This window comes from Artemia franciscana, chromosome 8, assembly GCF_032884065.1.
Source record: "Artemia franciscana chromosome 8, ASM3288406v1, whole genome shotgun sequence".
Classification (NCBI taxonomy): Eukaryota; Metazoa; Arthropoda; class Branchiopoda; order Anostraca; family Artemiidae; genus Artemia; species Artemia franciscana.
Window position 1 is genome coordinate 48,797,138 of NC_088870.1, and position 72,089 is coordinate 48,869,226.

At 34.9% G+C, this 72,089-nt stretch overlaps 1 protein-coding gene and 1 long non-coding RNA gene across 3 annotated transcripts; both read left to right on the forward strand.

The window, feature by feature from the left end:
* Positions 1-1,029: 1,029 nt before the first annotated feature.
* LOC136030518 (uncharacterized) lies at positions 1,030-23,253 on the forward strand. Its single transcript, XR_010618322.1, has 3 exons — positions 1,030-1,159; positions 14,018-14,118; positions 23,072-23,253. It is a non-coding gene; the product is annotated as an uncharacterized LOC136030518 (long non-coding RNA).
* A 12,690-nt stretch (positions 23,254-35,943) lies between these two features.
* On the forward strand, positions 35,944-54,314 carry LOC136030516 (vesicle-fusing ATPase 1-like). 2 transcript variants are annotated; one of them, XM_065709545.1, is made up of 4 exons: positions 35,944-36,033; positions 46,013-46,114; positions 49,237-49,422; positions 53,871-54,314. In XM_065709545.1, the coding sequence occupies exons 1-4, from the start codon at positions 35,983-35,985 to the stop codon at positions 53,880-53,882; spliced, it is 351 nt and encodes a 116-aa protein (XP_065565617.1). In that variant the 5' UTR covers positions 35,944-35,982; the 3' UTR covers positions 53,883-54,314. The 2 variants fall into 2 exon arrangements, with proteins under 2 accessions (XP_065565617.1, XP_065565616.1); XM_065709544.1 differs by having other exon boundaries at positions 35,968-36,033; positions 46,013-46,129.
* Positions 54,315-72,089: the final 17,775 nt, after the last annotated feature.

Here is a 72,089-nt window from a genome sequence, read left to right on the forward strand (position 1 = left end):
TTCTAGCTACTAAGAGTGTGCATGTGTTTGTGTCAATCACATCTAATTTTCTTGCCGCAACTTTTTTCATGTGTTTTTCTTTATATATTTTTAGCTTACCTCATGAGTTCTTATGATTTTCGTATTTGTTAGGCTCTTCACTGCTCGATTCAGCTGTATTTGATAAACCAAGTTGTCATGCTAGAAGTGATATAGAAACTGCAGATCCTATTCTGCTTAGTTAGAATGTCTAAGTTCAGCAGTAATTATTATACTATTGATTGTATTATACTATTGATGTGCTAATGAATGTTTCCCATTTAATGTAATAGGACTAACTGAAACATGGCTTTCAGAAAGTGATGATCTAGCAGTATATGACCTACCGGGCTACAATACTATTTATATCCCAAGAATGCTAACAAAGTGTTCAAGGGGAATTTCATTGTTTATTAAATCTATGCGTAAGTTTGTCAGAAGGCCTGACCTTGAAAATCTTTTTTTCATTAGTATCTAATAGTAGAATGGTTTACTCTTTGATTATTGATATAAACAACCCGATGATAAATTGTGATATACTATGTTTATTTTAAAAGCCTCCTCCTTTCTCTACACACCTGTTTTGTGAATTATTTGATGAGCTATCTCAGGTAGGGAATTTTTCAAAAAAATGTGTATGTATTCTTGATAACTTTAACTGCTATTTGTTAAAAATTGGAGAAGACAAAGAATCAGACCATTTATTTGAAATATTATCTTCATCAGGACTTCTGCCAACTACATTTTTCCCTTTACGTGTTGACCCTGTTAGAAATTCAGCCACCCTAATATACAATATTTGCATTTCTTTTTCTTCTAGTTTATAATTCTCCTCTTTCAATTATTTTTTCTGATTTTTCTTACCATTTTCCCATAGTCCTTTCTAAACCAATATCTAGCGTAAAGCCGACTGTGGATGAGCAAGGTGAGTTTTTTAGAAATTACTTAGAAATTATGGTGATACAAATATTTCTAAATTTATCTCGTCCTTCAGGTGAATGATTGGCCAACTGTACTCAGCGAAAAAGATGCTAATTATTGCTAGTGAAATTTTCACTAACCGTATGGAAGTGTTGGTGGATAAGAATTTCCCAGTAAGAAACGGCAAAATTGTCTGATCCCGAAGTGCCCGTGAGTGACAGTAAGTCTAGTTTGGTGTACATATAAGAAAGCGTCGTTATTGAAAATTGTATGTAAAAGTAAGTGTCCTGATGATTTAGCAAAGTAATAGTCTTATAAAAATGTCCTTACGTCTGCCATAAGAATTGTAAAAAAGATATATTTTGCAAATAGGATTGATGAATGCAAAGGTAACTTACGCAAGGTCTGGTCATTCATTAATGAAGTGCTTTCCGACAGGAAGTCACAACGATCTCCATCTCAATACAAAAATTCAGGCACCTCAGCCATCAACAATGAATCAGCAGCGAGCGAATTCAACACCTACTTCACTACCTTGCCTTCAGTAGACATTCCTGGTGACCAGGTCGTAAGTAACATCCCCATTGCCGGAATATCTTTTTTTCCCTCCTTGTAGTGAAATAGAAATTCAAAATGTTATTTCTCTTCTTCCTAATTCTCATTCAGTTGATCATTTTGGCCTAAGTAATTATGTTGTTACAAATATATTAAAGTTTATCTCTATTCCACTTGCACATGTTACAAATCTGTCTTTCTCCTCTGGTGTATTTCCTGATATATTCAAAGTAGTTAAAGCTATCCCCCTGCATTAGAAAGGAGATTTATCTGTTATATCTAACTATAGTCCTATTTCTATCCTTTCTGTTTTTTTTTGAGAATCCTGGAAATAGTTATGGATAAGAGGGTTTCTTCTTTCATATTCAGCACCTACACTGCTGAAGGAAAGCCTCAAATAACTTCTCAAAATAAAACTCAAAAATCTCAAAAATAACTTCTCAAAAGTATGGTTTCCGGCAAACCTTTTCTTCTTCACTTGCAGTTTCATTTTTATTGACAAGCCAGTTGGATTCATCGCTGTATGTTTTTTTATAATATACCTATATTTGTGTACTTAAGTACTCATTTTTACTCATTTTATTCATTGTACTCATTTTATTTGACAGAAGAGTTTGGTTCATCGGTCTAAGCAATGTTTTAATATTTCACTTTTTTTTATACAATGTAGGTTAGCTGACTGAAGGCAACAAGTTTGGCGGTTTTTATGTAGTGAGAGTTTGATTGATAATGAAGTACTATTCTAATCTATTCCAACATCACTTCTTCACTATTACTTACTCCCAATCTTGGCAGCTTAGCTTTCTTAATAATAATTTTCAAAATCATTCTTACACAATAAAAACTCACTCATTTTGTCAACATTTCTTCTAGGAGGCTTATATACTTAGAAAAATTTAAGTTTTAGGGGTAATTTTACTTCTCCATAGGATTCCGCGTTCTCTCATTGCCTTTACTGTGATCCTCGGGACAAAAACCTCAGAACCTAAATGCTAAACTCCTGATTTAGCACGAAGCCAGCTACTAACCTCATATCTTACCATACATTGAAATGTATGGTAAGAAATGTATGGTAATGGTATGGTAAGAAATTACCATTTCTTACCATACCATTTCTCACCATAACATGCAGCAATGTTATTCTCGTACATAGAACTCATCACTTCAATGTATTTATCTGGTATAGAATACAAATAGGGCATTCGCTAAAGCTTTTGTACCGGTGACTTAGAGAGATATAAATTTTCTTCAAACTTGGTTTAAGGTTTGATGGGTGTGATAAAACCAAGCTTAACAGCCTAGAACAGGGCTTCTTAAACTATGGGTTGCGACCCCATTTGGGGTCGCGTAGCAAAATTATGGGGTCGCGAGTGATAAAAACACAATTTAACAAAAAATGTTTTTTAACTTGTAAAATTATTGTTATAAAGAAAAATAACAATCATCGTAGGTAAATATATCATAAAATCTTCTGGTTCGGAAAGACTGTTTATACTAGCATTTCTACTCCAATCATTATAATATCTTGTATAAATTTACTAGGAATCAGAAGATGTTATAGAAATTTATAAAAAATGTAGATTTATTTTTGTCAATCTCTTAAAACCGAAATAATACTGACAAACATTATCAAAAAATTTCTAAGTGTTATTTCGAAGAAACTATATAAACATTCCGTATTATTTTCACTGCGCCATTGTATGATTGTGAAACGAAGTGCATGTTATTCTGAATTAGTCAGTTTAACCCTTTCGCGACCGACGGGACCTTACAGTCCCGGCATGTAAAAATCCTCTGGGCGCTTCTTAATTGATTAATAGCACCAGAATTGAACGATGTGCTTCAGGATGGTGTTAAGGTCATAAATCAAACAGTTCGTGGTAACGAACTGTAGTAACGAGTGACCCGGCTCAAAAGTAACCAAAACTCTAAAATGGGAATTTTGACACCAATAGCTACATCAAAAGAATCGCATTTTATTGCTGAGTTTCAATATATAAGTTTCATCAAGTTTAGTCTCACCCATCAAAAGTTATGAGCCTGAGAAAATTTGCCTTATTTTAGAAAATAGGGGGGAACACCCCCTAAAAGTCAAAGAATCCTAACGAAAATTTATATGAAAAAATCCGAATTAACTGGCCCCCCAATTCCCCCCCCCCCCAGATGGTCAAATCAGAAAAATTGCTATTTCTAATTTAATCTGGTCAGGTCCCTGATATGCCTGCCAAATTTCATCGTCCTAGCTTACCTGGAAGTTCCTAAAGTAGCAAAACAGGGACGGACAGACAGACCGACAGACAGACCATCAGATTCAGCTTATCAGAGAACCCTATCGTAGAAGTTTCAAGCTCCTATCTACAAAAATGTGGAATTTTGTTTTTTTTTTGCCAGAAGGTAGATTGGAGGTGATGGAGTTCGTCCGGAATGATGCAGACAATGTCTGTTGACCACGTACCTCTGGATATGGGGTTTCCCCTAACTAATCGCTCCGATCAGGGTGGCCTCAACCTCATGAGGTGGGTGGAGCCCACCCCAGGATTCTCAGTATCCAGGTAAATCCTGGCTCTAATCAGAATCCAGGCCTAGGGTCGGTTGGGCCTGCAACCCTCCACCTGAAATCGATTGCAACGAATAGCTTAGCAACTGCCTCGGATGACCGATCTTCTTTTATCCCATCACGACCCTTGCTCGCCCCTGGACTGAGAAATGACCAGCGTTTGAATCTCCTTGACCATGGTGGCCTCCGGATTGCCACCTGGAATGTATTGACATTGAACTTTCCCGGAGCAAAGACGCTTCTGGCGATGGAACTGAAGCGATTCCGCATCTCTATTGCTGGAATAACAGAAACCCACCTAGTCGGGAATGGGACTGATCCCATAGGTGAGGGATACCACCTTCTATGGTCTGGACAGACAACGACTAGGAGAAATGGGGTCGGACTAGTACTTGATAACAAGTCCATAAAGTGTCTACTGTCATTTACTCCCGTCTCGGATAGAATAGCTAATGCTCGACTGAGTCATAAACAAGGAAAAATGACAGTCCTTGTCTGCTATGCTCCGACAAACGAAGCCGACGACGAAGCAAAAGAAACTTTCTACTCTGCCCTGGCTAATGAACTGTCCAAGATATCCCCCCACGATATTGTCATCCTTTTGGGTGATATGAATGCAACAGTGAGCGACAACCACGACCTATGGCGGCAAGTCATCGGACCAGTTATTCCGGACCCTCTAAATGACAATGGGCTAAGGCTCCTTCAACTGTGCAGCATGCATAACCTTGTCATTACGAACACGCTGTTCGCAAGGAAGGATATCCACAAATACACATGGTACAGCAACGACGGCCGTACCAAAAAAATGATCGACTATATCATTGTCTCACAGAGATGGAGATCCTCGATTAGTAACTGCAGGACGTACAGGTCAGCCGAGATTGGAAACACTGACCATCGCCTCGTTGTAGCTAATATGCGACTGAGGCTCCAAGCCCAGCGCTCGCAACCTAGACCGACCAAGATTGATGTCTCTCGTCTCTCCGATCAAGAGATACGGTCCAAGTATGCCATTGATGTCTCGAACCGCTTCGACGCACTCCTGCCATTTGAAAGTTCTGAGGACGCATGGATCTCGTTTAAGAAGAATGTCCTGGAGTCAGCGACCGCAAATATTGGAAGGGCGAAGCGTGCTAAGAAAGCGTGGGTTCAGTTCGATACGCTTGACGTCATTGAGCAGAGACGCAAGGCAAGGCTTCTGGGCGACATGCCGACCTACAGGCGCCTCAATGGTGTCCGCAACAAGCTGATACAGCGAGACAAGAAACTGTTTGTGGAAAGGAAGGCAAACGAGCTGGAGGGCGCAGCCATGAAAGGGGACGTCGGGAGCCTCTACAAGCACCTCCGTGACCTCACAAGCGACAAAGCCCCCTCAGTTGCATCTGTTGTCTCTGCGGACGGCCAGCCACTTAGTGACGAGGCCGCTCAGGTCAGTCGATGGAAAGACCACTTCTCAAGTCTCCTCAATGCCGATGCTGTAGCACAGACTGACCAGGAACTCGCACGCCTAGCTGCCAGCACTCAGGAAGTGCCGTCAAACGAACCAGAGACTTCCTTCACGACAGCAGAAATCCACTCTGCTTTGAAACGTCTAAAGAATAACAAAGCGGCAGGCGTATGCGGAGCATCCGCTGAGCTCCTGAAGTATGCTGGACCGGCGATGTTACTTTGGCTGCAAATGCTGTTTTCCGTGGTGTGGCGCACAGAATGGGTCCCGAAGGACTGGCGACTTGGCATAATCCTGCCCCTTTGGAAGAGAAAGGGGAGCAAGAGCATCTGCTCTAATTACAGAGGTATAACCCTTCTCTCAGTCCCTGGAAAGCTCTTTGCCATGACCCTGCTAGACAGATGCACGAGTATCCTCCGAAGAAAAAGGAGAGTTCAGCAGGCCGGATTTATGCCAGGGAGGTCCACTGTCGAACAAATCTTCACTATGCGCCAGTTAATTGAGAAAACTAGAGAATTCAGGAGGAACGCATACGTGGCCTTCGTAGACTTCAAAGCTGCTTTTGACTCCGTCGATCGCAACTCTGTTTGGCTAATACTTAGATCGACGGGCCTACCAGATAAATACTGCAAACTTTTTGAAAAGCTGTTCGAAGAGACCGAGAGTTGCGTCCAAGTCAACGGAAAACGGAGCACGACATTCAATATCAAAACTGGCGTTCGCCAAGGGTGTGCCGCCGCCCCGGAATTGTTCAATTGTGTGATAGACTATGTGATGACAAGAACTACAAATCGCCTGCCCTTTGGTCTGCAGTTTGGAGATCGCATTCTGACGGATGCGGACTTTGCAGACGATCTTGCTCTCGTTGCCGACTCAATCGACCAGCTGACCGACGCTCTGGAAGTCCTGAAGGAAGAGGCAGCAAAAGTGGGGCTGAAAATCAACTGGCTCAAAACTAAGATTATGGCAATTGAACCCCCAGGTCCAGTCTCGCACCCTGATACCATAACTGTCTGCGGATCACTTGTTGAAGTCGTTAAAAACTTCACTTACCTCGGCTCTGTGCTGTCCAATGATGGCTCCGTAGACGAAGAGGTATGCAGCCGAATATCGAAAGCCTCTTCCATCGTCGGTAGACTCAACAGTCTATGGAGAATGCCGCACATCTCAAGGCGTACGAAAATGCGAATCTATAACGCATCCGTAAGCTCCGTCCTGCTCTACGCGGCGGAAACCTGGCCCCTCAAATCAACCATCCTTAAAATGATAGACGTCTGTCAGACGAAACAGCTTCGCCGGATCGAGGGATTCCGGTGGGTTGATTTTGTAAGCAACGCAGGGTTTCTTACTCTCACCTCCCAGGTGCCATTCTCCGTCCAGATAGCGCAGAGGTCTCTCAGATGGTTCGGACACCTCCTACGAATGCCGACATCAACGCCAGCCCGAATAGTGTACGACTTCGACCCAAAAGCCCATGGCTGGTCTCGCCCGAGGGGCAGACCTCAGACAAGGTGGAAAGACAGCCTCGACAAATTCTTGGTGATGGCCAACATTGCTGTCGACGAGGCGTCTCATTTAGCAGCAGACCGGTCCGCCTGGAGAAGTCAAGTTGCGAAGCTCTCTACGCCGCACCCCATGTGGCAGGAGCCTTAAGTCAAGTAAGTCAAGAAGGTAGATCACGGATGCGTGTTTATTTGTTTGTTTGTTTGTTTTTCTTTTTTTTGTTTTTATTTTCCAGGGGTGATCGTATCGACCCAGTGGTCCTAGAATGTTGCGAGAGGGCTCATTCTAGCGGAAATTAAAAGTTCTAGTGCCCGTTTTAAGATACCAAAAAAATTGGAGGGCACCTAGGCCCCCTCCCTCGCTAATTATTCTCCCAAAGTCAAAGGATCAAAATTCTGAGATATCCATTTTGTTAAGCGTAGTCGAAAAACCTTATAACTATGTCTTTGGGGACAACTTACTCCCCCACAGTCCCCGTGGGAGGGGCTACAAGTTAAAAGCTTTGACCAGTGCTTACATATAGTAATGGTTATTGGGAAGCTTACAGACATTTTCAGGGGGATTTTGGTTGGGGGGAGGGGCTGAGAATAGGGGGATATGTTGGGAAAACTTTCAATCAAGGAATTTGTCATGGGGGAAGAAAATTTCCATGAAGGGAGCGCGGGATTTTCAAGCATTATTTAAAAAAAAATGAAAAAATAAATATGAAAAAGTTTTTTCAACTGGAAGTAAAGAGTGGCATTAAAACTTGAAACGAACAGAAATTATTACGCCTATGAGGAGCTCACTTCCTACTAATACCTCGCTCTTTACGCTAAAGTATTTTTAGTAACTGTAACTATTTATTCTACGGCTTTTGTGATTCAGGGGTCATTCTTAATGAATTGGGACAAACTTTAAGCTTTAGTGTAAAGAGCGAGGTACTGACGAGGGGGTGAACCCCCTCATATATGTAATAGAAACATGAGAATACAGAAGTTCGTTACGTAAGCTAATTTATGAGTTACGTATATCATTTAATAATAAAACATTCATAAAAAATTGGAAGTTCTAGTTGCCTTTTTAAGTAACCAAAAATCTGAAAGCAACTCGGCTTCCTCCCCCGCTGTTTTTTTCTCAAACTCATTCGATCAAAACTATAAGAAAGCCATTTAGCCAAAAAAAAAAAAAAAATATGAAATTTCGTTTTAATTATTCATCTGCGGAGAGCCAAATAAAAAAATTTATAGATTCAAAAGCGTTCAGAAATTAAATAAAAAAAAGTTTTTTTAACGGAAATTAAGGAGCGACATTAAAACTTTAAAAGAACAGGAATTACTTCGTATATGAAAGGGGCTGCTTCCTCATCAACACCCCGCTCTTTACACTAAAGTTTTTTACTGTTTTAAAAAGAAGAGTTGAGAGAAAGAGTCAAACTTTAGCGTAAAGAACGAGGCGTTGATGAGGAAGCAACCCCTTTCATATACGAAGTAATTTCTATTCGTTTTAAGTTTTAATGTCGCTCCTTACTTTAGGTTAAAAAAACTTGGTTTTTTGTATTTAATTTTATTAAGAGCCATGCCCTTAACAGTCGCTTATTTTCAAATCTCTGTAAGGATACGGATTCCAACTACACAACTTTGTTATTACATGCAGAAGCAAGATGGTTGTCAAGAGGTCAAAGTTTAAAAAGATTATTGTTATTAAAGGACGAGATCGAAATATTTTTAACTGAACGAAAATGTGAATTTGCTGCTTTTTTCCAAATGACTTGTGGCTATCCAAGCTGTGTTATTTGTCAGATACTTTTGCGAAGTTAAATGATCTTAACTTGTCTCTTCAAGGAAAAAATTGCGATATATTTACTTCAAATGATAAAATTGAAAGTTTTATTAAAAAAATCAGCATTTGGAAAAGTAGGGTCGAAAAAAATTTGTTCGAAATGTTTTCCAGTGTTGACAATTTTGTAATTGAGAAAATTCATCGTAAAACTTGCATTGCAAAAACTATTATTGATCACTTAAAAACGCTAGAAATACAGTTCCGGACATATTTTATTTTAAATATTGATTTACAAAAAGCAGTTTGGATTCAAAAGCCGTTTTGGATTGGCTTAAGTGAGTTTGATCATCTGCCACTTAAAGCTCAAGAGGAATTTGCTGAGCTTTCGTGTGACTCAAACTTAAAACTACAATTCCAAAAAAAGCCCTTGATTGAATTCTGGATCGGAACTAGAACTTAATTTCCCATAATCGCCGATATGGTGTGAAATGTACTTTTGCCATTCAACACCACATATCTATGTAAAGTTTCTTTCTCAGCTTTAACCCACATTAAATCCCAATATCGTTCAGCGATAAAAATTGTTGAAGAGGCCTTACGTCCAGCAGTTTCAAACATTACACCAAGATTTGATTTGTTATGTAATAAAAAACAGGCACATCCATATCATTAAATTTTTAACGTAAACTTTAATTTAATATTTACCACGCAACTACTTGGATATATTCGAGAGAATTAAGACGGTCAGAATCCACTTTTGTTTTTGAAACTAATAAAAACATTTCTGTAACATTTTTTTTCAATTTTCAATTTTAGATTTTTATATGTTTCAATACGAATTCTAAATTTATTTATTTTCATATGCACATGTATATTGTTACCTAATAAATATATCATCAAAAAATATTAGTCTATTTTTCTTTTATATTTGTTGGGGTCGTTAAGAAACTCGCAATCCTAAATGGGGTCGGAAATTACAAAAGTTTAAGAAGCCCTGGCCTAGAGGGAAATTATCCAGCAAAGCCTTTTGGGGGCTTTAAGCCATATTTGAGAGCCCCCCCCACCTTACTAAAAGTATTCTGAGTTTGAGAGCTGGTAATGTATCAGCATGTATGAGTAAGGTGATTAGATACATTATTACTCTTTTTCTTGGCCATTTACAAATAATTTTTTTTTCTGTTGAATCTTTTCGGCTTGACGTTCACCTTAGATGTCTGAAAACCTAAAAATGATCAAAAACTTTCCAATATTTTTTTCGATATTAATATTTTTTTTCTATATTCGATATTTGGTCCGTTGCATCGATATATAAATATCAACATGTCATATCCGCCAACATGAACTGTAAAACTGCACTGAACTTGCAATCAAACAGTTCGTGGTAACGAACTGTAATAAGGAGCGACCCGGCTCAATAGTAAACGAAACTCTAAAAAACGAATCAAAAGAATCGAATTTTCATGCTGATTCTAGATATATAAGTTTCATCAAATTTAATCTTTGTCATCAAAAGTTACGAGCCTGAGAAAATTTGCCTTATTTTGGAAAATAGGAGGAAACACCCCCCAAAAGTCATAGAATCTTAACGAAAATCACACCATCGTGTTCAGCATATAATAGAACCCTATAGCAAAAATTTCAAGCTCCTATCTACAAAAATGTGGAATTTCGTATTTTTTGCCAGAAGACAGATCACGGGTGCGTGTTTATATGTTTTTTTTTGTTTTTTTTTCCCCAGGGGTCATCGTATTGACCAAGTGGTCCTAGAATTTCACAAGAGAGCTCATTCTAACGGAAATGAAAAGTTCTAGTGCCCTTTTTAAGTGACCAAAAAAATTGGAGGGCACCTAGGCCCCCTCCCATGCTCATTTTTTCCCAAATTCAACGGATCCAAATTTTGAGATAGCCATTTTGTTCCGCATAGTCGAAAACCATATTAACTATGTCTTTGTAATGACTCACTCCCCCACAGTCCGTGGGGGAGGGGCTGCAAGTTACAAACTTTGTCCCGTGTTTACATACAGTAATGGTTATTGGGAAGTGTACAGACGTTTTCAGGGGAATTTTTTTGGTTTGGGGTGGGGTTGAGGGGAGGAGGCTATGTGGGAGGATCTTCTCTTGGAGGAACATGTCATGGGGGAAGAGAAATCCAATGAAAAGGGCGCGGGATTTTCTAGCATTACTATAAAAAAAACAATGAAAATATAAACACGAAAAAGTTTTTCAACTGAAAGTAAAGAGTAGCATTAAAACTTAAAACTAACAGAGATTATAACGCATATGAGGGGTTCTAAAAATACTTTAGCATAAAGAGCGAGGTATTTAGGAGGAGATAAATACCTTGCTCTTTATGCTAAGTGTTTTTAGTAATTTCAACTACTTATTCCACGGCCTTTCTGATTCAGGGGTCATTCTTAAGGAATTGGGACAAAACTTAAGATTTAGTGTAAAAGGCGAGGTATTAACGACGGGACAAACCCCCTCATATACATAATAAAAAATATAAGAGCATAAAAGTTTGTTACGTAAGTTAATTCTTAAGTTACGTATATTTTTTACTAATAAAAACTTTCGTTAAAAATTAAAAGTTCTAATTGCCTTTTTAAGTAACCGAAAAACTGGAGGGCAACTAGGCCTCCTTCCCCACTCCTTATTTCTCAAAATCGTCTGATCAAAACTAAGAGAAAGCCGTTTAGCCAAAAAAAAATTAATATGCAAATTTCATTTTACTAATAATGTGCGGAGAGCCAAAATCAAAAATGTATTAATTCAAAAACGTTCAGAAATTAAATAAAAAAACTAGTTTTTTAAACTGAAAGTAAGGAGCGATATTAAAACTTAAAACGGACAGAAATTACTCCGTATATGAAATGGGTTGTCCCCTCCGCAATCCTTTGCTCTTTACGCTAAAGTTTGATTCTTTGTCACAATTCTACTTTTTAAAACAATTGAAAACTTTAGCGTAAAGAGCGAAGGATTGCGGAGGGGACAACCCACTTCATATACGGAGTAATTTCTATCCGTTTTAAGTTTTAATATCGCTCCTTACTTTCAGTTTAAAAAACTAGTCTTTTTATTTAATCGCACAAAAGTGCTACTATTTGGTCATTTTATGCAGCACATGCTACAGTACTATATATGATGTAATGGTGCTAAAAAAGCACTTCTGTACTACAGATGGCAGCCCTGATAATAAGATGTTGGTACCGTACACAGTCTTCTGATCACAAACTTTCAAAACCATTGACCAGGGTAACAACTCGGTATAAATTGATAAGAAAGTGGGGTTCCTAAAATTGTAACCACGGCATTAAAATTATTACCTCCCACAAATTTTGCTGCATGTTGCGCCATGCAAAAAACTTTGAACACATCCTATTTGAGCAATATAGTTTCTCTTTGGCTTATTATATAAGCAAGATTAAACTTTTAAATTTTCTATAGCTAATTCTCCTCAACTGACTTCTTATATGACAAATATATGTCATTAATTTTGCTTATATAAGCAAAAATGTCTTATCTCTGGATGTTCAATTTCAACAGTCCATGATTGCCTAGTAATACAAGGTTCAGACTATCCATTCTCCAGACAAATGGGACGGAAAATTGGAAGCAGTTAAAGATGTCGATATGTCCTATCGAGATCTGCTGTTTCTTTCGAAAAACACATGCAAAAGTTTATTAGTTATCCTTGTCAAAGCTGGGTTTTTTCCTGAACCAACAACCACCAAAAACAATTTTTAAGCATCTATCATTTGGACAATTTGTCTTTTTTCTATTGAAATTACAATAAAAAGTTATCTTTAAAGCAATTTTGTAAATTGCTATCTATTGATTTTCAAAGTCAGTTCTGGTTTAACTACCAGCAGTCCCCTCCCCCAAATTATACCTGAAGGTATTTTGAAATCACAAAAGTATATTGGGATTGAGCACAAAATGCAGATTTCAAGGGGCGGGGCAGATTTTTTCTTTTAATTTGTTTAACTGAATATGCAAAAGGATAAAAACTACAGAATAAAACTTCACTTCAAAGTCATTATCTTTCAAAATCTAAGAAGACAAAGAATCAAAAAGGGATAGCTTGGGGCTTGGATACCCTTCAATTGCTCGTTATTTCTAAAAAGGGCACTAGAAATTTCAATTTCCAACCGAATGAGCCTTTTTCAAAGTTTCTATGACAAGTTCTTCCATCCAATGTGGCTTGGTGAAAATTTAATTAAATAAATAAATAATACATACACCCTATTCTACTATTTACTTATGCAGTGCTGCTGTACTACCCGAACAGTGGAAAATCAGATCATATTAAGAACCTTCCAGGGTTGCGAAAAATTTTTGGGAAAAGGTACTAAAAGCATTGCATAGAACCACAAGAATCATTTGAATATTATGCTTTTCTTTGTCAAAGCTGGTGGCTGAAATCAACTTTTGGCAAGTGATTCCACTTGGTTTTTGTTTTTGGTCGCCGATATCATCTCGGGTTTGGCGTTTCTCTGCATTCTTATGAACCATAATGATAGGAATAACTTATTTATTTGGTGTAATTGGTAAAATCAGGGTAGTATCAAGTGTCTGGTCTGTTTTCCTGCCAGAAAAAAAAAACGATAGGAAAGGTTGAAAAAATGCAAAAAGAGACGCCAAATGCTAGATGAGTTTGCTGACACTAGCATTCAATTTGCACTCTTATATGGATTTAGATTGGATTCTAGAAATTTTGAGATTTAGGTGTTACTTAAATACAAATAACGTTGGAAAGTTCGTCCGAGTAAGTATGAGGTATCGTGATGATTTTCTTAAATAATTAAATAAAAAAACAAGTTTTTTCAACTGAAAGTAAGGAATGACATCAAAACTTAAAACGCACAGAAATTACTTCGTATATGAAAGAGGCTGCTTCCTCATCAACGCCCCGCTCTTTACGCTAAAGTTTGACTCTTTCTCTCAATTCTTCTTTCTAAAACAGTAAAAAACTTTAGCGTAAAGAGCGGGGCGTTATAATATGTTATGTATATAAAAATATGTGCATTATATATATAAAAATATGTGGTACATATTTTTTTTATTTGTCTTTAAATGAGGTTGTAAGTGGAATGAGAGCCAACGGATTTCACTAATTTATTTATCATGAAAATCTAATGCATAATGTATAAATAATTTTTTTTAAATTCACCATTTACCTCCTTATTGCAAGGTTAAGTTTATTTATCTCCTTAAGAAAGCTGTACGCAACTAAAACAATTCTAATTTTCCAGTTTCCTGAAAGTAATTGAGAAGAATCTTATTTACATTACTGGTGACTCCTGAGCTTTCTCCTACAGATTTGAATTAGGATTGCAAATGGAATCATTTCAAGGTAAAACACAATTGTGCAAGTCATTATGATGGGGCCAAAAAAAAAAAAATAGAAACGAGTTCCCCTGAAAAAAAGAAAGAAAAATCAAGGTATAACCTGTGAAGGCCTTGTGAGTAATAGCTTATATCTTATGATCAAGGAAAAGAGGAGGAGGAATCTCGTTTGAGTTTATAACTTAAGTAACTTAAACACCTAAGTGCTATGAAGCTTAAACTTAAACTAAGTGCTTAAATTTCAGCACCTAAGTACTATTAATGAAGATTAAAAAGTGAATAGGTTGCAGAAAATTACTGAAAGAAAGTGAATTTATGCAGTTTTGGGACGCAGCACTTAGAGAGAAAAAAAGAAATTGTCCTAAAATGAGTCTTTCCATTCCTGAGTTGTATTGAAAACACTTATACAACTATAAATTGCCTTTTTTTTTAATTTCCGCTCTTGAAAATTTTGTAAAAAGTTTAACTTAAGCATAGAGTGTATAAGGGGGTTACCCCACTCAAATACAGCATATTTTCTGTTTATTTGAATTTTATTGTCACTCATTACTTTCGCTAAAAAAAATTTTTGCATTCAATATCCATTTGTTTTTAATAAAATATCCAGGACAATCCCAGGTATAAGGGGAGCTACCAAACGCTCCGTCCCTGCAGTTTAAATTAAAGTTTAGCTGATGTATAACAATACTTTAAGGAAAAGGGTCATTTGGGTTGCTTTATTTTTATAAACAAAATGAAACTTTCACAAATATACTATTGATTCTGTATTAAAAGGAAAAACTTTTATCTCCTTAGCTCCCATACTGGATTTTGAGTTCTTTTTTCCAGCCTCCCAAATAATGATTGATCCCTGTCAAATTCATATTCACTCCAATTTATATGAATCATCTTCCATTGGAAGTCTGAAAAAGTGGACCTAAAAATATTTTTTAGGTCTTGTACAACCCCTCCCCGTAAAAAAAATGGTTGTTTCGTAGATAAGAAGGCTTAATTGGATGAGGCGAAACGGACTACATAATAGCAATTGTAATGTTACAATCATAATAATCAAACAGTTCATTGTAAATCAAACTGTAAGAAAGGAACGATGTGGCTCCATAGTAACGTAAACCCCAAAAAACATATTCTTGATAACAATTAAATAAAAAAAAACTAATTTTTTTAGCTGAAAGTAAGGAGCGACATTAAAACTTAAAACGAACAGAAATTACTCCGTATATGAAATGAGTTGTCCCCTCCGCAATCCCTCGCTCTTTACGCTAAAGCTTTCAATTGTTTTAAAAAGTAGAATTTTGGCAAAGAGTCAAACTTTAGCGTAAAGAGCGAGGGATTGCGGAGGGGACAACTCATTTCATATACGGAGTAATTTCTGTTCGTTTTAAGTTTTAATGTCGCTCCTTACTTTCAGCTAAAAAAATTTTTTTTTTTTATTCAATTTCTGAACGTTTTTGAATTAATGTATGTTTGGTTTTGGCTCTCCGCACATAAATTATTAAAATGAAATTTGTATATTAATTCTTTTTTTGGCTAAATGGCTTTCTCTTAGTTTTGATCAGACGATTTTGAGAAATAAGGGGTGGAGAAGGAGGCCTAGTTGCCCACCCAAATTTTTCGGTTACTTAAAAAGGCAACTAGAACTTTTATTTTTTAACGAACGTTTTTATTAATAAAAAATATACGTAACTTAAGAATTAACTTACGTAACAAACTTTCATAACTTTATATTTTTATTATGTATACGAGGGGGTTTGTACCCTCGTTAATACCTCGCTCTTTACACTAAATCGTAAGTTTTGTCCCAATTCTTTAAGAATGACCCCTGAATCAGAAAGGCCGTAGAATAAATAGCTGAAATTACTAAAAATACTTTAGCATAAAGAGCAAGGTATTTATCTCCTCCTAAATACCTCGCTCTTTATGCTAAAGTATTTTTAGAACCCCTTATATGCGTAATAATCTTTGTTCGTTTTAAGTTTCAATGCTACTTCTTCCTTTCATTTGAAAAAACGTTTTCATGTTTATTCTTCATTGTTTTCTTATAGTAATGCTAGAGAATCCTGCGCCCTTGTCATTGAATTTTTCTTCCCCCATGACAGATTCCTCCAAGGAAAGATCCTCCAACATAGCCCTCTCTCCTCAGCCTCACCCCCAGACAAAATAAAATCCTCCTGAAAACGTCTGTACACTTCCCAATAACCATTACTATATGTAAACACTGGTCGAAGTTTGTAACTTGCAGCCCCTCCCCCAGGGATTGTGGGGGAGTAATTCATCCCCAAAGACATAGTTATTATGGTTTTCGACTATGCTGAACAATATGGCTATCTCACAATTTTGATCAGTTGACTTTGGGAAAAAAATGAGCGTGGGAGGGGGCCTAGATGCCCTCCAATTTTTGGTCACTTAAAAAGGGCACTAGAACTTTTCATTTCCGTTAGAATGAGCCCTCTTGCGACATTCTAGGACCACTTGGTCGATACGATGACCCCTGGAAAAAAAAAACAACAAATAAACACGCACCCGTGATTTGTCTTCTGGCAAAAAATACAAAATTCCACATTTTTGTAGATAGGAGTTTGAAACTTCTACAGTAGGGTTCTCTGATACGCTGAATCTGATGGTGTCATTTTCGTTAAGATCCTACGACTTTTAGGGGGTGTTTCCCCATATTTTCCTAAATAAGGCAAATGTTCTCAGGCTCGTAAGTTTTGATGGGTAAGACTAAACTTGATGAAACTTATATATTTAAAATCAGCATTAAAATGCGATTCTTTTGATGTAGCTATTGATATCAAAATTCAATTTTTTAGAGTTTTGGTTACTATTGAGCCGGGTCGCTCCTTACTACAGTTCGTTACCATGAACTGTTTGATAGATACATCAAAGGAACTGAATTTTGATGCTTATTGAAAAAATATAAAACTCGTCAAATTTAATGTCACCCTTCAAAGCTTACGAGCCTGAGAAAGTTCGCCAAATTTTCGGAAAAGGGAGGTAACATCCTTAAAACATCAAGTGATCTTAATGAAAATTACACCATTAGATTAATCATATCAAAAAACCCTATTATTTAATTTTCAAGTTTGCATATACAAATTGTCGGAAGTTTGCATTTTTTGCCAGAAAAAAGATCTCATACATGCGTGTTTATTTATTGATTTATTTTTCTCAGGGGTGATCATATCCAACCTGTAATCCCAGAGGATCAGGAGAGGGTTCATCTGATTTGTATTCAAAAGTTTTAGTACCCTTTTCAAGTGACCAAAAACATTAGAGGGTGGCTAGATTAGATTAGAATTTGATTTGGAAGTTAAAAGTTCTAGTGGCCTTTTTAACTGACCAAAAATATTAGAGGGGCTGTTAGCCACTCTTTTCCCACAGCCCTTTTTCCAAAAGTCGTCCGATTAAAATTTTGAGATAGCCATTTTCGTCAGTATAGTCAGATCCAATAACTGTGAATTTGAGGATAACTTGACTCCCCGCAGTCCCCGGGAGAAGGGATGCGAGTTATAAACTTTGCCTATTGTTTACATATAGCATTGGTTATTAGGAAGTATACATTTATTTTCTGAAGGGATATTTTTCTGGTTGGGGAGGTGTTTGGGGGACTGGGAGGATCTTTCCATGGAGAAATTTTTCGTGGGGTGAGGCACGAGCCAGATTTTTGGGGATTATTTAAAAAACGATCATAAATTAGATAAGAAAACAAGTTTTTTTCAACTGAAAATAAGGATCAACATTAAAACTTAACAAGGACAGAGATAATTACGTATATGAGCGATTGCACCCTCCTCAATACTTTGTTATTGCAGCTGAAGTATCTTTTTGGAACTTCTAAAAAGGCTTATTTTTCTAACTGAATTACCCTTGTGTTTTAGGAGTCATTTTTAAATATGCGTAACAAAAAGTCAAAGTTTAGTTTAAATAGCTAAAAGTTAAAACTTTAAATAGTTAAATATATAATAGTTAAAATAGCTAAATATGAATAGTTAAATAAAATAGTTAAATAATAGTTAAATAGTTAAATAGTTAATAGTTAAAAGTTAAAAGTTTAGGTATAGGTAATAGAGCAGCTTGTGCTGAAATAAACGAAGTTCTAAAAGAAAAACGGATTTTCTTAACGATATATCAAACAGTTCGCGGTAACGAGCTGTAGTAAGGAGCGGCCCGACTCAATAGTAAATGAAACTCTAAAAAATGGAATTTTGATATCAATAATTACTTCAAAAGAATCAGATTTTTGAGCTGATTTGAAATATACAGTTTTTATCAAATTTAGCATAATTCATCAAAAGTTAAGAGTTAAGAATCTGAGAAAATTTGCCTTATTTTGGAAAATAGGGGGAAACGCCCCCTAAAAGTCATAGAATCTCAACGAAAATCACATAGTCAGATTCAGCATATCAGAGAAACCTACTGTAGAAGTGTCGAGCTCTTATCTACAAAAATGTGGAACTTTGTATTTGCTGCCAGAAGAACGATCACGGGTGCATGTATATTTGTTGTTGTTTTTCTTCCCAGGGGTGATCGTTTCGATCCAGTGGCCCTAAAATGTCGCGAGAGGACTCATTCTAACGGAAATTCAAAGTTCTAGTACCCTTTTTAAGTGACAAAAAAAAAATCGGAGGCCACCCAGGCCCCTTCCTACGCTCATTTTTCCCCAAATTCAACGGATCAATATTTTGAGATAGCCCTTTTGTTCAGCATAGTCGAAAAGCCTTTTAACTATGTTTTTGAGGATGACTTACGCCCTCACAGTCCCCGGAGGAGGGGCTGCAAGTTACAAACTTTGACCAGTGTTTAGGTTTTTTTTTTGGAAGGGGGGGTGGTTAGGAGGAAGGGATTACGTGGGAAGATCTTTCCATGGAGGAATTTGTCACGGGGGAAGAGAATTTCCGTGAGGGGGTGCAGGATTTTCTAACATTATTTAAAACAAAAAACAAAGAAATAATAAATATGAAAATAATTTTTCAACTGAAATTATTAATACCTCCTAAATACCTCGCTCTTTGTGCTAAGTATTTTTAGTAAATGCAACTATTTATTCTACGGCCTTTGTGATTCATGGGTCATTCTTAAAGAATTGGGAGAACATTTAAGCTTTAGTGTAAAGAGTGAGGTATTAACAAGGGGGCAAACCTCCACATATACGTAGTAAAAATGTATGAATATAGAAGTTCGTTACGTTAGTTAATTCGTAAGTTACGTATATTTTTTACTAATAAAAACGTACGTAAAAAATTAAAAGTTCTAGTTGCCCTTTTAAGTAACCAGGAAAATTGAGGGCAGTTTAGCCTCCTCCTCACCCCTTTTTTCTCAAAATCGTCCAGTCGAAACTAAGAAAAAGCCAGTCAGCCAAAAAAAAATTAATATGCAAATTTTGTTTTAATAATTCATGTGCGGAAAGCCAAAATCAAAGCATGCATTAATTCAACAACGTTCAGAAATTAAATAAGAAAAACAAGTTTTTTTTACCAAAAGTAAGGAGCGACATTAAAAGTGAAAACGAGCAGAAATTACTCAGTAAGTTTTTACTGTTTTAAAGAGAAAAGTTGAGAGAAAGAGTCAAACTTTAGCGTAAAGTGCATTGCGTTGAGGAGGGAACAGCCCCTTTAATATACGGAGTAATTTGTGCTCATTTTAAGTTTTAATGTCGTTCCTTACTTTCAGTTAAAAAAACTTGTTTTGTTTATTTAATAGCTTACATAAAAGCATTGGTTCTTATAGAAATAATAAAAATGTAAAGTTTGCTATGTCTTAAGATATCCACATCAATTATGGTAACATTATTAGCATAAGTGGACATGCATAATTTTTAACAAAAGAGGGACTCAATCCTTAAATAGTGGGATATTCTTTGTGAACATTAAAGTATCAAATTCGTATTTGAAGTGGAGATTTGCATTCCTATATGTAAAAACACAAAGTCTTCCTGAAAAGGATGGTCATAGTTCAACGTTTGGTTGATCATTGGTTTCCCCAGGGGTATTCGTATTGAATAGGTTGTCCTTGAATATCGGAAGATGACTGGTCTGAATATAAATTCAAGGTTCTAGTCATTTTATTATGTAGCAAAAGAGATTGTATGATAGCAAGGTACCGATTTACCTCATTATGCGGCGTAAAAAAGCAATTTTTGCCGGAATGAGTCAAAAATGCTATCATTCAAAATTTTGAGATAGCTTATTGGTTTTCCGATCTATATCAATTTTTTTTTATCATATATCAGATGGATGCGAAAACACAGTCCTTAAAAAAAAACTTAAAAAAAATAACAGTCAATAGACTTTAGTAAAGTATAAACTATATTATACTTTATTATAGTACACTGTAGTAAACACCCATAAGGCTTCAATGTATAATTATTTATTACTTTTCCAATAGCCACTTCATATAAAAGACATGTTCATATAAACTTCTGTGGGGGCTCATTTTATTGAAAAGTAAGCAAATACAGTCATTTTTAAGAATAAAAAGCGACGAGAGAGTAACCAGTCCCCTCCAAAATCTTTTTCCCCAAAAACATCCAATAAAATTTTTGACATGTCCAATTTGTTGAAAAAAAGTTCAAAGATCAAATAGCCATAAATATGGATTTGATATAACCCGCCATAGCCCCTGCAGTGGAGGCATAGTTCATCTTGGGTCTCAAAAAGGCTAGAATATTAAGGTGATACTTTAATAAATGTTGACAGGCAGGTTGAACAAAATCAAAATACCTAATGTGCAAGCTGGTGGACAAAATGGCGTACAAGCTGTTGAAACTTTTAGAGTATGTTGAAGGTGATGTTGATGGGTGGTTGGAAGGCAACTACCTCCTTTGCCCGAATTAGGTACTGCTTTGCCCGAATTCAAAATATCCAATGTATTCAGGTATGCCTTGCTCCTACAACCTGGGTAAGCAGTTTGAAATACAATATCCGCTTATCATTGGGTAAAGGGGAACGTTCGATTCTGGTTGTGTCAGAAAAACATTAAGGTAAAACTTTTGGGAATGCTAAGGGGCGTGTAGAACTAAATTAAAAGAAACTAGGTACACTCTGTCTATAAAAAGGGCATATTTGCAATGTCTTAAGAGTGGTCGAGAGCATTAAATTGAAACATTCAGGATATACTCAGGGGAGTATTTTGAAAAGTGGCCAGAGGGCTACCAGACCCGTCCCATGCCCTTTTTAGATGCCCTCCTTCCAAACACATCTAATCAAATTTTGGATATAGCAGGTGAGAGATTTGAGAGTGGTATTATGTAAATTCCTTGCTCTTTGTGTTGTGGAATCACTGGATGCATAAGTATAAGCATAATCATATTCATAGGCATAATCATTAAACACTACGAACATTAAAAAAATGGCTTTTATAAATTCTTTTAATGTTGATGGGGAAATCTGAACAAGGCGAATGATTTGGCTCTCCTCCAATGTCTCTTAGACATCTCCGTAAGTATCCCCTAAAATTTTCAACTTCATACGCTCAGCTGTTCCTTAGATATTGATGCACACATTGTGTTTTATTGTGTTTAGTATCCCTCTTCAAAGCTATGGGAGTTATGATGTCACCCTCATGGACATAGAGGTTTGGCCTTTTGACTATCTAAAACAAGATGTCCATTTAAAAAAAGTTGATTATATATTTTTTTGAGGGAGGACAGCTAAAAAGCTTATAGGAGAGGGCTCAAAATGGCCAGAAAATGTTGTCAAAACAAATGAAAATATATATAGATAAAGAGCACTTATATAGATAAAAAAAAATAACCTTGAAGAGAGTAAAATAAAATTGAAAATTCAAATCAAAATTAAGGCAAACAAAATAACTGAAAAAAGGTGTTTGGCTACCGCTATCTATGCTCCCCTCTTACCATTAAATTTTGTAAGCCTATGATCTCGTTTGCACTTTACTAAAAACCAAATATTACGCTGAAAAACGAAAATAAATATACTGAAATAAAATGCTCCATTACCTTTTCCCCAATATTAAAATCATTTTAAACACAGCATATTTACTTGTTTTTATTAGTTCCCCTTAGTCATATTATACGTTTTAGTTATCATTTTTTTTATTTTTGACCGATGTATCAAGAAATTAAATAATATTTTCGAAATATGCTCATTGTCCAATAAGCGCCAGTAACACGACTGGATTTAGAATTTTGATGGTAGGACAAGAGGGGGTAGAAGGCAAACTACTTTTTGTAGTAATTTTTGTTCCTTTTAAGCCCGACTTTAGTTTTTGTTTAATTTTACTTGTTTCACTTTTTATTAATTCATTTATTAAGCCGTTTGAATAATAATTTATTTATTGTTTTTTTTTTATTTCTGTTTGTTTTGGGTTTCGGGTTATTATCTGATAGCAATTTCCTGTTGTTTTCAGCTTGAAGTACTATAGGACTATTTTTTCTTATTTTACGTTTAATATGTCTCTTTACTTTTTATTAGAAAACTCTGTATTTTGACTCGTTTTTAACCAATATCCTAAAAATCCGATACATGTTTTTTCGACTGAGCTCTGTGAGTCTCTAATCAGATTGGAAAGTATGAGGATAGTAACAATTTTAAAGTTTAATTTGTCTCCCATTACTCATAGAAAACAAAATCCTATGTTTTGTATAAAGAAATATAAAATATATCCTTAATTTCGTGAAAAATATACACACTTTGAAACTTTAAGGCTTGTCGATATTGGAAGGGTAAAGCTTGTAAATGTTGTAAGCAAGTGTGGTTCAAATATGTTATTGAGTACCTTGCTTAAATGTTGTCAAGAGACAATCGTAATAATGGTGTATTTGCTACCAACTATAATTATAAGGTATTTGCTGCGAGCAAAGGTTTTATTATCGTTAAGATATAGAAATAGAATATTCTATGAAATGGGTGAAAAGAATTGACAATGATTAAACCGTTCTTACTATCCTAGCTTTGTAAAATTTAAGCTATTCCACATTTCAGTTTCTGTATATTTTTTAGAATTCATGGAGAGGTACAAACAAAAGCTCGACTCGGAATCTATTCTTCGGGCAGTAGCTGAACTGCAACGCTTGATAAATAGCATTTCGGAGAAAACCCTGGGTGATGAGTTTAGGATAATTGATGAAATTGAAGGCTGGTTAGAAGATTTTTGCCATAGAGCGAAAAAGTCAAAATCCTTAAAAAATGACGATGTTGTAGAGCTTCTTAAAGTCGTCGGTGAGTAATTTCTATTAATTATGAGTAGCTTAGTAGGTTATATACGTAGCTATACTGACATAGTATATTATATAGGTAAGCAATGTATAATATGATAGCATAATATCTATTATATATAGTTTATTTATGCCCTCTACACATACATGGATGTAGGCCTACAAAGAGTATAGGAAATAAATGAAAAGAACACTGAAAATTATAAAATTACACTTCTTACAAAAAGGACGACGATAAGTAGCTCATAATACCCATATTAACTCATGAACATATAATAAATAGCTTATGATGGCTCATTAGTGCATAACACTAAAAACGCTCATAAAACATATATATGGATGTGAAATCTGGATTTCGCGACTTTCTACCACATCCCGTCAATTCTTCCATATTTCTCTCTCCCATAACTGAATTGGAACTTGAGAATCTGGTAAAAATCATGAAGAACGGAATTTTTGCAGGAACCGATTGCTCATCTACTTATCTACTGAAATAAACCATTGACCTGAAGTGATGAAAACTGCTCGAGTTATTCCCCTACATAAAGGAGGAAACAAGCAAGATCCATTCAGTTATCGGCCTATTTCCATTTTGTCCGCTTTTAGCAAAGTTATTTAGATTCAGGTCTTCATACTCTACAGAACATGCAATATTAAAGCTAACCCAGTTTTTGAATGATGCCATGGATAAAGGTGTGCTACCTGCAACAATATTTGTTGACATAAAAAAAGCTTTTGACACTATTTCTCATAAAATTCTACTATCTAAGCTACATAGTTGCCGTGCTAGAGGACAAGCGAGTCTCCTAATTGATTTTACCTCAAGGACAGAAAACAAATATTGGTTGCAAATGGCTACATTTCAGATGAGGAACACCTGTCTAATGCTTTGGGGGTTCCTCAGGGGTCCATACTTGGACCACTGTTATTTCTTATCTATGTAAACGATCTCCCTCTAAGCCTAACCTGCCATAGGACTGATATAGATCTCAGTTTACTATTTGCTGATGATACAGCCAACTCTACCTGCGACATAGATCATTAATCTCTAAAATCAAATCTCGCATTATCACTGAGAAAGATGCTTCACTGGTTCCATTGTAACAAATTGGTTGTCAACACTTCAAAGACTCTTTTTCTGTTTTTTTTTTCAAGAATTTCTACTGCAGTACCAGCGTTACAAGAGGTTGAAGTCACATTTGGAGGTCGAGTAATAAAAATAAATCGAGTGCAAACAACTCGGTATCTTGGAGTCATTGTTGATCAGAATTTAAGCTGGAAAGCTCATATCACTAGCCGAAGGCTTAAGTTAGGAATGAACGTAGGTATAATGCATCGTCTTAAATTTTTCCTTCCTTTTTATGCTTTAAAATCAATCTATTTTTCTCTTGTTCATTCGTATATTAATTATTGTTCGATTATTTATTTGAGTACGTTTCAGTCACCTATTTCTCCTATTGTGAAGTCACAAAATAAAGCAATGAGAATCCTTAAGATATTATTTTATTATCCAGTTTCTCTTCCTGGTAAATCTCCAATAAGAGTCTTTACAGTTATTTTAATATCATTCCGGTTAGACAAATTTTAGCTTTTCAATGAATACTTTTCCGTGTCCGTTATCTAAAGGATCTGCAACCAGATTGTTTTAAATCATTTTTTCCAGGCCCTCACTCAGTCCGACCATATAATCCTCGTTGAACTTTAAGTAAGCTTCCTGTGCCTTTGATTGTCTTCGAACGGTCTAGTTTCGCCTAAAAATGCTATTACAAATTATTGGAACACATATGAATCTTTTTTTGGTCAGAGTCTATCGCTATTAACATTAAAAACTAAAATCAAAGCTCTGCTAATTAGTAAATATTAATTTGTGAGTAACTCCCGGCCCTTTAGCTATCGGATAAATATTGACAATAATTTTGATAAATGTTTTTCGGCATTTATTTTTTGGTGTGAGATAGAGTGAGAAGTGTGGTGACATCCGTTTCTTCTGGGTTTGTTTGTTTTTACTGTTTGTATTGTCGCCCGGATTTCGAGCCAGTTTCCCTGCCGGGGATGTTATGTGAATAGTTTTAAATATGTATAGTTAAAGATTAATAAAGAACTTGAATTTGAACTTGACGGACCAAAAAGCAGCCAAAGGTAATAAAAAGAATTTTTATTAAAATATTCAGTGATCCCATCCTAACTGAATGATGCTAGAAATTACTATTATTGTTTGCCACTAGGAATTCTGTTTTAGTAGGTTCAATCTCTAATCCTATCTCCCGTATATGTGAGTGTAATATATTAATCGCATTCTGCATTGATATCAAATTGTCAGAAACTAACAAAATATCATCAGCATATGACAAATGGCTAATGTCGATACCTTCAGTCGCATACGGGAGTAGGTACCGTGTGGCTGTTCTAATTGCGCTATTAAATTTAAAAGGGCTAAGAACTGACCCTTGTTTTACTCCACAACGTAAATAAATTTGGTCTGAAAGCTACCCTTCCGAAAAAATTCTCACAGATGAATTACCATACCAACCCGACAAACACTGACCTATAAATGGGTTCACTCCACTACGCAACAATTATAAAAAAAGCTTGGTTATGCAGTATACTATCAAACGCTTTTGAATATCAACTCCGCACACAAATAGTTGTTTTTTAAAATTATGCTGGTGTTCCAATATTTATAGAAATATTGCGTGTACATTTTGAACCCCTACACCACTTCAAAAACCTAACTGATGGTCCCCACGTCACATTTTGATGATAAAAATTAGAGTAAAATATTTTCAAATAATTTACTAATAATAGAATAGTGCTATAGGTCTATATGTTGAACATTGTGAAGGATCCTTGCCCTTGTTGCGTATACAAACTACTTTAACTTCTCCCATTAAATAAGGGACATAATGATAGGTTACTATTACTTTATATAATAGCTATAGTACCATGTAGAAGATGGTCTGGTAATAGGCCATCTGGACCTAGGGCCTCCCAAATTTTAGTGATATATTTTGAATCAAAACCGAAGATGGAGAAAAACATACTAGGTTTTTACATGGGCTCAACTGAGGAAAATGCTTATATAACAATTCACGATAGCTCAATCCAGTTGATGATGGGCTGAACGAAAACACTGAAGTAAAGTATACATACTATTGTTCTAGCGGGATTTGATCTGATAAATCAGTTGATGACTGCTTTAATCTATTAAGCTCATTATAAAGTAACTTTGGATTATTCCTAATCTTGGACGGAATATCTTTTACTTGTTGTTTATTCCATGTTGCCACTAACTTTGTTTATTTCTTTTTTGTTGATTTAGTTGTCCGGAAAAGGAGGGTATCCCACAGTCAGTCACATTGATCCCAAATATGATTCCACTGCCGGTGTTTCTGTTTTGCTTCACCCAACCATGGTATAACAGACCATCCCTTTTTTTGTGTATTTCTATGCACTCAAATAACAGGAGCCACAATGAAAGCCGCAACTTTCACAGCATGAACTATATCAGCATAATACATATCTATTTCCAACCAATGACATTTTTTAGACTGTCACAGGAGGTGAAAAGAAATTCTAATTCTACTGAGAATATCATCTAATACGCACTGATATAAGTTTACGTCCATCCTATCCCTTAGCTGTTTCTGAAACCATTTCGGACTACAATGCATAAGGCAAAAAACATTAAGAACAACAGACACTTCAAGGTGAAAATGATCACAAATCAAAATTTCATCCGATACTTTAACAAGAGTCTTTAACAAGAGTCGAAATTACCTCTACTGGTAAGTTCGCTTTATGTTGGAAATAAAATGATAAAAAGAAGTTTTTTAACTGAAAGTAAGGAGCAAAATTAACGAACAGTAATTACTCCGTATATCAAAGGGGCTTTTCCTCCCTCAACACCTTGCTCTTTACGCTAAAGTTTGACTCTTTTTCTCAAGTTTACTTTTTAAAACAGTAAAAAACTTTAGCGTAAGGAGCAGAGCGTTGAGAAGGGAGAAAATCTTTTAATATACAGAGTAATTTCTGCTTGTTTTAAGTTTTAATGTCGCTCCTTACTTTCAGTTAAAAAACTTGTTTTTTTTTCATTTTATTTCTGAACGTTTTTGGATTAATAAATTTTTTTGTGTTTTTTTTCTGTTTCTCTGTTTGCCATTCTGGCATGTCCAATGAATTGTGGGACAGAATAGAGGCAGTTCAAAAAACGTGTCTAAGAATTATTTTCAAACAGGGTAAAGGGCCTTACATTTCCCTTCTTCGGAGAGCAAATCTAGTCACCCTTAAGGAAATGAGAGTACAAATTTCCTTATTATTTTGCCAACAATATCGTGCATAACCCTTGTACTACTTCTCTTTTCCCTGCGCCCTTTTCAATGAATTTTTCTTTCCCCATGACATATTCCTCCAAGAAAAGATCCTCCCACATAGCCCCTCCCCTCGAACACTCCCCCCCCTCAAACCAAAAAAAAAACTGAAAATGTCTGTACACTTCCCAATTGCCATTGCTGTATGTAAACAATGGTCAAAGTTTGTAAATTGCAGACTCTCCCCTGGGGACTGTGGGGGAGTAAGTCATCCCCAAAGACATATTTGTTATGGTTTTTGACTATGCTGAACAAAATGGCCATCTCAAAATTTTGATCCGTTGACTTTGGGTAAGAAATGAGTGAGGAAGGGGGCCTAGGTGCCCTCCAATTTTTTTGGTCACTTAAAAAGGGCACTAGAACTTTTCATTTCCATTAGAATGAGCCCTTTTGCGACACTCTAGAACCATTTGGTCGATACGATGACCCCTGGGAACACGCACCCGTGATCTGTCTTCTGGCAAAAAATACGAAATTCCACATTTTTGTAGATAGGAGCTTGAAATTTTTGCAATATGGTTCTCTGATACGCTGAATGCGATGGTGTGATTTTTCGTTAAGATTCTTTGACTTTTAGGGGGTGTTTCCCCCTATTTTCCAAAATAAGGCAAATTTTCTCAGGCTCGTAACTTTTGATGACAAAGACTAAGTTTGATGAAACTTATGTATTTAAAATCAGCATGAAATATATATATATATATATATATATATATATATATATATATATATATATATATATATATATATATATATATATATATATATATATATATATATATATATATATGCGTCTTGACATCGCAGTTTTGTTATTTGACCTTTGAACTATTTTTTTAACAAAATGGCTATCTCAAGATGTTTATCTGATGCAATTGGGGAAATAATGGTGTATGGGGGGGGGCTTGTTGCCCTAAGATCTCTTACGAATCTAAAAAAGTGAACAAGAACTTTTAATTTCCAATCAAATGAGCCATCTCTGAATTTATACGAATATATCTTCTATAAAACCATAATATAACCCAGAACACAACTTACACCACCTGCCCTTGAACCCTTGGGGGTAGTTTTGACACAGGAATTTTTTTTATCTGACTCTACATTTTTTTTTTTCAACCAAATGACTATCTCAAAATTTTATCTGATGCATTTGGGGAAAAGAGGTAGGAGGACTAGCTGCTTTCCGATCACTTTTGACTCTTAGAAAGTGAACTACAACTTTCAATTTCCAATCAAATCAGCCCTCTCGGAAGTTTATACAAGCATCCCTCCATAAGGACCATATATGCCCATGGTATTCCTGTGCTAGATGCTACTTCAAAAATACATGCCTGTTAATAAAATAAAGACATTTTTGATGTAACAAAGATCACACACTTGTGTAGATTCAACTATATTCTATGTTACTGGTTCTAAAAGCGCAGAGATCATGCATTAATTCAAAGGCATAATTAGAGCTCTTCCTTTATTAATTGCAACTGAAAATATTAATCTCTTTCAATTAGCTAATAATTAAAAAAACACACACACACAATAATAAAATGTTCCACTTTTTCAAATCCAATCGTTAAACTATAGGGTTTTTCGGATCAGCAGGGTTTCAGGAAGTGTGTAATATCAGTTAAAAGGGATGGATTCAGAAAATTTTTCCCATTAATCAGCGTCTATATATATATATATATATATATATATATATATATATATATATATATATATATATATATATATATATATTTATATATATATATATATATATATTTGTTATATATATATATATATATATATATATATATATATATATATATATATATATATATATATATATATATATATATATATATATATATATATATATATATATATATATATATATAATATGTAAAAATCCCCCTAAAAGTAATATATTCATAACGAAAATCACACCATCGCATTCAGCGTTTCAGAGAACCCTACTGTATAAGTTTCAAAATCCTACCTACAAAAATGTTTAACTTCGGATTTTGTGCCAGATAACCGATCACGGGTGTATGTTTATTTGTTTGTTTGTTTTTTCCCCCAGGGCTGATCGCATCGTCCAAGTGGTCCTAAAATGTCACGAGAGGGCTCATTATAACATAAATTATCAGTTCTGGTGTTACGGGGGGGTATGGTAGATTATATGAAGTTAAGGGGTGTTTATTCAAAGGAGGATTGTTGAGGGTTTGTTACTACAATGTAACTGGGACTTTTCTTGGTCTTGGTAGCTTAATATCAATATGAGATATGGGATGCTCAAATCTAAACATGGGAGCTGAGTAGCTAAGGGATATAGAATAAGAGGGTCTATAAATAATTCCCTCTAACCTTGGAGACGGAATCATCACTGTGATGTTCGGGTCTTTTTAATTTTTTAGGAATGTTTTTATTACTAAAAGATATACGTAACTTATAAATTAGCTTACGTAACGAACTTCTGTATTCTCATGTTTTTTTTACGTATATGAGGGGGCTCACCCCCTCGTCAGTACCTCGCTCTTTACACTAAAGCTTAAATTTTGTCCCAATTTCTTAAGAATGACCCCTGAATCACAAAAGCCTTAGAATAAATAGTTGAAATTAGGAGGCCTAGTTGCCCTCCAATTTTTCGGTCACTTAAAAAGGCAACTAATTTTTTCATTTTCAACAAACATTTTTATTAGTAAAAAATTACACATAACTTACGAATTAACTTACGTAACGAACTTCTCTATTCGTATATTTTTATTATGTATATGAGGGGGATTGCTCCCTCGTTAATACCACGCTCTTTACGCTAAAGCGTAAAGCGTAAAAAGGCAATAGAATAAATAGTTGAAATTACTAAAAATACCTTAGCATAAAGAGCTAGGTATTTAGGAGGAGATTAACCCCTCATATGCGTAATAATCTCTGTTCATTTTAAGTTTTTATGCTGCTCTTTACTTTCGGTTGAAAAAACTTTTTCATATTTATTTTTTCATTGTTTTTTTTAATAATGCTAGAAAATACTGCCCCCCCCCCTTCATGGAATTTCTCTTCCCCATGACAAATTCCTCCAAGGGAAGATCCTAACACGTATTCCCTCCCCTCAACCTCCCCCCAACCCTGAAAACGTCAGTACACTTCCCAATAACCATTATTGTATGTAAACAATGGGCAAAGTTCGTAACTTGTAGCCCCTTCCCGGGGACTCTTTGGGAGTAAGTCATTCCCAAAGACATAGTTATTATGTTTTTCGACTATGCTGAACAAAATGGATTTCTCCAAATTCTGATTCGCTGACCTTGGAAAGAAAGAGCGCGGGAGGGGGCCTAGGTGCCCTCCAATTTTTTTGGTCACTTTAAAAGGCCACTAGTATGACATACAGGCCAGTACACCCCCCCCCCCTATAAAACTCAGAACCAAATCCCTCATTCATTCCCTTTAGAAAGTTTCAAAATAAGAATCTTTTAAACGTCTAAAGGTTTTAAAGTTAAAATTCATCATTCCATAGGATTCGTACTTTTTGGCACAAGTTTTACAGCAAGCAAAAAATGATACTAATCAAATTAGATTCAAAAATGTAGCTTTTGAATAGCCCAATTAGAATCCAAACTTATACTACTGGTTTGGTCAACGAACTAGAGGTGAAAATCCTCGTTATAAAAATAACTCTTTTGATAGGATGCTAGACCATATGTTTGGTTTTGAAAAGAACAGTTGTATTGCGACATTCTACCCAGTTCTCAATTTAGAAATCCAGATTTATTCTGGATATATGGTAGCCATGGAAGCCAGGGGAGTTCGGTTCAGTTCTGGCGAAGATGTATGCCACTCACCTAGCGATTATCGAAGTTATATTATCTAAGGTTGTATGTGAGTACGAAAATAAAATTATTGTCAAATCATCGTCTTTTGTCTATGAACCAAGGTATCAGATACAGTTCCTTTCGTCTATTGGAGCGTTCCCAAGGGAATCTGCACAACTCATTGGGAACCATGCAGAATTTTTTTTTTTTTGGGGGGGGGGGATTTTCTTCTGGGAGTGGTTCCACGGGTAGAAATTTTCGTGGAGAGGGAAATTTCCGGATGGTAGACTTTACAGAGGACGGAAGGAAACTCCCCAGAATTCCTATCGGAAATTCTTTTTATTTGTCGAGGGAAAAATTTCCCTGGGTTAGAATTGTCACGAGAATCTTTCTGTGGGATGTATTTTTTACGGGAGAAATTCTCCATGGGGAAGTTTTCGCGGGATAAATTCTTAAGGGGGAATTTTCTGCGGGAGCAACTTCCTACTAGAGGGGTGGGGAGGGTGTGGAAAAAATTTCTCACGGAGGGGAGGTTTCCAGCATGATTTCAAAAACAATCAGAAACTAAATATTTTTTAAAATGAAAGTGTGCTAAGAAAAGTTTTTCAGTCGGAATTGCTGCAAGAAATTTTCCGGGGAGATTTTTCAGTGAGAATGGAATTGTATGGAAGAAAATTTTTCTGCTGGGGGATATTTTACATGGGAGGAACTTCCATATAGGGTTATACGTGAGGAGAAGAAATTTTTCATGGAGGGGGCAGATTTCCCGGCATTATTTAAAAAATGACCTTAAATTGAATAGAAAACAAGCTCTTACAATTAAGAGTAAGGAGCAACATTAAAACTTAAAACAGACAGAAATTATTAAGTATATGAAGGGGGGTCACCCCATCCTCGACACCTCAATCCTTACGATAAAATTTGACTTTTTTACACTAGTTCTTTAAGAACGACTCCTTACAATGCTTACAATGCTGGATACGTATAACTCATGTTTCAGTCCCACAAATACAGTACTGAATTGTTTTATTTAGTCAAACTTTCAATCTTAAATAAATCAGGATATAAATGCTCAAAAGGGGCGTTAATTTCGGAAGAGTCTTATGCAAAATGCGGCTGTTATACAGGTTTTACCGGTATAATAGCTAAAACCAGTTACACCGGTTTTAGCTTGATGGACGCTATGCCTGTCAAGCCCTTTAGTAAGCAAATTAAATATAAAAAACAAGTTATTTTTAACTGCAAGTAAGGAGTGACATTAAAACTTAAAACGAAGAGACATTGTTCTGTATATTCGAGAGTTTGTCCCCTCTGCAACGTCTCGCTTTTTACGCTGGTTTGACTCATTCTTACAACTCTACTTTTTAAAACGATAAAAAACTCTAGCGTAAAGACCGAGGCGTTACGGAGGGAACAAACCCTGTCGTATACGGAATAATTTCTGTTCGTTTTAAGTTTTAATGTCGCTCCTTACTTGCAGTTAAAAAAAAAAACTTGTTTTTTTTATTTAATTTCTGAACGTTTTTGAATTAATGCATGTTTTGATTTTGGCTCACCACACATGAATAATTAAAACGAAATTGTATATTAATTTTTTTGCTAAATGGCTTTCTCATATTTTTGATCGGATAATTTTAAAAAAAGGGTGGAGGAGGAGGCCTAGCTGCTCTCCAATTTTCGGTTACTTAAAAACGTAACTAGACGTACCTTACGAATTAACTTACGTAACATACTTCTATATTTGTGTATTTTTATTATGTATATGAGGGAGTTTGTACCCTCGTTAATACCTCGCTCTTTACGCTAAAGCTTGAATTTTATCCCAAATCTTTTAGAATGATCTGTGAATAATAAAGACCGCAGAATAAATAGTTGAAATTACTAAAAATAGTTTATCGTAAAGAGCAAGGTATTGTGGAGGAGAAAACTTTATTTCATACGCAGTATTTTATGTTCTTTTTAAGTTTTAAAGCTACTCATTACTTCCAGGTGAATAAATTTTTATTTATTTTATCATTGTTTCTTTTTAAATAATGCTAGATATTCCTGGGCTCTCTTCATGGAAATTTTCTTCCCTCGTGATAAATTTCTCTATGGAAAGATCCTTCCACGTAACCCCATCCCCCGACCAACTTCCACCCCAACGCGAAAAAGTCCCCCTGGAAACGTCTGTACACTTCATAATAACCATTACTATATGCAAACAATGGTCAAAGTTTGTAACTTGCAGTACCTCCCCCAGGGACTGTGGGGGATTAAGTCATCCCCAAAGACATAGTTATTAGGTTTTTGACTAAGTTGAACAGAAAGGCTATCTCAAAATTTTGATCTGGTTACTTAGGGGAAAAATATGCGTGGGGAGGGGCTTAGGTGCCCTCCAATTTTGGTCACTTAAAAAGGGCCCTAGAACTTTTAATTTCCGTTAGAATGAGGCCTCTCGCAACATTCTAGAACCAATGGGTCGATACGATCACCCCTGGAAAAAAAAAACAACAACAACAAAACAAACAAATAAACACGCATCCGTGATCTGTCTTCCGGCAAAAAATACAAAATTCCACATTTTTGTAGACATTGAAACTTTCAAACTAGTATATCTCATGAAGAAATTTTTTTACCCAAAAACGGATAAATTATATTTTGATCTGCTCATCAAGAGCTATCGATTGCCGTCGAAAAAAATTCGATCTGTCTTAGTTCAAAAGTTGATTTTTTTTTTTGCCGTAGGCTAATTTTTAACGTCACCACTTAGAAAGGAGCAAAGGATAAGCTCCAATTTCTTTAGCAATTACAGAAATTTTAAAGTTAAAGAGGTACATCTTATAACATTTCTCTACCTCAATCCCAACTCCGAAAAAAACAAATGATAAACCCAGCTGAAATCAAGACAGTATTTCGGACCCGTGGGAAAATGCCGCTTTTTTGTTTCTGTAAATTTTTCTATTTATCACTTAAAGCAGATGTATTGGCTGTGGGGTCGGGTAACTGCCGCATATATTTAAAACTTATAGATTTTAGTTCATCTTCAATTTGAAAGTGGTGCCTCTCTGCTTGCCTGCTAGAACGGAGCTTTCCATTCGAAAGCAGAAACATGGTTTGATGAAACGAAAGCTAGGCTGCACAACTTCAGATACTTCTCGCTGACATAGGCTATATAGCTCCACTTCACTTTGCACACCATTGTCTCTGGCTCGTGGACAAGAAAAAACCATCCTTTTTGACCCCAGGCAAGAGTTCTGCGGAGGTTTCCAAAATGTAATGCCATAGTCATAAATCCGGCCTATGGTCCACACTTTCCGTAAAAACCGCACAGGTTAGACCTTTACTAGTTTCCAGGAATAAGTCGAGATCGACGGCATAGGAAAAAAAAACAGGACAAAACCAAAGTGTTGCTCTCGCAACACATTATAATGAAAGAGTAGCCTACAATAGGCTTAAGCAAAATAATATGGGTCTGATCCTAATGTTTAAGCTGCTAGTTAATTTTAAATATACTAGTCAACTGAATTAGGACTAGAGGAGTGGACTTTTGTAGATATTTGCTATTGAATGGTTATCCACAATGTCTATTTTGTAATTATTTGAAAAGTAATTATAACTGATAGATATTAATTAGATAACTAATAATAATAGATAATTAATAATATAAACACGCATTATCTGATTATTTTCTTGTCAAAGGAAATTAGGTTCGGGGTTTAATTGATTTTATTGATCCATACAAGATTGGATTAATGATGAATGCCATTTTTGGATTTGTTTAGACGGTGATTAATGGGAAAAAATTTCTGAATCTATTTCCTTTTCGGTGCCATTACACATTACTTGAAACCAAGCTGAGTCAAAAAACCTAATGGTTTAGCGATTGGATTTGAAATACTGGAATAGTTCATTATTCTGTTTTTTTAATTATTAGCTATTTGGAAGAAATTAATATTTTCAGTTGCAATTAATAAAGTATGGGCTCTAATTATGTTTGTTTTGAATTAAGGTATTTATTAAGTATTATTTAGTATTTATTAAGGTATTATTAAGAAATATACCCCTTTATTTATAGAATAATTTCTACTAATTTCAAGTTTTAATGTTGCTCCTTAATTTCAACTGAAAAATTTGTTTTTGTTTAAATGCAGGTAAGAAAAGAAGGCTTGCTGCGAATAACTACGAACGTTTAATCCCCATTGACGGCTCACTCGTGTATTTCCTATAATAACTATTTCTTTTCTTCAGTAGAAACCGATATCTAGATATTTTCCTCTTTATATCATTTCTGTTTTAACGACTGGGGGGAGCGGATGGTAAGTGTCTTTTAATTTTTATCTCGTTTAATCATCATTTCAAATATTATATTGTTAGTTTATTGAGGATTAATTGATGTTGAATAACTGATGTTAGGCGTTTACGTAGGTTATATCGTTCAAAATTGTCCTTTAGCTAGACTAAGACTCCAGAGTTGTTTCTTTGTTTTTAAAGTAGTTTCTGACAAAGGCTTAGGCAATTTGGTTCAAATTGCCTAGACTAAGCCATGAATGATTCTCATTTATTAGATGGGACTTAAACTATTTAAAAATATAATACCAGGCACTGCCCAGTTAGAAGTAAGTTTAGCCAGAGAAATATAACGTTCAGGAATCAATGCAGTGATGCTTTTTACCCTGGGTAGGTTTTTGTCAACATCATGCTTCTCCACTCATTCTGTTGGATCCTCCTCAGGTTCAGAAGATTGAGATTCACCAAGTGTATTCCAGGTTTTGAAAACAAAAGGAATTAGGCCTATTGATCATTGGCTTCTGATTTTCATCTGACCAGGTTTGAAAATACAATCCCATTAATTTGAGGAGTTATAGGATCTATATTAATAGTGCAAAATCACATCAAATATAAACAATCATTTGATTTTTAAGGCTATTTAAATTTGGATAAAATTCAAGGTAGGCTACTTTTTCCTATCTGGAGAAGGGATTAAAGGAACACAAACTTGCAGTAGGCTAGCCCAATGAATCCAGGATCAAAATTATTCTTTTAGAAGGTTATAAGTTCTTGTTTTGATCTTCTTCCAATCTCTAAGGTATGGGAATCTGCCTAGGCTACTTGACAGGTCTAAACCTATTGAAATTTTGACAAAACATCATTTTGCCTTAATTTTTACTCCATCACTTTCATTTTCTTTAGTTTTAGTTCTGAAAATGCAAATCCTGTTATTTGAGTGGAATTTTAAGCCATATTATTTTTTTTTTATAAGTTTAAGAAATGTATTTTGCAGATCCTTGAATCCTTGTAAATTGAGATTCAGCAATGTTGTGAAACTGATAACTTTAATTGGGTAAAATTCAGTAAATATATGACTGTCCATAGGCTATTTTTGACTTACCAATAAAGTGAGAATACCACTCAATACCTTTCTTTATACTGTTTACAAATGAAATAGGCCTAGTCACTTCTATTGGAAATTTCAGTGAATGTTGGTGTTACCTGAACAGTTGTTATGGTCATAAAACTTGTTAATAAATGCATTTTGACTTTTTGAACATCTCTTCTCTTGCAAAACTAGCCTTCTGTGAACTCATCATTATGGAGTTATTATATATTTGAGCATTAGGGGGGGGGGGGGGTAAAGCATAGCATATATTAAATACAGCAATGGTTAGTTTACATATTTAATATATGCTATGTTTCACTCCCACCCCCTTAATGTGCTAATACATAGCCCAACTTTGTTTCTAAACTAATATAGATTTGCAATTTCAAATATACCATCAACAAAAATGGAAGTGATTGCAATTCTATATGTATAAATACAAGAATATTTGGGCTGGAATAACTCCATAATGGTGAGTTTGTGGTAGTTTTGTAAGAGAAAAGATGTTCAAAAAGTCAAAATGCATCTATTAACAATAGTTTCATGACCCAAAACAATTGTTCAGGTAATACCAACATGGACCAAAAATTCATATTTAAGTACTTTTTCAGATCTTAAAACTGACAAACTTTCAAATACATTTCCCAAATTTAGAAAAACATTGATAGGCTATTGCTTTGGCTATTCTATGCAAATAACAGGAATTGCTTTGTCAGAATTAAAGGCAGAGTAAAAGTAACTGGTAGCAGAAAATTAAGGTAAAATGTTTTGTCAAAATTTCAATAGGTATTGATATGTTATGTATGCATATTTCAGGGCCCTATAGAGGGGGAGGGAGTGGAGGTGGGTACTTCAAAATACCTTCCCAAGATATACTTTAGCCTGTAGACCCATCCCCAAAAGTTTCATTTTCCTAACCTAACTGCTTTTTAGCAAGAAGTCATTAGCTAGAATTTTGCCATCTATAGTAAAAATAGCCTCCATGGAACTCTAATTCAGTTCAATTCAGTCTTTTTGTCAAGTAAGCTAACTTAAAGAATTGAGGGAAGATAATGAATCTTGATAAAACACAGATTTAACTAATATGATTAGGTTTTCTAATTGCCTACATTCCTATTTTGTTTGGGTTCCTGTGACAAAAATGTGATTCATATAGGCTTAAATACATTGACTGTCTCAAAACCAAATGATGTTGACTCACAGAATGTTTCATCATTTTAAAAATTATTTTTTTAAGTTATGTTAAAAATTCTGTATTAGAATAAATTATTTAGCCTATAACTGGCTTTTCTATAAAGCAAATATACCACTTGATGCCTTTTTTTATGATCTTAACAAATATAATAATCACTTCTACCAGAAATTTAAATTTAACCACTTTTAACCTAACCTAAACTAACCTTTTCATAAATAATTTTAGCACTGAGAAAATGTAGCATTTTTTTTTTTTTGAGGGAAAAGATTATGCTGTGAAAACTTAGTATTATTTTGCAGAAAATGAGCAATAAGTCATACTCTAATTGAAAATTTGTCTTTTTGAAGAGCTCAAAAAGTGCTTAAATTTGAATTTGCAATTGAAGCAATTATTATATTCTTAAATAACATGAAAAAAGGCATCAAGAGGTATGTTCACTTTATTAATAAGTCATTTATATGAACTGTCATAATTTTGAAAATTTGTCATTTTTAAGAGCTAAAAAAGGTGCTTAAATCTGAATTTTTAGTAGAAGTAATTATTATTTTTGTAGAGAGCATAAAAAAAGGCATTGAGTGGTATGTTCACTTTATACCAAAGCCAGTTATACTGTTAGCTATAAATTTACCAGTGCTTTTAGTGTAATATTAGATAAATAGCCTAGTAGATTTAAAGAAATTTTATTCTTAAATTTATATTGTTTTGATTTTTGAATGCCCATAAAAAAATCTAAACTTGCAACAAAATCACAAGGAAAAAAGCATGGTTTAGGAAAACTTACAAGGCACTATTGTATTTTAGAAGATAAAGGGACATCTAGTTCCCCAGCCTTGCTATTTTACCTATTGTTATTATATCTTAGTTTATTCATAGTATCTAGGATTTTTAATTTGTAAAAAAAAACTTCAGACCACAATATCTGAGTAGTACATCCATTATGGTTAAATATTGTGTGGTGGAATTTCAAGTCTTGTTTCCACCAGTTTCAGAGAGGCTAATGGAGGCATTTAACATAAATAATTGTCTTCAAATTGTTTTTTGTGTAGGCATCTAGTTCTGGTGCCCATTTCTTTTTGACCAATGCCCTCCTAGGGTGAGTTCAGATGATACAATAGCAATAAAGGCAGATAATACAGTGGAATTCGAAACAATTTTTTAGCTTCACAACTTAGCTCAATCCCAATTTATGTGGTTTGAAAAATCTGCAAATACATTTCCTAAATTTTGAAAAAACCAATTGATATGGTTTAAAATTCTTTCAACTAACAGGGATTGGATTCTCAGAACTAAAGCCTATAAAAAGAAAATGATCACTGAAATTAAGTTAAAATGATGTTTAGTTGAAATTTCAACAGGCTCTGTCAAGTAGGCAAATTTCTAAGACTTGGAAATGAGACGAGGGTTAACATAGAAGCTTGACAATACCTTCCCAGAGTATGTTTGTGACCCTGGTTTTATTACTGGAAGTTTTGTTTTTCTAACCCTACCCCTGTTTAAGATTGTGCAAACTACTTCTACTTACAATTCACCACAGCAACTGGCTGCTTAAGGCAAGCCCAGCTATGCACAATTCTCCATCCCAATCTATTCAAAGCCTCCTTCTTTACACCCTCCAGGAATCTTCTATTTCCTTTAAATCTTTTGTTGTGACACCCTCCCACTCCAGTCTCACATCACTATCAGCACCTGGAGCTTTTGTTTTTACTGGTGCTAATTCTTCCTCATGAAACAAATCTTCCTTCATATCCAAAATATCACATGCTTAACTAAACTAGCTAAACCCCTACTAAAGTGATCTGAAAAAAAAAACAGGTGTTGGAGTGGATGCTCAAAAGCTTCCTCGCCAACTTATATATTTATGCAGACAAGTATAACTCATAAAGCCAATGAAATATGCTTATTCCTTTTCATGTTTTGACATCCCCTAAACTTATGGGTCTTAATTTGTACCCTATATAGGAATAAGCCAAACCCAAAAAGAGAAGCAAATACTAGAAATATAACTCAAGAATCTGGGCCAATGTGTCCATCTTCTCAGAAACTAATCTGGGTGGATGCTCAGTGAATGGAGGTCTATGAGCAGCTCTGGGAGGATTATTTATCAGGAGTGAACTTACCTTTTCTAGGAACTTGAATTTCTAACCATATGTTAGTTGACTAAATTGCTTAAAGAAAAGCTCAAAAGGTGAACAAAAATGTGACTTCAGTGACAAATTCAATGAAAAGGTGACTGCAGCTGATCCCTGCTATTACCAGGCCCATAGAATAGCTGAGACACTGAACAATCAGTTCCAAAAAGTCTTCACTACCCCAGATAGAGATCCACTTCCCAATCAACCTAAGTACCTGTACCTAACTAAACTACAGTTGATAAACCAGTGTTACTAATTACTGGCAGTAAATATGACACTGAGGCTAGACTGAAAAATCTAAACCAGAACAAATCTTTAAGGCCTAACAGAATTCACCCTTGGACATGAAAGGCTTGTCTCATCTTTGTTACTACCTATTGGAATCTTAGCAAAACAACATTATACCCTAATCTTCATCTTCTTTGTCTCTGGTTTTAGTTTCAAAAATGTAATTCCTGTTATTTGAGCAGAATTTTTTCTTATGTTAATGTTTTGACATATGTATGTATAAATTTAGGGATTGCATTTGTAGATCTTGGAAACCTCATAAATTGGGATTGAGCAAAGTTGTGAAGCTGAAAAATCTTCTTGTGCTTCATTTAAGCAGAAGATCTGTTTTTCAAGGTTTTGCTTTCATAACAGATATTTAAATGTAATCAAAGGTCAGTGCCCTCAAACGGGGAGAAGGAGTGAGATAGGTACTTCAAAATACTATCTTAGGCCATACTTTAGTCTGTAGACCCATCACTGAAAGTTTCATTTTCTTAACCTAAACCCTTTCCAAGATTCCAAATCTTGTTTAGAATTCACTGTATTATCTGGTTTATTGGTGAAGACTAACAAAATGCTCATTTAGAATTTTGCAGTACAGTTGCTAGGCAAGAGTCCTTATTTTTGGGCTTTGACATAGCCTATTTTTCACAATGACCTGTTTTATACTTTTTATGGCACTTGGTATTAACCAAGTGACATATAGCAATCACAAATTCTGTCAGTCTGTCTGTCTGTCCTGGTTTTGGTACTTCGGGCACTTCAAGGCAAGCTAGGATGATGAATCTCACTCATTTTAAATCCCGAACAGATCCAATGACATCAAAGGGAGTTGGAGGGGGAAGCCAGAATTCTTGGAAAAACATGAAATCAAGGTATCTTAAAAATGGGTGATCGGATCTCAATGAAACTTGATATATAGAATAATCTTACATCTCAGATGCTCCATTTTCAATTCGAATTAGATCCGGGGACATACAGGGCTGGAGGGGGAAACAGAAATCTTGGAAACTGGAAATCTTGGAAAACGCTTAGAGTGGAGATATTGGGATGAAACTTGATGGGAAGAATAAGAACAATTTATAGATACGAGATTGACATAAATGGTACGGATCCGTTCTCTTTTGGGAGCTGGGGGGGGGGTTGTTAATTTGAAAAAGTTAGAAAAATTGAGGTATTTTAAACTTAAAAACAGGTGACCAGATCTTAATGAAATTTGATATTTAGAAGGAACTTGTATCTCAGAGCTCTTATTTCAAATCCTGACCAGATCTGTTGACATTGGGGGGAGCTGGAGGGAGAAACCAGAAATCTTGGAAAATGCTTATAAATGTTGTAGATACGTGACTGATTATATATGCGTTGCATGTCACTCTGCTTGCATTGGAAGGTCAAACGTGAGAGCTTTATGTTATATAGCCTTTCATTATATGATTTCTTACCAAATCCTGGGATGCACGTGGTGGCCCTTCTTTGTAGGCCTTCAATCAACTGTATATCACCTTTGTAAAAAGGACCAGCAAGGCAAGTTCCAAAGTCAAGTACAAGGTCTCAAAATTGCCTTGTATAGCTTCAAGAAGATTCCATGTGATTGGCTAGGAAGTATTCTTTTAAGAAGTCCAAGGCTAAAATTTGTTTTGGAAACAGTTTGTGCAGTGTTCATGGAACTTCAGAATATTATTTATAGTGACTCCCAGGTCTTTGTCAGTGGTGCAAGTTTAGAGAGGAATGGGGGATGATGTCTGGTTATCATTCATACTGTATTGTTGTAGTGGATCATTGTGACCAAAATGAATGGTGATGGATTTTGATATGTTGAAAGAGAGAAGCCACCCATCTGCCCATGCCTGAATGTGGTCAAGGTCAGATTTTATTGATGATTTATCAGATACATTAAATAGTTTTGAGTCACCAGCATAAAGGGTTAAGTGGTTGCTGACTTTGGTTATCTTATCATTTATATAAAGAAGAAACAATGTGGGTCCCTAAACTGTTCCCTGGGGAGCACCGCGTAGAACATTACAGGGCTGGGAGTTGGTAAATTTGCTGTATGTTGTGAACAGCCATATAGCCTGAGATCTACCAGCCAGGAATTCCATTAGCCAGTCTACTAATTCATGGTGGATCCCTACTGCTACTAACTTAAAACGAAGCTGATTATGTGGGATATTGTTGAATGCTTTGGCTAGGTCTAAAAGAAATAAATCAACCAGAAGGTATTTGTCCAGTAACTGGGTAACCTGTAAGTAAGTGTCTAGAGTTTCTACAGGGAGAAAGCTGTTCTGCCTGTTGGAGATAATTTCATTAGTAACAAGGTGTTGAAGAAGTGCATCATTAACAATCCTCTCAAGGACATTTGCAACAGCAGACGTGAGCCTGATACTTCTATAAACTTCAGCTTTGGATCTGTCCCCCTTTTTAAAGATAGGTGGTATATAGGCTAGTTTCCATTGGGAGGTGACATACATATGATCATGCTGAAAAGGTATAGATAGTGCAGGGACAATTTCACAAGCAGCTTCTTTTAGCAGACAAGGGTGAATGTTATCAGGACCAGCACTTTTGTTGATATCCAGACTTTTGAGCTGTTTTTCAACCATCAAAGCAGTAACTTTAATGCAACTCATTTTCTTCTGGACGTTGTACTTTTTAAGTTGGGAATGGGAGCATTATCAGGTTCATTTCTGAAGACTGATGCAAATTGCTCATTCAGAAGATCAGCAATATTATAGGTGCCAATGATTTCGTTTCCATCACTTGTTGTTTAGCATTTTATGGATCTACTGCCGAAATTTATTTGATAATTTATCTGGTTGTGTTATGTGCTTGCTACATATCGAGAATTCAATGATACATGATAAGAATTTTTTAGGGCTCAACTTTCTTTGGTAGGTGAGGCTTGTCTCAAAGTTATAGTACAGTTGTTTGGTGGTATTCCTTTATTCATTATGGGCTTTGACATATTTTTCATAATGGCCTCGCTTTTCCAATGGCGTTTCTTTAAGTTTCTTTGTTGTCTTATGCTAGCTGTCATGTAAATCAATCTTCCGAATGAAGCTGGCCGACTTCAAATTTTAAATGTTCATATGAAAAGATGATGGGCGCCAATCTAGTAGTAAATGAGGATGTGGATGAACGTGTGGATATGGGCGTAAGTTCATCTAGAAAAATTTTTTAGATTCGTTTTTTTCTTTGCTTCTTTGCCCTCTTCACACTCACCTCCTTAGCATATTACACGCGCTACATAGAAAGAATAACAAATTAATTCAAGACAGCGTTCCCAAATGAGACGCATTTGGGCGATTTTGTTGTTGTGCAATGAATTTCAAATTAACCCATTTTTAAATGCGATTTTTCTTTTGAAGTATAGCGTTGGAATATTTTTACTGGACAACTTATTCCTTTAGATCGTTTTAGATTTATTTTGCGCTTCTATCTTATTCTAATCATCTGGCAACAGTGGCCCAACTAGGTTGATATGATCATCCCTGAAAGAAAGAAAAAAAAATGAACACGCATTTCCGGCAAAAAAAAATCAAAGTTTTCTCAGGCTCTTAATTTCGATGGGTAAGACTAGAATTGATGAAACCTATATATTGTTGTATCAGCATTGAAATCAGATTTTTTTTTTTAAGTATCTATTGATATCAAATTCTGTTTTTAGAGTTTCGGTAAAGTTTAGAGTTTAAATTACTTTTCGGTTTGTTAATTAATTATATAATTTATTTTTAAATTGAATAATTATTCTTAATTGTTTTAATTTAGTTGTTTTCATTATTATTATTTAATTTTCAATTTGTCTTATTAATTAACTGCTAATTTATGAATTGTAACTTGTTAATTTATGAAATGTTTTCATTTATTCACATTACAATTTACATGGGACAATTTTTTGTTGAATGAGACAATTGAAATTACATGTGTCTTGACATTTGAAGCTTAGAGACTAAAAAAACTTTAGTGGTCGCCTAAGAATGTTGAATATTCCTGGTGAAACTTATTTCAATAATTGGTGACGTTCTTGACAATGGCGGTTCTGTTCTATCTTTTGCCCGGGACACAATCTTGATTAGCCCCCCCCCCGCCTCCCAATTAATTTTCAGGTTAAATATCATCATTTTCATTATTAACAAAGTTATTTTCGGTTTGTTAATTAATTAATAATTGATTGTAAAGGGATTATTTAATTATGTAACTATTCTTAATTGTTTGTTTTAATTATTATTTAATTTTAATTTTTAATTTATTTTATTAATTAACTTTTAATTTATGAATTATTTTCATTTATTAACTGCGCCCTCTACTTTACTTTAATAAATACAGAATTCCAAAATTATAAAATGATTGTAAACGTTTGTTTATTTATTTGAAAACTTACGCCCCTAAAATACATGTACCTGGGGCAAGTGCTTCCACTCCTCCCCCTAAAACTGCCTCTGGTTCTTGATGAGGTATTCCTCCTTTTTGAAAGTAGTTAAGCTGAACAGATGAAACTGTCAGGGATGGGTTCAGCACCTAGATTACGTGCCTGGAAGACGTTTTGAAGTATATATCACTGCCTACTTCCTCCAAAGGACACTGGACATCGACGAAACTATTTATGATTTTTCGTATAAACATGATTTTTATGAACGTAGATTTGCTGCACAACAAAGATAGTTATTTGTCTTATAACTTTGATAAATCGTAATTTATGAGGTTTTAAAGAATTACGAAAAATATATCTGAAAAAAAAAATCCTAATATGGTTGAAAATCCTTCTTGATTCATTGCGATTTGTTTTTCAATAAAAAAATCATAGAACAGCAGACTTGAACCAAAATTACTGATTAGCTGATTAGAATGTTTGTTCTAGTGTTGCTACTTTTTAATTTCGTGTTCAATTATTTAAACCACAATTCCAAGAATGTATGCGAGAAAACAGGAAAATACCTTCATAATGGAATCATTTTAAGGGTTGTCTGTTTTATATGCTTTTACTCCTGCCTGTCTTATCCAAAACTCATCTATGTTTTAGCTACTGTAAAATAATTATAACAATGCATTCAAGTCTTCAACATTTGCTACTTGAAAGCTTAGTCACTCTTTGGCACAGCATAAGTATATATAGAAGAGAAGCCAAAGCTGCTCTTCATTAAAGATTTTTGAACCATTGTAGTTCAGGTCTCTCTTTCTGACACCACCTTTCTGTGACCGCGCAGTGATAAAGGTTTAGTGCACTATGACAAGCTTGCACTATGACAGTAACTATGGCAGTAACAAGAATGGTATCTTAGCCATCTCCATTTCGAATCGTTAGCTGGTTTGAGGTATCTTTTCTTATAGTTAAGCTGTGAGTTAAGCTGTGTAGATTAAAATGCAGGTAAATCCCCTAACTTTTCTCCCCTAGAATAATAATGCTTTTGGTACCCCCCCCCCCCCGATGAAAATTTCTGGATGTTGCCCTTGGTGGATGCAAAAAATGAAGATATGGGAAATATAGATTATCTACCTTTGGATGATTTTTATGATAATTCTGTTAGCATACTGACAGTTTGGGCTACAATAGCTTGAAGACCGGCGTGGGGCTACTAACCCGGTGTGCTGGGTTGGTTATAATTAATTTGCCTCATGTTTTCCAGGTATCCGCGCGAACTGCTTTTTATGGAGGAGTGGCGCAATACTATCAAAGCTGCGTCTGTAATCGAGAGAAAAGGATTGGTGAGGAGATCGCAAGAGGCCAAATAAATTATCTTTTTGTACGTGTATGATATAGCCCCGACTTAATATTCTTCATCTAAGTAGAACCTGTTTCTTTAACGCTCAATCCTAAGGAAATATACCTAAATATGATAAAAATATTATACTTTAGGAACAAATTTGTTTCAAATACATACACTGTATTTGAACATTGTGAAGTTAGAAAACATCTCTTACTTCATAATATGCACTATAATTGTATCTAACACAATAGGCATGCATACCCTCTATACTCTACCCCACCCCCCAAATGTGCAAATATATAGCCCAAATTATATATTTCCCATCTATAATAATAATCTTATTCCTCACACCTCTCAATACGAAAATTCCATATAACTGACACCTTATTAAAAGAAAAATATTATGGCAGGGTTAAGAGCGGATCGACGAGCGTACCTTTTTCCTGCTGTTGACTGCGATTTTTAGCCGTTTTTTTCTTTAAGACTAAGTTTCATAATAAGTTGATTTCACAACTTTTCTCTTTCTGTCTTGTGTCTCTTCTCTATTCCCCTTACTCCTGACTTTTTAGCCCGTTTTTAAACATTAAATTTTTTTCTCTCGAAGTTGGTTTAGCGCACTATGACAATACATATGCTGATATTTATTCCTGAAAATACTGATTGATATATGGTTTCTTAAAGTTATAAAACTCAAAGAAAAAAAAAGAATCAGTAGAGTACAAATTATATTCTGGCTTTTAGAACGCATAGGCTTAGTGGTTTTGAGCCCTACCAATGTTAATTTCTGCTCTTGAGTTGGACTCGATTACTTATTGTAATTTCTGTTCGTTTTGGGTTTCATTTAGTTATTGATGCTACTTTATGGTAGTTTTATGCTTGGTACATTATTTGAATTGTTGCGAGTACAAAGTCACCAACAAGTGCTCTGAGTAAGTTGTTAGTGTGATTTTGTAAACCACTCATGTCTACACAAATTTCTTACGTTAAGAATTCGTCAGAAGTTGTAAAAAAAATTAATAGAAGTGGAAATTACTTCAAATTCTATAATTTCAAGTTTTGACATAGTGTCAATGTATACGAGTATTGATGTAAAAGCCGCAGAAAGTCTTCTTGTAAGAAAGATACTAAGCAATTTGGACTTAATTAGTGGTGAAACAGTTTTGGAAGTCGGTGTAATTATGAATTTAGTTAGGTTATGCAACATGTTCTCTTGTATTTTTCAATTCAGAGGGGGGTTTTTCGAACAAGTAAATGGTTTACCCATGGGGGCCCCTTTAAGTCCTTTATTAGCAAATTGTTTTGCAGAAAATATTGAAAGAATAGTGTTAGATTCATACTTTTTAAAACATAAATTTTGGGTGAGATATATGGATGACATAATTACTGTATGGAATTATGGGGTTGAGGAATTAAAAAGTTCTTTATAACATTTTAATTTTTGGGGAGATATTTAAAATTTACAATAGAATAAGAATAGGATAATAAACTTCCTTTTCTGGATGTTCCTCTGTTAAAAAATGAAAATAGTCAGAATTTTAAGATTTACAGAAAACCTACTAACAATAACAGATTTTTGTTGTTTTTCTCTGGTCATGCTCGCCAAGTAAAAATTGGTTTAATCATATCCTTAACTGACCGCAATTTTAGAATTTACTCTCCAAAATTTACTGAGGAGGAATTGTTGTTGTTAAAGGAGATTTTAATAAGTAACCACTATCCGGGTTGGTTAATTGACCAGACTTTTTCGAAAAGAAGGAAAAAATTTCTAGAATTTTCTGACGATATTCTGGAAACAACAGAAAAGAAAGATATGTTTTGTTCTCTACCATATGTTCCAGGTTTGAGTGAAAAACTTAAAAGAATTTTACAAAATAATGGCTTAAAGGTAGCTTTAAGAGGTAGTAATACTTTGGCTAGTTTTTTAAATTCTGGAAAGGATCGGGCATCCGTAGAGCAACAAAGTGGGGTTTATAAAATCCCATGTACTCGTGGAAGCTCTTATGTGGGACTTACTAGCCAGAATTTAAAAATGAGATTGTTACAACATCATAATTCTATTTCATCGGCTTTAAAGCAAAATACCAAACCTGGAGATTTCACATCGGCCCTCTCGGAACCTATCTATAATTTTCCAAATCATTTTATTTTGTTTGAAAATGTTTCTGGGATTTCTAGGGACCAAAAGTTTAAAGCAAATTTTCAGGGAAACAATCGAAATCAGAAAAGAAAATTATTCAAGATTAATTCCATAAACAGAGATACAGGTGAATTTGTATTGAACTCAATTTATGATAATTTACTGAGGTCAAATAAAGTAAATATCACCTCACCTAAGAGCTATGACCTTTGTCAGTATAAAATGTCAGATAAATCTAATGAACCGGAACCGGAAAGGTCAAAGAGATTTGCTTCCGCTGTTGCATTGGAAAAAATAATAAATTTTGTTTATTTTTATTCCTGTCTTTTAGTTTTACTGCTGATGATGAACACTGTATATGTGTTCGAAATATCCAGTTAAATAATTTCTATATCTATTCAATGTCAATTAAAAGGTTTCATCTCTATTTTGAACTGTTACTTTTTTCATGGAAAGACAGTGTGGTCTTCGAAGTTATCTACGGTGATCGGATCTTAATGAATTTCGACATTAAGAAGGACATCGTGACTAAGAGCTCTCATTTTAAATCCCGACCGGCATTAAACCTCTGATGTTCCTTTTAAATCAATCTATTGGCTCTTAGAACTTCGTTAGAGCTCATACCATATGAGCTCTTGGTTCTTAGCACTTCTTGCCTCGTCACAAGCGCTATATGAGCTCTTAGCTCTTGTTTTTAATACAAATAACACCTTCGAGTTGTTTTTTTTTATTAATGACATGTCATAGATAATTTGACAAAACTTATTAATACAAATTTCCAGCCACGTCCCAATTGTCGTTCCTAGTTATCGAATTCCCGAAAACCCAAGTAAGCATAGCATTAACGCAAAAAGAACAGTTTCAATATCATTAATTTATCTGATTTACGTCGGGTTCTGACTAAAGATACTTTATGTATCCATCGAAATTTTATACATATTGGCTTTACATCCGATTCGTTTACTTTGTTAATCTATTTTTGACTTGTTATTTTAATTCGTTCTAGGAGCTAGTCTCCCTGACAAAAAACTTCAGCGGAGCTGATTTAGAGGGTTTAGTTAAGGCTGCTGTCTCCCATGCCCAGGAACGATGCGGCTTTACAAAGGAAAATAAAATAAAAACAGAAGTTGTAGCAACCTTCAAACTAAAGAGAAAAGACTTTATGGATGCCCTCGATCAAGACACGAAACCAGTAAGTTTGTTTTTTTGTTGTTGTGTTTTTTTTTGTCTCGTAAATCTTGCTTTATCGAAAAGTTTAGATTAAAGTGTAGGCTACCTCTTATGGAAAATCTTGACGTCGGGTGTTTAGTTTGGACAATTCTTGAGATGAAAAATATTTCCCCATGGCAGGAATTAAAGAAGATTAATAGAAAGAGGCTTGTACATTATATATTACATTTAATAACTTAGTATGTTAAAGGTGACAAGGAAAACGAAAGGTATGTGAGAAAATACTCTTTTGGTTTGACATAAATCAGCTAACTTTAAATTGAAAAAAGTCCTACCTTCTTATTTTTTCTCGTAAAGGTGTGAGCTGCCCCACAATTATTGGGCTTCATACACCAAGAGGCTCCATAAGTCGTCCCCCGGATCAATATGTGCGACTTCTGGGAGTTCTTTTGGATGAAAATTTATCATTTAAGTGGCATGTTCAAATAATAAGAGTGAAAATTTCCCGTGGACTTGGAATCATCCGAAAATTAAAGCGTTTATTCCCTTTCCCTATTCTCCGTCTTTTATACTTTTCTCTGATTCACCCTTATATTTGTTACTGTTCGTCTGTGTGGATGTCCACATTTCCCTCGGTACTTGCTCCTATTCACAATCTTTATGAGAAAGTGGCAAGAATTCTCCAGTCGGCTACACATATTCCTCTCGACCTCCTCAAAATTAAAGATATTTATGTTTTATCTCTATCTTCGTTGGCATATCAATATTTCCAGGGAGATCTCCCATTTTGTTTTTCGGGACTGCTTAAACTAGTAGGGGAAGTAAATTTATATATCGTTCGTAACCGGGAGGATGTGATGATTCCAGCTAGTCCCTCGGTTCGTTCAAACTGCGGCCTGGCTGTGACTGTGGGATGTGCTTGGAACTTGGTTCCCGCTGAGATCCGGCAGTCACGAACACTTGGCTCCTTTAAGAGACAGATGAAAAGTTTCTTATTAAAGGCTTCTTATTAAATGTTTTTATGGTTTCTTTATTATTTTTTTTCTTTTTTTGGGGTTGTTGTTTTGTTGGTGTTGTATCCTCGATGACGCGAGAATTTTAATTTGTATTTTATTATCGGGTGATGTGAGGGTCGCTGTTTCGTGGGGACTGCCGGTGAGGTGATTTCTTTTCTTTTCATATTTATATTTAGATGTTGTTTAGTATGTTTATGACAAGTTTTTATGATTCTTTATTTATTGTATGCCGTTTCCCAAATAACGGGCCACTGAGCCCTTTGGGATATTGTTTTTGTTATTGTTATTTTATGAAAATAAATGGAACTTGAACTAGAATAAAAAAAAAAACTGAAAAATGACTCGAACGGTAATTACGACACTTGTCGGTAAATCATCGACAAATTAAAAGGTAAATGATTTAAACATAAATATATCAAAATATAGAAATTAAAATCAGCTCAAGATGCTAATAGTTTTTGGACAAAATGGGATGACAAAACGAAAAAAAAGGCAACGCAGAAAAACGAGGTACATCACAGCCAGGGAAAAGGAGAAAACTTCCAATGGCTTATCCGGGACCTCCGCTCTGTACAAGAAAACTTTAGTTTTTCGGTATTCCTGTGCTTCCAAGCCCTTAGAGATCCAGGGAGAGTTGTTAGTCATCTTCTTATCGCCGTGGCCACCCAGAAAGCCTTCTGTTTGAATTGGATTTGAATTGGTGTTGAGATTTGTGTTGTCAGCTTGGTAGTTGCTTCGTAGCGTATTGTTGGTGCTTCCTCTACTCCTGGTACGGTTTTGCTGCCACTGGATGATGACGTTGGGTAGTTGAGTTTTGGGAATGCGAATCTCTTGCTTTAAGTATTCTACTTTCTATATTTGACCACCTGAGTTAAATGTGGTTAGGGCGTTTTATGTCGTCCATTTGATTAGATCTTTCGAAACTTTACAATGCAGGTTTCGGAACCATAACAAAGTGTCGAGAAGACGTTGTTGAATAGGCCCAGCTTGAGCTCGAAAGAGTACTGCTGGTTATATTATATTTGAAACAGTTTCCTGGACATGCACTTGCCTTGCCGATTCTAAGTTTGCTGGTCGCTGGCACAATCAAATATGGTGGATTCAACTTTTTAAATATTTCAACTGCAAGACTTGCTCTATTATCTAGTTACTGCCTCGTAGGTCGAGTGGAGGTCCAATATTTGTCTTAATTTTTACTTATTGGCGTTTATGCCAAGCCAACTACCCCAAAACCAAGGAGGAAACGCTGGGGGTAAATTTTATCTAAAAGTAACATCTGTGCAGGAACAAGAACCAAAAACAGATAAAAGTCCACAATACAGTTTGAAAGTCCAAGTCCTCAAAACAGATTAAGATTGAAGAGACCCTGTCTCAAGCTATGGTGATTCGGTTGCCTTTGCACCGTTTTTGGAGAAAGAGCGAATCTTAGTTTTGTTCTTGAATTATTTTTTGTCTCTTTTTTTGAGGGGGCCTCTGTGATTTTACCTCTTTTCTTCGTTGCGCTATGTTTTCTCAATTTGTGATAAAGTGGATCCAAAAAAAACTACTTTACAGATAGTGCTTTTGTATGATCATGAATGGCAAGTATGTTGTCTGTATTACATATATTTCTTATTAGGTATCGGGCTAGACTATAAGATTGCTACAAATATAACACCGTCTGAAAGAATATAAGATCAAACAGTTCGTGGTAACGAACTGTAGTAAGGAGCGACCCGGCTCAGTAGTAACCAAAACTCTAAAAAATAGAATTTTGATACCAATAGCTTCATCCAAAGAATCACATTTTAATGCTGATCTAAAATATATAAGTTTAATCAAGTTCAGTCTTACCCATCAAAACTTACGAGCCTGAGAAAATTTGCGTTATTTTAGAAAATAGGGGGAAACACCCCCTAAAAGTCATAGAATAACGTAATAGTAACTCTTACGTTATTCCTCAAATAACACTAGTTTTCTATAATCATACAAACATAAGGAAATATTATCAGTTGATTTATCTGTACCAGTTTTATTGATATATGTTAGATCAACTGTTCGCAATAATTTTTGTTGCTTTTAAGTTTCAACTTCCTACTTGCTACTCTTTGCTTCCTACTACTTCCTACTTTGCTTTTTTAAAATTAATCTTTGCCCGTTTTAATTGAAATTTCACGTAGAAACTTGTTTTTTTATTTAATTTCTGAACGTTTTTTAGTTAATCCATGTTTTGATTTCGGCTCTCCGCAGATGAAGAATTAAAGCGAAATTTACATATTTATTTATTTGGCTAAATGGCTTTTCCATAGTTTTGATCGAATGATTTTGAGAAAAAAGGAGGGCGAAGAGGCCTAGTTGCCCTCCAATTTTTTGGGTACTTAAAAAGGGAACTAGAACTTTTAATTTTTTACGAACGTTTTCATTAGTAAAAGACTACTTTTAGTCTACTTTCATGTTAAATTCCTGGTCTGACATGTTGAGAGCCAAAATGATTGGACAATATCAACGCGGTAGCTCCCGAAAATGTCTGGGACAGCACTGCAACGCAACTGTGACCATGACTGGGGTCTCATTCGGAACCGGTTTTAGACTGATTGGAAACCAGTAACATCTGGATTGCCTCGTGGGTTGGACCTCACTTCCTCAAGGCCATGGTCACTCAACAGTTGCATGCGCAATCAGTTAGCAATTCTAGTCTCAAAACAGTTGCCCCGTGGCCGCTGGGCCTTAGTCGCTCCTGAGCCGTTCTTGATAGTGCAAATGCGTCTTTCTTACGACCTTGTTACACGTAGTACACCTTCCTGACTCTCATACAGTTCAGCACCCTTCTCACCATCCCCCAAGACCTGACTAAATTGGATTTGAAAGGATTTCAATAAAAGGGGTACCAGAATTGATAACAAGTAAAATACGCTTAGCTACATATATATATATATATATATATATATATATATATATATATATATATATATATATATATATATATATATATATATATATATATATTGCATAATATGTTAGTTCTTCATCACTTTTTCGATGGTTTTATCTCCGTGGGGCTCTTAGAAAATATAAATTTTTAAATCATACCTTATCTACCCATGAAAGTTTTTGCCCAGAAAATTTCTTTTCCGCCAAAAACTAATCCATGCTACCCCCGCCCCTCCTTAGGTAGTGCTCATTTTCACATTTAGCATTTATCTTGTATTGACTAATTCAGTTTTAAGGAACACATTTGTATCTTTGCTTTTCTTATATCACAAAATGTTCCAGGAAAGTCTAAAAGGATTTGTTAATAGCAAGCATAATTACATGTGAAGAAAAAAGGTCTTGACCAGACATCGCAACAATCTTGAGGTTTTCGCTCTTGTAATGTATTTAGCCAGTTCAAAATTTATCCTTCTATAAATTTTTTAGTTCGGAAAAACATATTGTCTATTGTCTGCAAATGATTGACTTTTCTTTTCTTTTCTAGATAATGAAGTAGCTGGGCAGTAAATTTCGGAACTCTCTGTATAAGCCTGTTCTCTGTTGCATTCGTCTTTTTGTGTATAGACGCTTATTTTTACATAAAAAGACAGTGCAGCAGAACTGGTTTCTTATAATTTTAAAGTTTAAATAAAAAAAGCGCGGGTTCTAACCTCAAGTTAAATAGAATCTCAGTAAAATTTGCGTATATTTTTTTTTTGCTCCTCTTTTTATATTTTACTAAAAAAATAGAACCCTCAAAAAATTTTTAATCAATTTTGCTTCAATTTTTTACTCATCCTTCACCTAACGAATTTACTGCTCATTGAAGCTGTGCAATTATGTGGCCTCTGCTCCTGCCAAAGAACCTCTTCCTGACTCAACATACAACAACATTTTTTTATTTTATATTTTAATATAAATTTAATCAATAAAATATTGTTTCTTTGTATTCTTGCAAACTGCTTGTTGTTCTTAGAGCTAGGGATAGTTCATAGGGACGGAGTACAAGATAGAGAAAATTAAAATAAATACATAACTATGTTTATCAAAACAATTTATGAAGAGCACTTACTATACACGAACAACTATTGTATACTTTCAACTTTAAGCATCCCCTTTTAAGAAGGGGATGCCATGAAGGAAAAGTGATATTGTGGTTATGTTTCAAAAACAGTTTCGACAGACCTATTTTGGGCCCGCCATTTTATATTTGCGGATTAATGCTAAACTTAAAAAATGTAGCTAGGACTTTTTTGTATATAGAGTGAACCTGATAAAAGTAGGAAAGGGGATCTTGCTTGTCCAAAAAACCCAATGCCAGGGTTTACTGTATCTATATGCTTACTAATGGCGAAGTAATAATAATCATAAAATGACTAAAATAATTCATTCTTTCAAATATATTGACCATCGGGTAAAGAATAATTTCAATTGAAAATATATTGCGTATTCATTGAAGAGGCAATGCTACTAATTGTTTTGGGGAGTTAAGTGAGGGTTGCACAACTCATATTAATGGCCTTTTCCGTTTCTTTTTGTGCTGGATTTCTTCATTCAATTTAGTCTGTTTGGTTTAAGATTGTTAACTTCGAGGATTCGACTTATGGCCGCTCTGATCTCTAAAATTGTGTCTTCTTTCGCGAAAACGCATCCTTTTCATGCATTGAATTTTTAAATCAAATAACAGTGTATACAGTACTTTTGCGTTGACGATAGCTTCTGGTCTATGGATGAGCATCCTAACCCCAAAAAACCTTTGGGCGTTTTCATGAGTATCTAGGCTTGTCTGAGAAGCCTAGAGGAAACTTAAGAACCTAATAAAATTATTGAAGAAGAATTTTTATCGTCCTTCAAAAGAACTATGCAGTAAGGTTGTGGAAATATGGCATATATTTTATGACATTTTACAAAATGTTGAAGATTAGCAAAAAAATATATAAAACGCCTTTTAAACCGTCGATTGTTGAAAAGACGTTATACTTTTGACTGTGGGGGAGACCTGTACTTAACGCTTTCGGTCTCTAAAACTCATGAAAATTTGGTTATAATAGATTTTGAGTTGATTGTAAATCGAAAGTAACTCTAGAACAAAAGAGGTTTTAGCATTAAGCGTTAATTATTTATAGCATAAGTGCAACAGCATTTTTCATAAGCCTGCTCTTTGGGAAACAAGTTCTTTCTGCTGTTGTAATTGATAACAATTTTTTTAGTAATGACTTTAGTGCAATCAGGCTGTCTAACATAGGAATTGACTATCCCTTGTGAGGTGTTTCTTTACCTACCGTAACGGTGATACTAGTATATAGCTAGTAAGAATGGTGGGTACCCAGAAGAATATCCATTGACACCCTGTTATATCTCTAGAAGCCGTATTATTAATCCTTTGGATGAGTATAAACAGCTTTCTATGAGCTCTGCAGAACACGGGAATTCATTTTTGGGAACAAGCTTTGTGTCAAATTTGCAGAGAAGTATAATTGAGATGGATGGCATTGTGTCCATAGAAGGTATAATTTCACCATGCTTTCTTGCCCAGAAGGAACAAACCCATTCGAGAATATCTACCGCGTGAATGGATGGTGAAAATATATTTTTGAGATGGGATTAATCAATATTCTTTATACCTCCAAAGATGATACCTCCAAAGAATATATTAAATCATTATATGATTTACCTCCAAAGATGAAACCAGGGTGTTGCACATCTTTGACTGACTAACTGATTTTTTTGTGTGTTCTCTCTGTCTTTGATTTTTGGAAACTGACCCTCTTGGCAATAGATAACTTTTCTGTCTCCACAAGATATACCTGTGGGTACCGGGAAACCTAGGTTGTGTCTCCATTTCTAAGGACATTTGTCAGTATCAGTAAAAAAGTATAGAGAATTCTTTACCTCAAAACAGCGTCGATCTGAAAACACTGTCAATTAGTCCAATCTGTTTTAATGTATTGCACCTTGCATACGGTAAAGCCCTGCTTGTCAATAAATGTGGTCATGATAAAAGTTGAAAAAATCAAAAAGAAAGTGTTCCCCTCTAATATTTAATATTTGCACCATAATGCATTTTAAATTACATAAGCCGATTTTTTTTCTGTCGACAAGATTATTACCTGCCCTTTAAATAAAAATGGTTAATGGCCTCTTTTGAATTATATTATTGAAAACAGGAAGTTTTGCATAAAAATCAGAACCAAAAAGTAAAATCCAAAAGATTTTGCATAAATTCTTAATTTGAGCAAAATAATTTTGATAAATCAAGCAGAAATCCATAAGAGAAGGAAACTTAAAATGAAGAAAAATGAAAAGAGTGAATGAAAGCAAGCTTAGAATGAACGTAAGTTGCCGTAAGTAAGGGTGGTGATGTCTAGTGCGGGCTAATCAACAAAAAATCCTCAGAAAAACCGGTAATTTAAGGCATTACTTAAAGTTTATTTTAGCTCTTTGGATGCAAGTTTGGAGTAGGGACTATAAGAATGATTGATAAAACCCAGCAGATTAAATACGATTTTACGTTTTATTCTGACACAATCTTCCTATATTAGCTGTCTTACAAAACAAAATTGAGTCTTCGTCAGTATGGATATATACACTGTCTGTGTCAACTAGAATTTCCCTGTGGACATTGAGATTGGCAAAACCATTTAGCCTACTTTCAGACGTCACGTTTCTTAGGTATGTCTTGATTCTCCGAAGTGTAAAAGGAGCGCTCTGTTGTGCTGGTCGATACAGGTGTAGTGATTGAAATATTAAGTAAGATATGGATGTTCGGAGAGATTGCTTTGCCACAAATATTTAGAAAATCAGTTGCATTGACATGGTGTGCCTTGTTCCGTTAGAGAAATTTTTGCCATATTTTTCTTTCCGCCATCAAACGTTTAAGGTGTTGTTTTCCACATCTTCTTCATAAATTTCGATCAACTTCAAAAATGGCTCTTTCATCTCTTTACTTTCTTCACTATTCTGTGGATAAGTGTGAAGCAAACAGTGAAACCCTTTTAAAATATTCTTGTGCTTTAAGAGACGTTCTTCTATAAAGTTTTATACTTTCAATCCAGAAGATGAATAAGTTAATTCTTCAAAATTGTTCTGTGCTTTCGGCTGAGACATTTCTTCTGTGTATCTGCCTGTCTACAATCCTTGTAACACTAATTGTAGTTCCATTCAATTTGGCCATTTTTGGCCAAATTTCCATTCAATTTGGCCAAAGAAAATAAAATCAGTGAAAAATAGAATGTTAAACTTTATTTTGCCGTGGGGGGAGGGAAGGTGTAAGCACGCCATAAGTTGAACACCTTACGAATCGTGCATGTTGTTTCAATATCTCTGTTTATTTAATAAAATACCGTACGCACCTGGAGAGACTAGTCCTCTAAAGGAATAGTACTTTGACTCATTCTTAGAGTACTTGTACCAACGTAATTTTACAATGAATCAAAGTTTTCAAAATTTGCTTACTGAGAAAGAAATTACAAAATAACAGTGGCTTGCAGCCAAAATGTAATAAATGACACTTCGAATTCTAGTGCTGTAAATAGCACAACAATCTGACAAGTGTCTGAGATCAGTGTAGTGGCAAAGGCTAATTAAAAATGATTCAGCCTCACAAGAATAGAAACCTCATAAAAAACGTTCTATCAGAGGTAACGCTATAGTGCTGCTTATAGAAAACACAATAAGGCTCAAATGTTTTATTTTTTTCCCCAGAGGCACTTCATATGGAAGGGGTTGTCGTATAAACTTCAAGAGTTTTAATGTCCTCTTTAAGAGTCAAAGTAATCGGAGAGCAACTAGCCCCTCCACGCCCTTTTCTCCTCTGATACATCCAATAAAATTTTTAGGTAGGCATTTTTTTTTTTATTGCTCAAAAACCACACAACAAAAACTCCAGGGTCGACACAACTCCCCAGGGTCCAGGGACGGCCGTTTTAAGTTACGCCCTGGGGGCAAATATGGTTCTTATAGAAGAGCTCGAATAAATTTCAGAGAGGGTTCATTTGATTGGAAATTAAAAGTCAAAAGGTTGCCATTGATGGCAAAAATGGAATCACAAGACCAAAAAAACTTCAGAAATGAAGTTTTATTGCAGTCAGAAAAAGGAAAAATAATTTCCAAAGGAGGAATTAGAGCCAGTCTGGGGATTATTCAGGTTCAGGAAGAGTTACCTGTTGCTGCAGAAATTCTGAAGTGAGAGTGGATCAGGAAGACTTGCTGTTTGTTACCCCCTAGTGAAGAAAATCACTAAATCAACAAACACTAAACTACAGTGTTTTTCTATCACCGGATGAGAACTCTGAGTCAGAGCAGCCGAGAGCTGGTTTTCAGGACCTTTATATATGTTTATATCTGATCCAAAAAAATTATTTTTCCGTTCACTTTAAGGTTTGAATGAAAAAAAATATCTATAAACAGTAATTTGTTTTTAGTACAGTAAAAGTGACAGTTGTCTTCAGGGGGTAGATTTACGAAAGAACCGTTCTTATTTTTGTTAATTAATTTGTTTTAAATTGGAATCTATTGACACCGCATTTGTAACCCAAAATTTGAAAGAACGTTATATGCATGAATTCAACGAAGATCGTAAAACACTTCCAGAAATCTGATTCTTTTTTTTTAATGTGTGAATTTTAATAAATTAAGAAAAATTAGCTATTAAATTTTCAATAAAAAAGATTCAATTTTAATAAATCAAGCGATCAGTTTAGTTCAGAGAAATGCAGATGTGACCCTAGATATGATCAACAAGGTTACTTCTAGATCGAGTCATTCTTCTGACATTAACTCTAGTAGAAATTTCTCACTCATAAAAAAACTGAAAAAGAGGATAAATTTTGGTCCCCCTCTCCCACAACAGATATTGAATATAATAGTAGTTTGAGTGGGATGAAAGGGAAGCAACTGCTTACAAATGTTTTCTTAGTTCAAGAAGAATCTTATCGACTCGGGAAACAAAAAAAAAAAAAAATATATTAAATCTATTACAAACGTCATTTCCTGGGCTTCTTTAAATTCTACTTCTATGGACAGTTCATCGCAATATCCAACTGCTTGAGGTGAGGGCACCTCAACTTTGCACGCTTCATCTCCTCCCCATACCGTTCGGAGCTTTACTCCTTACTCTCTCTGATGAGCTCTTTCCTTTTTTGAGACCACCCTCCCTAAAACAGGTCCTAGCCATCTTATCGTCGTAAACTTGGTGCACATTTTCGAAGTTATCATCTGGTATTAATTGTTCAAATGAGTACCCAAGGCTGTATCCAGGGGGAGGGCTAGTAGTTTTCAACCCCCACTCCCAAATGTTGGTTCGACTTGTAGAAACGTAACAAAAATGAATATTATATAATTTTGTATGCGTTTTTTAAATTTTTTTTTTAACTTTTTTTTCTTTTACAGTAAAAATAAACCGTCAAAAGAATTTGTTTTGTATCCCCTCGGTGGAGGTTTTTTGTCAACATATGGCACACACTCCGCAATTGTTTAAAGCCTCCATGTTTCACAGCCAACTTTATAGCTGTCATAATCCTGACTTCTAGCATTCTTATCTTGTTTTTAGGACTTTATTCATTTTCTTTAAACTTTCTTCAACTGCGAGAAAACTCCCTGCGCCTTGAATATTCCTCCTTCAAATCTTAACGGCATCAATTTTCTTCCTTAAATCTTCTAACTGGATATGAAAACCTGCTGAAACGGTTCACTACTGCCCCCAAAAGTCCCCTATGCCATCTAGCACTGGCAATTCTTGACATTTTCTTTCATGCTTTTGTAAATCTGTTTTCCCCTAAAACTGAGATCAGGCAGTTATTGTTACAGTAATATTCCTACACTAATTTTGCTTTATTACACGAACAATGGGAGAAGGGGTATTGCGGCCAGTTAGGATAAAAACTCGAAAAGATGGCAACGATAACTCAGCATGTGTGAAAAAATTTATAGATTCAAAAGCGTTCAGAAATTAAATAAAAAAAAGTTTTTTTTTTATCGGAAATTAAGGAGCGACATTAAAACTTTAAAAGAACAGAAATTACTTCGTATATGAAAGGGGCTGCTTCCTCATCAACACCCCGCTCTTTACACTAAAGTTTTTTACTGTTTTAAAAAGAAGAGTTGAGAGAAAGAGTCAAACTTTAGCGTAAAGAACGAGGCGTTGATGAGGAAGCAGCCCCTTTCATATACGAAGTAATTTCTATTCGTTTTAAGTTTTAATGTCGCTCCTTACTTTCGGTTATAAAAACTTTGTTTTTTATATTTAATTTTATTAAGAGCCATGCCCTTAACAGTCGCTTAGTTTCAAATCTCTGTAAGGATACGGATTCCAACTAGACAACTTTGTTATTACATGCAGAAGCAAGATGGTTGTCAAGAGGTCAAAGTTTAAAAAGATTATTGTTATTAAAGGACGAGATCGAAATATTTTTAACTGAACGAAAATGTGAATTTGCTGCTTTTTTCCAAATGACTTGTGGCTATCCAAGCTGTGTTATTTGTCAGATACTTTTGCGAAGTTAAATGACCTTAACTTGTCTCTTCAAGGAAAAAATTGCGATATATTTACTTCAAACGATAAAATTGAAAGTTTTATTACAAAAATCAGCATTTGGAAAAGTAGGGCCGAAAAAAAATCGTTCGAAATGTTTTCCAGTGTCGACAATTTTGTAATTGAGAAAATTCATCGTAAAACTTGCATTGCAAAAACTATTATTGATCACTCAAAAACGTTAGAAATACAGTTCCGGACATATTTTATTTTAAATATTGATTTACAAAAAGTAGTTTGGATTCAAAAGCCGTTTTGGATTGGCTTACGTGAGTTTGATCATCTGTCCCTTAAAGCTCAAGAGGAATTTGCTGAGCTTTCGTGTGACTCAAACTTAAAACTACAATTCCAAAAAAAGCCCTTGATTGAATTCTGGATCGGAACTAGAACTTAATTTCCCACAATCGCCGATATGGTGTTAAATGTACTTCTGCCATTCAACACCACATATCTATGTAAAGTTACTTTCTCAGCTTTAACACACATTAAATCTCAATATCGTTCAGCGATAAAAATTGTTGAAGAGGTCTTATGTCCAGCAGTTTCAAACATTACACCAAGATTTGATTTGTTATGTAATAAAAAACAGGCACATCCATATCATTAAATTTTTAACGTAAACTTTAATTTAATATTTACCACGCAACTACTTGGATATATTCGAGAGAATTAAGACGGTCAGAATCCACTTTTGTTTTTGAAACTACTAAAAACATTTCTGTAACATTTTTTTTCAAATTTCAATTTTAAATTTTTATATGTTTCAAAACGAATTCTAAATTTATTTATTTTCATATGCACATGTATATTGTTCCCTAATATATATATCATCAAAAAATATTAGTCTATTTTTCTTTTATATTTGTTGGGGTCGTTAAGAAACTCGCAATCATAAATGGGGTCGGGAATTACAAAAGTTTAAGAAGCCCTGGCCTGGAGGGAAGTTATCCAGCAGAGCCTTTCGGGGGCTTTAAGCCATATTTGAGAGCTCCCCCCTTACTAAACGTATTCTGAGTTTGAGAGCAGGTAATGTATCAGCATGTAAGAGTAAAGTGATTAGATACATTATTACTTTTTTTTTTGGCCATTTACAAATAATTTTTTTTCTGTTGAATCTTTTCGGCTTGACGTTCACCTGAGATGTCTGAAAACCTAAAAATGATCAAAAACTTTCCAATATTTTTTTCGATATTGATATTTTTGTTTCTATATTCGATATTTGGTCCCATGTATCGATATATCAATATCAACATGGAATATCCGCCAAAATTAACTGTAAAACTGCACTGAACTTGCAATCGCACAAAAGTGCTACTATTTGGTCATTTTAGGCAGCACATGCTACAGTACTATATATGATGTACTAGTGCTAAAGTAGCACTTCTGTACTACAGATGGCAGCCCTGATTATAAGATGTCGGTACCGTACACAGTCTTCTGACCACAAACTTTCAAAACCATTGACCAGGGTAACAACTCGGTATAAATTGATAAGAAAGTGGGGTTCCTAAAATTGTAACCATGGCATTAAAATTATTACCTCCCACAAATTTTGCTGCATGTTGCGCCATGCAAAAAACTTGGAACACCTCCTATTTGAGCAATATAGTTTCTCTTTGGCTTATTATATAAGCAAGATTAAATTTTTAAATTTTCTATAGCTAATTCTCCTCAACTGACTTCTTATATGACAAATACATGTCATTAATTTTGATTATATAAGCAAAAATGTTTTATCTCTGGATGTTCACTTTCAACAGTACATGATTGCCTAGTAATACAAGGTTCAGACTATCTATTCTCTAGACAAATGGGACGGAAAATTGGAAGCAGTTAAAGATGTCGATATGTCCTATCGAGATCTGCTGTTTTTTTCGAAAAAAACGTGCAAAAGTTTATCAGTTATTTGTCAAAGCTGGGTTTTTTCCTGAACCAACAACCACCAAAAACAATTTTTAAGCATCTATCATTTGGACAATTTGTCTTTTTTCTATTGAAACTACAATAAAAAGGTATCTTTTTGTAAATTGCTATCTATTGATTTTCAAAGTCAGTTCTGGTTTAACTACCAGCAGTCCCCTCCCCCAAATTATACCTGAAGGTATTGTGAAATCACAAAAGTATAGAGAGATTGAGTACAAAATGCAGATTTCAAGGGGCGGGGCAGATTTTTTCTTTTAATTTGTTTAACTGAATATGCAAAAGGGTAAAAACTACAGAATAAAACTTCACTTCAAAATCATTATCTTTCAAAATCTAAGAAGACAAAGAATCAAGAAGGGATAGCTGGGGGCTTGGATACCCTTCAATTGCTCGTTATTTCTAAAAAGGGCACTAGAAATTTCAATTTCCAACCGAATGAGCCTTTTTCAAAGTTTCTATGACAAGTTCTTCCATCCAATGTGGCTTGGTGAAAATTTAATTAAATAAATAAATAATACATACACCCTATTCTACTATTTACTTATGCAGTGCTGCTGTACTACCCGAACAGTGGAAAATCAGATCATATTATGAACCTTCCAGGGTTGCGAAAAATTTTGGGAAAAGGTACTAAAAGCATTGCATAGAACCACAAGAATCATTTGAATATTATGCTTTTCTTTGTCAAAGCTGGTGGCTGAAATCAACTTTTGGCAAGTGATTCCACTTGGTTTTTGTTTTTGGTCGCCGATATCATCTCGGGTTTGGCGTTTCTCTGCATTCTTATGAACCATAATGATAGGAATAATTCATTTATTTGGTGTAATTGGTAAAATCAGGGTAGTATCAAGTGTCTGGTCTTTTTTCCTGCCAGAAAAAAAACGATTGGAAAGGTTGAAGAAATGCAAAAAGAGACGCCAAATGCTAGATGAGTTTGCTGACACTAGCATTCAATTTGCACTCATATATGGATTTAAATTGGATTCTAGAAATTTTGAGATTTAGGTGTTACTTAAATACAAATAACGTTGGAGAGTTCGTCCGAGTAAGTATGAGGTATCGTGATGATTTTCTTAAATAATTAGTTTTAGTGTCTTTTCAGTCTATGTTTTATTTCTGCATTTTTTCGCTTGTTTTGTGGATGTCACCATTGCCCAATTGGGCTTTCGTGTGAATAAATCTCTCTATCTATTTATCTATCTATCTATGCTATTCGTACTCTTTGCTAAGTGTTGAAAGTTAAACTGTGAATTGTTCAAGTTAAACTGGATCACGTTGCCGCTTGCGTAGGTCAATGGAAGACTCTTTGAGATCGATATTCCCACTAATCGTCGATACCCGTCAACCATATATTCCGATATTGATATTTATTTCGATTTATTCCGATATTGTCATTGGGTTTATATATTGCCATTATATTGTGATACTGCCATTACAAGCAAAGCTTCTTGGGCCTATTAACTGATTTACTTTTGTAATAGTTTTTCTTTTAGTATTAATAAATTGATTGATTGAATTGATTGTTTGAGCAATTATTATTATGACCAGGTGGGAAAAACTCAAATTTTAGTGAAAAGTGTGGATGTTTGCGTAGGCAGAGAGTTCCTTTACATTTAGAAGAAAGTTTAGTTTCAGTTCCCTTGTAATTCTATAGCCATGACTATCATAAGTATCTCTATTTACAAGTCTTCCTAGGATTTTTTTTTTATGATCAGCTTTTCTCAGATTCGCATCAGCTTAGTTAAAAGAGTTAAAGGTGTTAAAGGCCCATGATTAAACAGAATTAAAGCTTTAAGAATGTCGAAGGCGCGGTCCGAAAATATTCGAATTCCTCTTAAACTGGAAAGCTTTATGTATAGTTTATATGTATATCAAGCTCATTGACTATAAAAGAATTTTATTGCGATGATTCATGGGTGTCTTTTTGGGCTAAATTGCCGTTTGCCACAAAATGCCACAATGCCACAAAATAGCAGCAAAGCTGCTTTTTTACGGTACAATTCTTTCTGCTAATTGAAAAAGTCACCAGAATAATTAATTTTATTTATAACAAGCCTTATTCTCGATATACTTGGATCTCTGGCTCCATATGATTACCACTGGAAAAAAATCAAACAAATAAAATAAAGGTAAATCCGTGACCATCCTCCTCGGATAAATACAAAAAATGGCGATAAGACTATTAGTATGAATCCTTCCTCACGGCTCATTACCCCAATTGTGTAATAATAATAGCAAAAAAAAAATATAAGGCCCAATACTTCCATTTAAATATCGACAAAGAAAAGTGCCTAGTAAAACCTGCTAAATAAAGAGACGACTACTTCACCCTTAGATCCCAGACCTCATTCTTTAGTCATAATTTTCTTACAATTAATCCTGATACTTCAATCCATCCTTAATCAAGATTTTAATAGCTTCTCTCAGTTCTTTATTTGAGCTTACTTGACTTAACTCAGAACTGAATTGATTGAATGTTCATTTAAGGAAGCATTTATACTAATAGTCCTATAGCCATATTTTGTATTTATCCAAGGAAGATGGTCACGGATTTATATTTAGTTTATTTGTTTGATTGAAAGGGATTGTCCTCTCCTCAACGCCCCACTCTTTACGCTAAAGTTTGACTCTTTGCCACAACAATACTTACTAAAACAATCGAAAAAAAATTTAGCGTAAAGAGGGAGGCGTTGAGGAGGGGACAACCCTTTTCATATTTGAAATAATTTCTGTTCGTTATAAGTTATAATGTTGCTCCTTACTTGCAGTTAATAAAGCCTGTTTTTTAAAATTTAATGTCTGAACATTTTTGAATTAATGCATGTTTAGATTTTGGCTCACCGCACATGAATAATTATAACGAAATTTGCCTATTAATTTTTTTTTGCTAAATGGTTTTCCCATAGTTTTGATCGGCGGATTTTGATAAAAAGAGGTAGTGGAGGAGGCCTAGTTGCCCTCAAGTTTTTGGTTACTTAAAAATGCAACTATATTATTTATTTTTTATTTTTATGAATGTTTATGTTAGTAATAAACATGCGAGCCTTGCGAATTAACTTGCGTGACGAACTTCTATGTTTGTGTATTTTAATTACGTATGTGAGGGGGATTGCCACTTCGTCAATACCTCTCTCTTTACGCTAAAGCTTAAATTTTGTCCCAAATCTGTAAGAATGACCCCTGAATTACAAAGGCCATAGAATAAATAGTTTAAGTTACTAAAAATGCTTTTGCGTAAGGAGCAAGGTATTGTGAAGGAGACGAACCCTCTTATATACCGAACATTTATGTTCGTTTTAAGATTTAATGCTGTTCATTACTTCCAGTTGAAAAAAATATTTATTTTCTCATGTTTTTTTTTTCAAATAATGCTAGAAAATCCGAGGGGGCCTTGGTGTCCTCCAATTTTTTGGTCACTTAAAAAAGGCACTAGATCTCTTAGTTTCAGTTAGAATTTGCCGTTTCAAAACATTTTAGGACCACTGGGTCGATAGAACCACCCCTGGGAAAAACAAAACAAAAAGTATGATCTGTCATCTGGCAAAAAATACAAAATTCCACATTTTTGTAGATAGGAGCTTGAAATTTGTACAGTGGGGTTTTCGCATACGTTGAATATGATGGTGTGACTTTTGTTAAGATTCTGTGACTTTTAGAGGGTGTTACCTCCTATTTTCTAAGATAAGGCAAATTTTCTCAGCATCGTAACTTCTGATGGGCACGAATAATCTTGATGAAACTAACATATTTCAAATCAGCATTAAAATGTGACGCTTTTCATGTAACTATTGGTATCAAAATTCCGTTTTTTAGAGTTTGGGTTGCTAATGAGCCGGGTCGCTCCTTACTACTGTTCGTTACCACGAACTGTTTGATACAGTTCGAAACCACGAACTGTTTTTTGTTAGTTTTTGTTAATAACGATATTCGTTAGTTTTAGGCTTGATTTTTCATAATCAATTTAAGTATTATATGTTTTAAGAATTGTTTATTCATTAATAGTAGTAGCCTACCGGTTTTGTGTTTGTTTATCATGATTGTTCATTTAATTTCTGATCGTTTTGCGTTTCATTCATTCTTAAAAAGTAATTTCTGATCGTTTCAACTTTTAATTAAATAAAAAAAAACAAGTTTTTTAAATGAAAGTAAGGAGCGACATTAAAACTTAAAACGAACAGAAATTACTCCGTATATGAAAGGGGCTTTTCCTTCTCAACGCCCCGCTCTTTACGCTAAAGTTTGACTCTTTCTCTTAACTCTACATTTTAAAACAGTAAAAAAAAAACTTTAGCGTAAAGAGCGGGGCGTTGAGAAGGAAAAGCCCCTTTCATTTACGGAGTAATTTCTGTTCGTTTTAAGTTTTAATGTCGCTCCTTACTTTCATTTAAAAAACTTGTTTTTTTTATTTAATTTCCGAACGTTTTTGAATCAATGCATGTTTTGATTTTGGCTCTCCACAGAGGAATAATTAAAACGAAATTTGTATATTTATTTTTTTTGGCTAAATGGCTTTCTCATAATTTTCATCGAATGATTTTGAGAAAAAAAGAGCGGGGGAGGAAGCCTAGTTGCCCTCTGATTTTCGGTTAATTAAAAAGGCAACTAGAACTTTATTTTTTTTACAATTTTTTTTATAAGTAAAAGACATACGTAACTTATAAATTAGCTTACGTAAAGAACTTTTGTATTCTTATGTTTTTATTACATATATGAGGGGGTTCACCCCCTCGTCAGTACCTCGCTCTTTACACTAAAGCTTAAATTTTGTCCCAATTATTAAGAATGACCCCTGAATCACAAAAGCCGCAGAATAAATAGTTGACATTGCTAAAAATACTTTAGCGTAAAGAGAGAGGTGTTAAGAGGAGGTGAGCCCCTCATATGGGTAATAATTTCTGTTCGTTTTAAGTTTTAATGCTGCTGCTTACTTCCAGATGAAAAAAAGCTTTTTCATTGTTTTTTTAAGTAATGCTAGTAAATCCTGCGCTCCCTTCATGGAAAATTTCTTCCCCCATGACAAATTCCTCGATGGAGAGCTCCCCCAGTATATCCCCCTCTTCTCAACCCCTGCCTCCAACCAAAAAATTCTCCTTAAAATGCCTGTACACTTCCCAATAACCATTACTATATGTAAGTACTGGTCAAAGTTTTGAACTTGTAACCCCTCCCACGGGCACTGTGGGGGAGTAGGTCGTCCCCAAAGACATAGTTATAAGGTTTTTCGACTAAGTTGAATAAAATGGCTATCTCAGAATTTTGATTCGTTGACTTTGGGAAAATAATTAGCGTGGGAGGGGGCCTAGGTGCCCTCCAATTTTTTGGTCACTTAAAAAGGGCACTAGAACTTTCCATTTCCGTTAAAATGAGCCCTCTCGCAACATTCTAGGACAACTGGGTCGATACAATCATCCCTGGGAAAAAAAACAACAAACAAACAAACAAATAAACACGCATCCGTGATCTGCCTTCTGGCAAAAAATATAAAATTCCACATTTTTGTAGATAGGAGCTTGAAACTTCTACAATAGGGTTCTCTGATACGCTGAATCGGATGGTGTGATTTTTTTAAAGATTCTATTATTTTAGGGGACGTTTCCCCCTATTTTCTAAAATAACGCAAATTTGCTCAGGCTCGTAACTTTTGATGGGTAAGACTAAACTTGATGAAACTTATATATTTAAAATCAGCATTAAAATGCGATTCTTTTAATGTAGCTATTGGTACCAAAATTTGACGTTTTTTTTCTAACGTGACCAGATTCGTCCTGCGCCCTGCGCCCTTTTCATTGAATTTTTCTTCCCCTATGACATATTTCTCCAAGGAAAGATCCTCCCACATAGCCCCCTCCCCTCAACCCTACCCTCAAAACAAAAAAATCCCCCTGAAAACGTCTGTACACTTCCCAATAACCATTATTATATGTAAACATTGGTCGAAGTTTGTAACTTGCAGCCCCTCCCCCAGGGACTGTGAGGGAGTAAGTCATCCCCAAAGACATAGTTATTATGGTTTTCGACTCTGTTGAACAAAATGGCTATCTCAAAATTTTGATCCATTGACTTTGCGAAAAAAATGAGCGTGGGAGGGGGCCTAGATACCCTCCAATTTTTTGGTCAATTAAAAAGGGCACTAGAACTTTTCACTTCCGTTAGAATGAGCCCTCTTGCGACATTCTAGGACAACCTGGTCGATACGATGACCCCTGGGAAAAAAAAAAAAAAAATAAACACGCACCCGTGATTTGTCTTCTGACAAAAAATACAAAATTCCACATTTTTGTAGATAGGAGCTTTAAACTTCTACAGTAGGGTTCTCTGATACGCTGAATCTGATGGTGTCATTTTTGTTAAGATCCTACGACTTTTAGGGGGTGTTTCCACCTATATTCCTAAATAAGGCAAATTTTCTCAGGCTCGTAACTTTTGATGGGTAATACTAAACTTGATGAAACTTATATATTTAAAATCAGCATTAAAATGCGATTCTTTTGATGTAGCTATTGATATCAAAATTCAATTTTTTAGAGTTTTGGTTACTATTGAGCCGGATCGCTCCTTACTACAGTTCGTTACCACGAACTGTTTGATATAGCCTTTTCACCTTCGTTTATTCCTAGTCTAACTGACTTAGTATATTCTATTACTTACTACTACAGTTCGTTACCACGAACTGTTTGATTATTACAGGTTTTTATTTCTGCTGAACTTAAGTTAAATATCCTTCACTTTTATTTAAAAAAATTCTTTTTCTTTATTTATTTTTTAATTATTTCCACGAAATGCAAGGACACGACACTTCCCCGTTGTAAAATCCGAATTGTAATTCTAATTTGCGTTCAACGTAGCACCGTCTCAATTTTCTAGGATCATAGGTTTGATATGGGAAAAAAATTCTTTCTTGGGAAAAAAATATCCAACTCCAATGGTTTTTAATGGAAAAAAAAAAATGCAAATTCTCAATTTTTGTAGATAGAACCTCAAAACCTTTACAGTAGGGTTATCTGGCATGATGAATCTAAAAATGAGATTTTCATTAAGATTACTTAGATATTTGGGTGATGTTTACCCTTTTTACTTAAATGAGGCAAATTTTTACAGGCTTTAGCTTTTGGTAGGTAGCACTAAGCTTAATGAATCTTATTTATCTGGAATCAGCATAAAAATCAGCAATAAAAGTCGGTATAAACAACAATTGATGCATCAATTATTATCAAATTACATTTTTAAATTTTGATTCAAAATTGGCCTAAGGGCCAACCCTAATCAAAGTGGGGAGGGTATTAGAAGATACTTTAGAAGCAAGGAAGTAAGAGAGTCAAACAGTTCGTGGTAACGAACTATAGTAAGGAGCGACCCGGCTCAATAGTAACCGAAAATCTAAAAAATGGAATTTTGATACCAATAGTTACATCAAAAGAATTGCATTTTAATACTGATTTTAAATATATAGGTTTCATCAAGATCAGTTATACCCATCAAAAGGTACGAGCCTGAGAAAATTTGCCTCATTTTAGAAAATAGGGGGAAACACCCTCTAAAAGTCATACAATCTTAACGGAAATCACACCATCAGATTCAGCTTATCAGAGAACCTCATTGTAGAAGTTTCAAGCTCCTATTTACGAAGATGTGGAATTTCGTATTTTTGCTAGAAGACAGATCACGGATGCGTGTTTATTTGTTTGTTTGTTTGTTTGTTTTTTTTGTTTGTTTTTTCCCCAGGGGTGATCGTATCGACTGAGTGGTCCTAGAATGTCGCGAGAGGGCTCATTCTAACGGAAATTAAAAGTTCTAGTGCCCTTTTTAAGTGACCAAAAAATTGGAGGGCACCTAGACCCCTCCCACGCTCATTATTTCCCAAAAGTAACTGGATCAAAATTCTGAGATAGCCATTTTATACAACATAGTCGAAAAACCTAATAAATCTGTCTTTAGGGACGACTTACTCCCCCGCCGTCCCCGTGGGAGGGGCTGCAAGTTACAAACTTTGACCTGTGTTTACATATAGTAATGGTTACTGGGAAGTGTACAAACGTTTTCAGGGGGATTTCTGGTTTAGGAGGGAAGGTTAAGGGGGCGTTACGTGGGAGGATATTTCCATGGAGAAACTTCTCATGGGGGAAGAGAATTTCAATGAATGGGGCGCAGGATTTTCTAGCAGTATTTGAAAAACAATGAAAAAATAAATTTGAAAAGTTTTTTCTACTGCAAGTAAGGAGCAGCATTAAAACTTAAAACGAACAAAAATTATTACGCATATGAGGGATTTACCTCCTCGTTATGCCTCACTCTATACGCTAATTTTTAGTAATTTCAACCATTTATTCTACGGCCTTTGTGATTCAGAGGTCATTCTTAAGGAGCTGGGACAAAATCTAAGCTTTAGTGTAAAGAGCGAGGTATCGACGAGGGTTGAACCCCCCTCATATATGTAATAAAAACATACAAATATAGAAGTTCGTTACGTAAGTTCATTCGTAAGTTACGTATATTTTTTACCAATGAAAACGTTTGTAAAAAATTAAAAGTTCTAGTTGCTTTTTTAAGTGACAAAAAACTTGGAGGGCAACTAGGCCTCCTCCCTTGAACCTTTTTTCTCAAAATCTTCCGATTAATTGCAATTAATTAATATGCAAATTTCGTTTTAATTATTTATGTGCAGAGAGCCAAGATCAAAACATGCATTAATTCAAAAAGTCCAGAAATTAAATAAAAAAAAGTTTTTTTTAAATGAAAGTAAGGAGATACATTAAAACTTAAAACGAACAGAATTTACTCCATATATGAAAGGGGCTTTTCCTCCTCAACGCCCCGCTCTTTACGCTAAAGTTTCTTACTGTTTTAAAAATAGAGTTAAGAGCAAGAGTCAAACTTAAGGAGTCAAACTAAGAGTTAAACGAACAGAGATTAGGAGTAATCTCTGTTCGTTTTAAGTTTTAATGTCGCTCCTTACTTTCATTTAAAAAAACTTGTTTTTTTTATTTTGCCAAAAGAAACGAAAACAGAAACGTAAATGTACAATTGTTTTCCTGCGTGTGGTTTTCAGCATTGGTGATTGTAATGGCTTAGTTTTCGTTTTGATCCGACGCAATTTTTGAGATGCTTTGGCTTTTTTGTTTTAATATTAATAATTCACTTTCTTGACGAATCAAAATAATAGTTACCTTTTCTGAATCAGTCACAAATTGTTATTCTTCCTTACTAGCCAGTTTTTTTAAAGCGCGTTTTTAATTTTTGGTTACTGTGGGCCTCGGTTCTTTCTTCACAGGG

What these genes read in the sequence shown, in the direction of transcription:
- LOC136030516 (XM_065709544.1), top strand. Translation starts at nt 35,983, where the DNA reads ATGGGACTTAAACTATTTAAAAATATAATACCAGGCACTGCCCAGTTA. An exon ending in CAGGCACTGCCCAGTTAGAA is followed by an intron (nt 36,034 to 46,012) that starts GTAAGTTTAGCC and finishes CATGTTTTCCAG; the next exon opens with GTATCCGCGCGAACTGCTTT. An exon ending in GCCAAATAAATTATCTTTTT is followed by an intron (nt 46,130 to 49,236) that starts GTACGTGTATGA and finishes AATTCGTTCTAG; the next exon opens with GAGCTAGTCTCCCTGACAAA.